This window comes from Maylandia zebra, linkage group LG2 (assembly GCF_041146795.1).
Source record: "Maylandia zebra isolate NMK-2024a linkage group LG2, Mzebra_GT3a, whole genome shotgun sequence".
NCBI lineage: Eukaryota > Metazoa > Chordata > Actinopteri > Cichliformes > Cichlidae > Maylandia > Maylandia zebra.
Genome location: NC_135168.1, coordinates 11,913,639 through 11,985,727, shown reverse-complemented (window position 1 = coordinate 11,985,727; position 72,089 = coordinate 11,913,639). Strand labels below are relative to the sequence as shown.

The 72,089-nt window shown below is 41.1% G+C and overlaps 2 protein-coding genes and 1 long non-coding RNA gene across 4 annotated transcripts; 1 reads left to right on the top strand and 2 right to left on the bottom strand.

Moving 5' to 3' along the window:
* Positions 1 to 3,699: 3,699 nt before the first annotated feature.
* On the bottom strand, positions 3,700 to 12,017 carry LOC143420808 (uncharacterized). 2 transcript variants are annotated; one of them, XM_076889112.1, is made up of 5 exons: positions 11,760 to 12,017; positions 10,080 to 10,145; positions 9,693 to 9,798; positions 5,160 to 5,756; positions 3,700 to 4,834 (listed from the first exon to the last, which is right to left on the bottom strand). In XM_076889112.1, the coding sequence occupies exons 3-5, from the start codon at positions 9,708 to 9,710 to the stop codon at positions 4,142 to 4,144; spliced, it is 1,308 nt and encodes a 435-aa protein (XP_076745227.1). In that variant the 5' UTR covers positions 9,711 to 9,798; positions 10,080 to 10,145; positions 11,760 to 12,017; the 3' UTR covers positions 3,700 to 4,141. The 2 variants fall into 2 exon arrangements, with proteins under 2 accessions (XP_076745227.1, XP_076745225.1); XM_076889110.1 differs by lacking the exon at positions 11,760 to 12,017 and having other exon boundaries at positions 10,080 to 10,567.
* Positions 12,018 to 19,245: 7,228 nt separating this feature from the next.
* Positions 19,246 to 22,492, top strand: LOC112433104 (uncharacterized). The gene is made up of 7 exons (XR_003023379.2): positions 19,246 to 19,517; positions 20,235 to 20,274; positions 20,420 to 20,466; positions 20,779 to 20,823; positions 21,666 to 21,695; positions 22,157 to 22,225; positions 22,433 to 22,492. It is a non-coding gene; the product is annotated as an uncharacterized LOC112433104 (long non-coding RNA).
* A 16,358-nt stretch (positions 22,493 to 38,850) lies between these two features.
* On the bottom strand, positions 38,851 to 48,920 carry LOC143420806 (uncharacterized). The gene is made up of 11 exons (XM_076889103.1): positions 48,877 to 48,920; positions 48,053 to 48,197; positions 47,643 to 47,802; positions 47,313 to 47,505; positions 46,368 to 46,424; positions 44,929 to 44,985; positions 43,823 to 43,879; positions 42,678 to 42,779; positions 40,509 to 42,558; positions 40,237 to 40,425; positions 38,851 to 39,473 (listed from the first exon to the last, which is right to left on the bottom strand). Exons 2-11 carry the CDS (start codon positions 48,171 to 48,173, stop codon positions 39,247 to 39,249), a joined length of 3,213 nt encoding a protein of 1,070 aa, XP_076745218.1. The 5' UTR covers positions 48,174 to 48,197; positions 48,877 to 48,920; the 3' UTR covers positions 38,851 to 39,246.
* Positions 48,921 to 72,089: the final 23,169 nt, after the last annotated feature.

Below are 72,089 nucleotides of genomic sequence, written 5' to 3'. Positions count from 1 at the left end.
AACTTCCAGCGGATTATAAGGAAAAGCTGGCCATCTTCCGCTCCTACTGCAGCAAACACATCGGCGACAAACACATCCAGCGATGGATGACCGATGGAGACCACAGTTTCACCAAGAGTGGAAGGCAGCGCCGGGAGAGTTACGCCACAATTTGCCAATGGATTGTAGATGCTTGGGCTAACATGTCTGCTGGCACTGTTGTTCGAGCTTTCGCAAAAGCCGGCATCATTTCTGAGGAGCCGCACGGCACGGAAAGTGACTCTGACAGTGAAGAAGTGAACCTGGCATGTTTGATGGAGATTTAGCTGTTCAATTCAGACACAGAGGATGAGGACTTCGATGGGTTTGATGATAAAAATGTGAGTACCAAACTTTGTTTTGCTCCTGCTTTAGTTTTAAATACGCACACTTGTATGCTTGTGTGTTGTTGATGATGACGATTACCGGCAATAGAAATGTGAGTAAGGTACCGAACTCAGGTTTGCTCCCGCTTTATTTTTAAATACTCATACGGTACTTGTATGCGCCCTATGGTCCAGTGCGCCTTATGTGTGTGTTAAATACAGTAAGGGCACACATAACTGAGACTGCGCCTTTTAGCACAGTGCGTCTTATGGTCGTGAAAATACGGTATATTAATAACTAACCTCGTGTTGTGGACAAATGATCTCAGTTGTTCTCGTATGGGCTCAAAATGTGGTCATAAATATTTTGTACTTGTAAAAAAGATTTGTATGTGTATAAAAGATTTGTGTGTGGACTTAGAAAAAAACCCCTGCAAGTTACAAGTACGGATTTTGACCCTATTTTTCTTCCTTTCATCTGATTGGTCAATGTCATGTCAATCAACAATGTAACAATCCAATTAGAGAACAGATGGGTTTGGCTGTCGAGGGGCGCTTTTTTTTAACTGCAGGTCTTTGCCTGCATACATGCACATATGTCCCTCTGTGGGGGGTCACTCCCACTAGGTTTATATCTGGGACTCTCCACCATTTGACCTTAGAACTGAAGAAGCTTCTCGGATGAGAGGTGAAACGTCTTCAAGTAACTTAAAGAAGTCCAGACGCTTTTCTTTGCAAGCTCCTTTGACATTTGACCACGAGCAATCTTTTCTGGTTTCTTTGTAGCCAGAAACCAGCTCTCTCCTCGGCTTCCTCCACTACACGCTTGCCCCACGCCAGTCTCCTCCGTCACTATAAAGGGGAGAGTCATGAGCTCCATCACCCTCACCTGTGCCGTCCAACGTCCCGCCACCAGCCTCCACTGCAGCAGGCCAGAGACCACACCCCTGCCACAATAAGTAAAAGTATATCCTTGCTGTACCCTTAATGCTAAATGTGCTAAATTAACCGCTGCCTTTGCCCCTTTGGGATTATTCTTATGTCACTGGGATGTTGACCTTTGACCTTCACATTAGAGAGATGGGCAGACATAATTAGTGTATGAATTTTAAAGTAACAGGTAATAAAGAGAGTGTAGCAAATGTAGTCAGGTTTATTACTCTGTATCACACATGAGTGCCCGAGGGAGGCGGGGCTGACTGGGGAGACACAGGAAACAGAGAGACAGGGCTGACTCGACATGAAACGATGAAACGTGGGACACGGGAACAGAAACTAAACACAGGCTGAAATGAACACTGAGGGAGGGAGAACTAAGATTACTGAGAGCCTGATAAATAAGAAGAACAAAAACCAAGAAAAACAAGAGTCAAAGAAAACCAAAAACACAAAGCATTGGGCCAGGACCCACTGCTGTGACATTTATATGTGATAAAAACATTAAAAACTGCTCAGATGTTGAAATCTTTCTACGTATACTTTAGGTTCAGCTCTCCAGCCTGGCATTTGGTTAAGCATGATTCAAACATTTGATTTTGTTTAACTGGTTTTAATTATAGTTACTTTTTGTGAACATTTGTTGCAGCATTTAAAAATACATCATTTATTTTCAAACTTTTATTTGATTTAGAGCATCATGTTTGACCAACGTAAATGTTTTAATTTCATATAAAATAACTGAAACAGTGAACTAAATATCTGAAATCTTTCCTTCCTTAAAAGTTATAATCCTACTTAAGTTATAGTGCAAACGCTTAAGCAACAAATATACTTGATGCTAATTAATTAATATTTCCCTTTGATGTTGCAACTATGCGGTCACTTCTGTCTTTAAACAAAATAATATTTTCCAGTTACAGAAATCATAAAGTCCAAACTAAAGTGCTACTGTTGCTATATGCATTTTATATAAATCATGGATGATGGTCCTGACATGAAGGAAGAGAAAGTTACAGGTTGCATCCTTTGACTTTGTCTCCGTGCCTTTGGGCGATTTTCAGAAGGACAGATGTTTCTGTTCAATTCTTAAATCAATTTTTTCAAACACAAACACTATTTTAAAGCTTCTAGAGAGTAAAATATAATGATAATTATAATAACAATAATAAAAACAAAAGCTCTCAGATCCATCAAACCAAGCAGCAGAAAGAACAATAACTGAAGAGAAAACTTTAACCTTGTAGACTTCATTATGTTCCAGCTGCTCTACATACGCTGTGACCTCGAACTTAAGCAGGTCGTAAAGTATGTGCAGCTCAATAACTTCATAATCAGACCCTGTGGTATTTAGGCAGCAGAACAACTAAGAATAACAACTACAAATAATGTTTTTAGGTTTCTGTTGTACTGCAAGGTTCTGTACAGGAGAACCAAACCAAGAGCAAATATTACGTCTCATTTACACCTGAGCACGAAGAGCCATCAACATTTAGCAAATTGAATCATCTTTGTTTAGATGCAAGAAGAATCATATAGAAATGAAAGAGTAGAAATAGAAATCCAGAGCAAAGATATCCTCTAATTCAGCGTAGCACATGTGCAGCTGCTGCGATTCACGTAAGCATTCGGCTCGTCGCTGTTGCAGATTTTTCTCTCGCTGTTCTGGCTCACAGCGCTGCAAACACAAAAATAAATATCCCCAAAGCTGTGAAAGGGAGCTAATTAGTAAGAGTATTGTTACTCTCCGCAGGAGTAGTCCAGCAGTAGAAATCAGTACAATAACAAGGTGTGTAACATCTAGCAGGGTGACAGAAAAACCCAGGGTAACTTCTAAGGACTTCAACGTCTCTCTCACATTGTGTTTTTAAACATGCTTCCATTTGTCACTTCAGTCTTTACTCTGAAATACAGGAAGAGAAATCATGGCTGAAACAATTTCTCATGAAACCAGGGGTGTGGTCCAACAGTCAGTTTGGTGAGGAAGGTTCCTAACTGAGAGAAGTGACCCAGAAGTATCTGTGTAGCAGCCACAATGAATCCAGATCATGAGCTTTATTAACTGATCAAAGTCTCTTCTTTCATCTTCTGTATCATTCAGTTTGCATTGGTAATGCCCATTATTGTAATGCTTTTTTAAGACCAGCAAAACTTTATTTCACTTTGGGTTAGCTGGGATAAGTGATGGATGGAGGGAATTTTACTTCAGCCACAGAAATCCTAAACAGGAAGGAGGAGCAGAGTTACAGTGGATCACTATCCAGCAGGGAAACAAGGTTTATTTCAATTTCTTGGCCATGAGTGAGATTTACTGAGTGGGCAAATTAGGGAGACGACACCATCAGATCCCGAGCCCTCCATGTGTTAATCAAGAGACGGCTGCTGTGCTACATCCATAAATAATGAATAAATTAGGAGCTAAAGCTGAAAGGACAGTTTATTTGTACCATCTTCATGTGAACACATTCAAGAACATAACAGATGAAGAAACATTAAAAACTTCCACACTACATAAAGCAAGAAAAATAGTTTTTCTTTCAGGTGGTTTCAGAAAAACAGAAACATCAAACATCTCCAAGACTCTCTTTGAAAGAACTAAAAACCTTTGTTCTCATGGTCCAATCATGAGTGAACTCCCCGATGAAGCCTTGTGTGCTAAAACATGTCAGAGTTTTAAAGGTTAAACATGAGTTTCCAAAACGTTTTGCTGGAGAACAATGAACTATTTGACTGAGTTTCAATCATTTACAGATGAGCAAAACCAGGACAGAGAAAAAAGGACAAAACTGACTCAGTAAAACAACAGAAAAGAAGATCCCATGTAGATCTGTATTATGTAGAAGTTCAGCCCAGCAACCAGTTCAGTTCAACACAAGTTTAAATGATTCTATCTGAACTCTGTGGAGCCTGATCTCAAGCTTTTTGAGTCTGACACAGAAACCAGAGGATCTTTCTGTGTCTTCAGATTCACTGTGATCCAGTGATGGGAGTGATTTCAGCCCTGAGTGATCGCGCTGATGTTTGCACAGAGCAGACAATGAGGTGAATGTTTGGGCACATTGGTAACAGTGAAACAGTTTATTAGTAACGTGGGATCGTTTGTGTGCAGAGTATGAACTGAGATTCCTGAAGCTCTTGTCACACTGGTCACAGCTGTAGTTTCCTTCCATGTGTGTACGTTCATGAATGTTACGATTACCTGACTGTGAGAAGCTTCTCTCACAGTGTCTGCACTTGTGTGGTTTCTCTCCTGTGTGGACTCGTTTGTGTAATTTAAGGTCCCTTGCAGTGGTGAAGGATGACCCACACTGATCACAGAGGTGCTTTTTAACCCCACTGTGAATCAGTTCATGTTGTTTTAACTCACTTGGTGTGGTGAAGCTTCTCCCACATTCTTTGCAGTATTTCAGTTTGTCTCCAGTGTGTCTACGTTGATGTACTTTTAGGGTAATTTGCTGACTGAAAGTTTTTCCACAGAGGTCACAATGAAAGTCTTTCCCACCACCACAGTGATGACAGGGTTGAGAACTGGATCCATCTGTGTCGCTCTGCTTCTAAACAAAGACACAAAGACAGTGTAAGTCAGTCCTTCAACATTTGTATCCTGAACGTCGCCTGAAATAAAGAGCATCTCTGCAGACGTCCAACTACATTTGACTGTTTCAGTTAACACACTCAGTTTACTGGGCTGCAATAACTACAATACTACCACCATAATACTACAGTAATACTAAAATCATAACTGAAAGGAAAATCTGAATAATCACTCAGAGCTGCTTTTCCATGCAGTAGAATTGCTAACATGCTAACACAGTTTAATGAGCAGAGTTGTTCCAAACAGTCAGGCTAAAATGACAAGATAACAATATAAATACATACCTCACAGTAGCTGCACTTGTAGAGTCTCTTTCTGGTGTGGATCTGTTGGTGTCGTCTCAGGTGACGTGGAGATTTAAAAGTCTTCTCACACAGGTCACATTGATAAGGTCTCTCCTCAGTGTGGGTAAACATGTGTTGTTGTAAGTCTGTGTGAGTTATAAACTCTTTGCCACACTGTTCACAGCAGTACACATCATGTCTGGTGTGAATGCGTAGGTGTGTATTTCGGTTCCCTCTCTGGCTGAAAGTTTTTCCACAGATGTCACAGCTGTATGCCTTAATTCCAGAGTGGGTAACTAGATGCCTCTGTAAGTTGCTACTGTGAGTAAAAGCTCTGCCACACTGATCACAGCTGTACGCTTTAACTCCACTGTGGATGAGTTGGTGTGTTTTTAGGTAACCCTTCCAGGAAAAAGACTTTCCACACAAGTCACAGCTGAACGGTCTCTCTCCAGTGTGGATGACCTGATGCTGTTTTAGTTTAGCCCTCACAGTAAAACCCTTCCCACACTCGTCACAGGTGTGTTTTTTCTCTCCCTTTCTTCTGTGAGGTTTGTCGGCCTCCTGAGAGCGCTGACTTCTGGCTCCATGTTGGTCCTGCAGTGACACAGATACAAACAGAGGCAGTGAGTGAAATGCAGTCGTGGAACAAACTCAACCTTCAAACTCCATTAACACTAGTTTTAAACCTGAAGGTGGAGCGTGGCACCAAACACCTTAAAGGTCTCTTATCCCCACCTGCTGGTAGTTCTAACACATTACATCCAACCTGCTGTTAAAGATAATTCATGACTGTTCAAACACTAAAATCATGCACACACACACACACACACACACACACACACACACACACACACACACACACACACATTATTTTATAATTTAGATTATTTTGTTGTTTCCTATTACATATTTCTATAATTTGTATAGATTTATACATAATTATTCAGTGATAATAAATCCTATGTTTGTTTATTCTAAAGGAACCCCGTTAGCTTCCACAACAGATGTTGCTCGTCTTCCGTCAAATACTCACATAAAATATTACACAATAAAGTGGATTCAAGATATCCACATAATTTCACTCTTACATCCACAGTGAGGTTTCACAATTGTTCAAATATAAGCAATCAATAATAATAATAATAATATCAATAACATTGAGGCACATTACACAAATTTCAAAAACAAATCATGTCTTACAATATTTACAACAACTAAAAGCTCTGTAAATCGGCTTTTAAGTGTTCATTGAAGTTTTGAATAATTCTCTAATTTTTTAAGGCAACTTATTCCACTTAAAAGTTGCTCTAAATGTAACAGTTTTACAAAACGTTACTTTTAACTCGAGCATTTACTAAATTGCAGCTTGTTGAAAACTGTGTAATATGATGATGTATTTCATCTGGATATGCAGCTGAGCAGAATAAATGTGGTGTGTTTAACAGAATTGCTTTCTTTAGAACTACAAGTAAGCCATAGAATATTTTAGCCTGTACAGGAAGCCAAGAAAGGTTATTATGCATTTTATCAATATTAGTATAGTATGAACATCTTCACACTAATCTGGACGCCTTATTCTGGACTAACTGAAGTCTGTTAAGATCTGTCTTATTAGCTGCTGACCAAATGATTGAACAATACTCCAGATGAGACATTACTAGTGCATTAATGACATCTTTCATAATGAAGAAGTGATACACAAAGAGCATTTCATAGCCATAGCTATGCCTTGTCGGCAGAGTTATGTGACATTAGTGATGTTTGTACTTTCAGCGTTAACTTGGTTTTAAAGCCTTTAAAATATACGCCGTTCAATAGTCGACCTTAATCTGACAGAGAATGTGATGATTTTGTGGATAATTAAAGTCAGTCATATATCCACAAACACAACAAGCTGAAAGTCAGTGATGCTGCTCGGTTTGCAGTCCTGAACATCACGGCACAAGCAGGATTCACTGCACTGTTAATGTTAGCTGTGTTATATTGCTGCCTCTGTTCGGTGGTGTCGAGCCAAACGCACTTTAACGTGTGTTTGAACGAGCTGACGGTTCACTCGTTAAGCTGAAAGAAAGATGCTTTAATCACAGCAGTCACACATGTGTCCACTGCACCATCTGGAACTCTTCTTGTTTACACTCGTAATAACACAAACACTAAATCCTGCTTCTCTGCTGCTGTTGTGTAGCAGTGTGTACACCTGAGACTGTCACCTGTCTGTCTGTCCTGCACTCTCTCTCTGTTTCTTTCTCTCTGATTGTGGAATAAAAGTATGAACATGTGTTTATAAGTTACACTTGTGTTTGAATCCTGCAGCTTATCACACATTTGATTTCCATGTGTGACGACTGCAAGTGTCCAGAGTGAGGACAGACTGAGGGAGCCACTGCTGCACATCATCTGTGAGGCTTTGCAGCCCTGATGATCCACCAGGACAAACTCAGCAGTGTGTGAGGAAGAGGAGGAGGAAGAGCCAGCAGCAGCTGACAGATGGAGAGAATAGACAGACTGTTCCCTGTTTGTGAAGGACTGCTAGGAAAGTTTAACATAACTGTCTGTGCTGAATCAGTCTTATTAGGTAATGTTCAAATAATGTGATCATCCCAGTGTTTTCAGTGTGGGAGAAAGTACTCAGGGCCTTCAAGTTACACACTATGAAAGGCAGCAACAAGTTTAATGTTCAGAAACCTAAAGTATGTATCAGCAGCAGGGTGGAGCTAAAAATAAATGTTGGTTTCAGTTCTATGAAGCTTTGAGTATTTTGGATCAGTAGCTGCTGTGTTTGTTGCATCATATTGCTGTAACTGTTTATATGCTTTATATATTCTGAGCTAAGTTGATCTATAGTGTTACATGATACACTCTCAGAAATAATATAAATATATATATATAAATAACTGTTAGTATCATGGTTGCTAGGCAACCTGGGCAGCGCGACGGAGGTTAGACGTCCCATTTCACGAACCTACGAGCCTCGCACTTCGGCCTTAGCGGTCTTTGAGTCTGCGGCCCTTGAGGACTTTAAAGCTGCAGAACCTGAATCGGGATACAGCCATGATGATCTCCAGCCTCGTGCTCGCCAACATTCTGACCTGAGTTAAGAAGACGATCACTGAAATGGTCTCAGCAGGTCCTTTGATGACAGCAATGAAATGCAGTGGTAAGGCTGCCACGATTAGTCGACTAGTCACGATTACGTCGACTATCAAAATCGTCGACGACTGATTTAATAGTCGACGCGTCGTTTGAAGCTTTGTAAGATCCCAAAAGCAGGAATAAGTAGCAGGATTTAAGAGTGTAATAACGGATTGAAACAGAAGATGGCAGCACTGCATGTACAAGGATGCCAGCTGCCGTTAAACCCCGAAGAAGAAGAAGCTCTGTCCCAGAATTCATAGCGCGGCCCAGCGCAGTTTCCAACAATAGCGGCAGCTAGTTAGTTTTAATATTACTCTTATTATTCTTTCTGGGTCACAAAATAAACGTTTAACATATTTTCAGGCGAGAATGTAGCTGTGTAAACCTCAAATATCGGCTCAGTTTATCAGGACATCACATATTTTCAAAAGCGCTCCGACGTTTTCGGAGAAGTCTGTTACCCACTAGCTCGATAGCTAGCAGGGGGCCATGAGAGCACCGGACTCCCGGCAGATCGTTTTCAAACCCACCGCCCTACTCAGGTTAAACATGATATATAAGTCACTTAGATAAACTTAAAAATGTTATTGTTTGGCTTTTTTCAGTATTTTATTTGTTCCTGAGTAATTCGGCTGAGTTTATTAAACTTCACCAAAACAATCTGCACATTTAATTAAAATTTAATAAACTACCATCTTGTCTTTATTTTTAGTTAGCACATACCTTAAACACTTAAAGCTGTAAGCTAATGATAGTTATATAAGAGCAGATGCTGCTGGTGCAATAAGCTGTACGTTTTACGTCCAATGGATGATGATCTGATTAGTCGACTAATCGCAAAAATAATCGGTGACTAGTCGACTATCAAAATAATCGTTTGTGGCAGCCCTATGCAGTGGTAAGGCGTTTTGGGGATTAAGTTCGTTTTCATGGCAAAGAAGGACGATGCAGTTCATCTGATTACTCCTCATAACATTCTGGAGTGCAGGCAAAATGCTATTATAAAAACTTAAGCAGCAACTTCTCCAGGTTCCAATATTTATGCAATTCTCAAACCTTTTGGCCACGACTGTATAACCTCTTCTGAAGTTTAGTGGATATTATACATGGTTATGCTCAGGATGTGTCGGCCAGTTTCCACTGGAAACGCCTTTTGGTTAAACTGTCAGCGAGGAATTTGCATTTGCACTGTTACATTTTTATATAACTTTAATGCACATAAACAACAGCTGCTTGTTTCAGTGAAAATACATTGATGGGTTTTTAATAAAGTTGTGCAGCTGTAAAGTATTTTGTCTGGTGTCAATTATATCGTCAGCTACATCGTTATGGCAAATGTTCAAATGTATATGGTGATAAATATCTTTGGTCATATGGTCCTGCTCTGTCTGTCACCTTCTGTGTTGAGCTCATTGTTTCCTCTGTAGTGGCTGAGCTGAGTCCAAGTAGCTGAAAATGTTCCTCTGCTGCTCTGTCAGACTCTCCTCCTCCTGCTGATCAGCTGGGACACAAAACAGATCTTTGTTAGGCTCCACACTGCACTGAAGAGTCAAAGTGTCTCATATGTTCATCTGACAAGTAAAAGAACACATTTTTGTTTCCCGAGGTGGGCAACTTGTTGGAAACAAACACAAAAGGTTTGAGCACTGATACCTGCCATTGCTGGCATTGAAAGATGCAACGCCAGCAATGTGGATTGTCAAGACTCAAACCAATCATCAAGCAAAGACAACAGGGATCATTTGTTTCTGTTTATTTAGCATTCACAGCATTTGTAGTTGCCTTCTGTGCAGGGGAAGTCCACGCACACTGTGTGGTACCGCCATCCGCAGAAGGTGCATTCAACCTCTGTAAGAGAAACGAGATTGTCTGAGACTGAAATGATATTCACTAAAGAAGTGGTGATTTGTAAAACTTCAAGTGTATGATAAGGTGAAAACAAATACACAACTGTATGTCATGTAGTTGAAGGTTTTTTTTTCTTTTGGAAGACCGGAAAACACTGAAAGTTACAAATTAGTCCTTTATTTATCCAGGTAAAAAAAAATCTCATTGAGATTAAAAATCTCATTTCCAAGAGAGACCTGGCGTCATGGCAACACAAGTCACATACCACACAGGTATATAACATTTAAAACAAACACAATATCCCAACATGTGTAACAAATGTATTGTGCTTGAAACAAATTCAGAATAGGTGATAAAGCAGCTGCACATGTGTGTCACGAGTAAATCTGGCTGTATAACAAACAGAAACAAGTGATCCTGCTGTCTTTGCTCAATGGTTGGTTTGAGTCTTTACAATCCACATTGCTGCCATCTTTCAATATGTTGAATGCACCAGTGTAAGTGCAGCCACTCAGACTCAATGTGTTCATAGAAACAGGTGCAGATGTGTCACGAGTTCATCCAGCAGTAGCTATGGCACTTGGCCACAGGGGGCAGCAGTGGACTGACCTGCATTCGAGACTGCTCCAGCTGCTCTGTGACAGTCAGTAGATCTGCTACAAATTGCAGATCATATGCAAGTTTTGGAAATGACATTATAAATATTCCTAACTTAGCCACCGCAGCATTGTTGATGTATTACCTATATACTACAAATTATTCCACCTGCTGAAAAGTGGATCTAATGTGGGCGGACTCACACTTAGCAAATAAACCTGTGATGTGAGAATGTAATCAAACTGTTGATCAGAGGCAAAGTAATTTAAAGTTTATGATGCTATCGTCTAATGTTAGCTGACATGATGTTAGCTTGTAAACTTATGTTGTTGTCTGGGTCTCATGTCTGATCTGATGATAATAACTGTGACAACACAGAGATTAAATAAAGGACGTTGGTGGGACTTCTTATGTTAGAACTATAACTTCAGTTAAGGAGTGAGACGTAAGGTGACAAGGAGAATGAAGAGAATGAGAAAGAAGTAACTGGGAAGAGAAAATGAAAACAAAAATTTGAAATGATCAAATTTGTGTTAACAGATGATGGTGATTTTAAAAATTCAAGTAATTTAAAGGTTTTATCCTATTTGTTGTTGTTTTTTTCATATTCTTCTATTTGCAAGAGGTTATTAATAAAACAGGTTCTCTTTCTGGTTTCTCTTTTTGGACGCACTCTCTACAGCTTATCACATCCAAAATGGGGGATGTCAAGTACAAAACCTCGACAGAAACAATCAGCAAGAATTTTAGCATCAGTCCAAAATAAAACTGTCCAACTACAGAGTTTTAAAATCCAACTAAACTATGAACAGAGATCTTTTACAAATAGGCTATTGATGAGATGACAGTGGTAACAAAAACGTACACATCCGCGCACACAGACAAAATGGCGGGAGAGCGTTTAACGGTCGACCTCATGAGTCCGTTACCGTGAACTATGGAGCGGCAGATTTGTGCTGGAACTGAGCTGCACACAGCTGATGTTAGCCAGGAAACATTACACACTGCTAACGTTACCTTCACACGGAGCTCCACACGGAGACGATCAGCGTCAGGCACAAACACCAAGTTCAGAAAAGAGGAACTTTGAGCAGGAAGGAAAGAGTCAGAGCGGCGTTTGAGGACACGTTTACAACCACGAACATCAGAATCTGTCTGTGCTGCATTCAAGTGCAAGTTGGAAACTCACTAATCTCTGTCATGTTGTCCAAAGATGATTTATTTCTGCTGGTTTTCCTGTTTGAAACACAAACATGTGTCAGCACTTTGTTGTTCTTCACCCTGCAGCATTTGAATATTTCAGGAGTAAACTGATCATAAATTCATGAAGTCATGACTGAAAGTGCAGACTGAGAGTGGATCACATGATGTTTGAGGTGTGTCATGTGACATGTTCAGTATTGTCACACATGTCTAGATTGTCCCTGATATCATAACTGCTCAAACACTGATGATTATATTTGAAGAATTATTCCTGATGGCAGCAAAGTTTGAATGGAGCTCTCTGTCTGTGCTGATTTGTCGCCCTCTGGAGGTCAAAGCACAAACTGCATGATGTCACTGTAACCACCACAGTGACAGGAAGTGTTTTTAAATGATGAAACATGTCAGTGATGCTGATAGTGTGTTCATCACAGACGTTCAGGCTTCATGTTGACATGAATCAAAGTTAATGTCATTATGGACCAAGGACAGTACTCTGGGTCTCCTGCAGAACAACTCGAGCTGTGATACCTGAATGAAGAGCCTCTGCTGCTTTAAAGAAGGAGGCTCGAGGCAGAGGTGAGGTTTTATTCAGCAACTTTAACAGAAGGATCAGAAAAATAAAACTATACAGCACAGTGATGCTGACTGAAGCCACAGCATTAAACTAAACAAGCATCTGATCATCTTTAACAACATCTAATAAATAATAACAACTATTTAATCCTGTATTTCCTACAATAAAGCCTTTTCAGATATTTGTTGCTGATGGAAATGTAAAAGGCTCCCAGGAACCAAAGGACAAAAACAGAGGCAACAGTCACAGCTGCAAAGGATCCCCTAACACATAAACTGGTTCGAAGATATTTTCTAGCTCTGCAGAGGAGCTTGATTGCACGGACAGTAAAAAGTGGATTCAATAACAGCAGCGAGCGCTGAGTGATATAATGGTGCTGCGAGCAGCAGTGCAAAGGCTCACACAGAGACAGCAGCTACACTGTGTGTGGATGTGATCCACAGTCACAGCTGTGGGTTTCAGTCAGTGTGTCTCTAACTTCATGGTCACATTTCAAAGCTTATTGGAGCCAGAAGATGTCCAAGTAAAAGATTTATTGCTGTACTCGTCTACCAGGATAACAGGAGGTTCATAAAGCTGTGTAATACTTCAGCTTTCCATCATGGAGTAGTAGTTGTGTCCCTTTGTGTTTATTAGTGTGTTCACACGTCTACTTTAACTTCACTCTGTAATGAAAGGATTCAAATCACTGATAAATACATACATGCTGACTCTGAGTCTCAGTGAAGGAGGAAAGGATGGATGAAGGCAGCCTAGTGTGGGTCATGTGTGTCCAGCAGTCATCCAGGGCCTGGATCCATCTGTAACAGGAAGACAAAGTCCAGCCTGTAATCATCCTATCAGGCACAGCGTTTCCATCCAGCATCCTGACGACGCTAACAACCCGTCAAACGTCTCCTCTGGTCCACAGAAGTCACACTTCCTGTGTCATGTTTACCTTTTTAAGTGTGCTATTCAAGCCTGTGTGACCAACTCTGACTCTCCAGATTCCATCCTGGTCTCTGCTGCAGCTTCTTCTACACGACTGTTTTCTGTATAATAATATCTGCCTTTCCCGTCTCTGTCCCAGTGTGCCTGCCACTCGTCCTTCATCTTTACCTTCATTATACTCTTCACCTCACTTTCACTGTATTTTATAGTCAAACCTGCACGACTTCTTCTTGCTGCACCTTTTTAAACTTATCGTCCTGTTCATTGCATCAACACCGATATTCACAGGGAGCCATAAGAAATCCACTTCTATCCCTCTGTGTTTGATTCTATACAGTAAATGAAGTATATCAAAAACAATATGTTGCCTAGAGTCTGAAGACATATCACCTGTGCTCACTAGCACGCTGCTAGAGTCCCAGCAAACCACATACCTCCATATTAGTGCGTCCTCCACCCAGTTCAAGCCAGTAACATCACTACCAGCTCCCAGTATAAACTGCCACATCATCTGTAATTCTTTTACTCATCACCAAACTTATTTCTGGGAGAACAAATGCAGCAGCCGTTCTTTTATCTGACAGTGTTGACGCATCAGTAAATATCCTCACATGACCTGAGGACTTTCCCACTATATGAACCTGCTTTTAGTCGCCCCTCCTCCCTCGCCACAAGCTTCCTTTACAACATAACTTATAAAAAACAACTTTATTGACAATCAGCAATAACAATTACAGACAGTCTAGAAGAAGAATCACATGATCAAGGAGCAGAAGTTTATGGTTTTAATAGCTTTTACATTTTGGGAAAGTTTTAAAAACATTGTTTGGTTTTCTTTCTAAAGCGTTGAAAGGACGGCTTTGCATCAGAAAATAAGATCAGCAAATGAATCCATTAAAGTTCTTTTGCCTTGTTTGCAAAAGAAGCCAAACAACATTGGTGTTACAAAGAGAGACTTCTGAACAGATCAAAGATCACAAACATCAGGCACTGATGGAAACAGCCAAACACAGAAACAGAGGCACCAGCAGGTGAAGGAGGCCTGTTGTAGAAATGACTCTGAGTGCTCAGGTAGAAACGCATGAAGAACCAGTGCGTCTAATATTTGGAAACCAGTCTGTGTTTGAGCGTCCTGGATGAAACACAGATCATGTTGCAGAGCGAGGACGTCGTCTTTCCTCCCGAGTGTGTAACTACAGGACGTGTGCAGAAGGTTTAATCGTCCTCCTGACAGTTACTGATGAACGAGTCCTTCAGGGAGGCTCCAGGATCACTGTGGCTTTTACCAGCTGCTGCTAAACTGAGAGGTGTTGCTGCTTCATGTGTGAAGATGTTTGCATGGCTTTAACAGTGCAGACGTTCCTCATGTGCACCCATTTCATATGTTTTATTGTGATGTTTAGTAACATCTGCTTTCCTCCTTCAGGCAGACGATAAAGTGAGCTCAGCGTTAAACATGTGGAGAGAACGTTTGACCGACAGTCCTGGGACGACTGCAGAACAATGGTTTGTTTTTAATGATAAAGTTTCATAATGGAAATAAATGCTGAGCCTGTTTCATGATGTTGGCCCTGCAGCATCAGGCAGGATTAATACTATAACAAACGTGTGTCACAGTTATAATGACTTTAAATGAAGACTTGGGTTGGATGGAGATGTCAGCTGGATTTGTGCTGACTGTCACTTTAAATGTTTTCAGTTCAGCTTCTAAATCTACTTTTGTATAATGTTTGCTGAGTTTTGCACTTCATGACGCTTTTAAGAAGAGCCAATAAATCCTGACTTTACACAAAAATAAAGGTTTAATGTGTTTAGTGTGACAGTGGAGGAGAGCGCACATAATAAGAGTCATTAACAGAATGGTGACAATTATAATCTGTCTCATTTTAGGAGCAGCTCACAGGCACAACAGACTACAGAGCAATCAAAGCACCAGTTAAACGTCCATGTGACCGGCTTACAGCCAATGAACAATCAGTCCCCACTGTCCCCCACCAACATCACTGTACTGGAAAGACTGTGCTGCCATGGTCAGAGATGAACTGGTACTAAAATGTAAGGCAGCTGATGTGTGTGGCCTTAGCAGCACAAATGCATCACGGCTGCAACGCTGCAGTGTGTTTAAACATTTGAACATTTCTGTGGCTTCAAACCAGCAGCTGCTCTGTACTCAGTCGTGTTTGTGTGTCTGTCAAAGTGATTGTTGTCTTTAAAAAGCCTTTTGTGTTGAGTTTTGTGAGCAGTGCCGAGCTTCTCTGTAGTCTAAGCCGAGTCGATATATTTGATTCCATGTTTGGTGTGATTTTCAAAGTCAGCAGCAGCAAACCCATACGGTAAAAAAATACATTTTTCCTGGCCAAAATATATTTCAAATATATGGTAAATATATTTTGTATTTGTGATGCTCCAAAAAAATATATTTTTGAAATTGAAAATATATTTCTTTCAAACCAAAATACATTTCAAAACATATTTTAGGGTGAAGAAAATACATTTCCAACCTTACAGTAGAATGTATATCAAAGTATCCTTTATTTAAAATATATTTAGTGCAATAATGATGATAATGATAACAATACTAAAAGTAACATGTTTTATGCACATCTGCAAAAAACAGTTGGATTCAAACAAAACAGAGTCAAAGGTCTATCACGAATTAGGTTGTTTATTCATTTGCTTACAGTATTTCACATTACACAATATCTCACTATAATGTAGTGTTCATTGACTTTGAAATTATCTGTCAGTGATACAGTAAACAAGATACAACAACTGCTATGTACACTTTAGTTTTTGACAATATATACAATTTAGTACTTAAAGGAACACACTCCACTGTTTTGGAAATAGGCTCATTCTCCATCTCCCTCAGAGTTAAAAATGCAGCGTCTTCTTTCTAGATCCGTACGTTAATAGGGCTCTGGAGCGTGATCTTACGGGATGGGGCGTAGCCAGGAGTTTTGGTCAAGGCGCCATATTAGCAGGCCAAACAAATGCTTGCTGTGTGGTCGGTTGTAATGTTAGATTGCACTACCGACAAAGGAATAAGCTTGAAAACAGGCTCTCTTTTCATTGTTTCCTCACCTGGAAGCATCATGAGGGAGCTTATGTGTTGGATGTTACCAAAAGAAGGCGTCTAGCCTGGATAGCAGCTGCGAGACGAGCTGATATTCAGTTCTCTATCAGCCACAGATATCTGTTGGTGTGCTCCAGTATTTTCATTCAGGTAAGTTCTAAATAAGTTCATATTATTATTTATAGCCTGTTAATTTTATTTTCAATGCGCTCTGAGATCATAGCACAAACTTAGAACAAACATGCAGAACTACCTTCTATTTATAGAGTTGCTAATTATTTGGCATTATTGCAGCAAACCAGCCTATGAAATGAATGAAACAAATCCTGACTGGGTTCCAACACTACACATGGGGCACTACGAAATCCCTGCTTCAAACTACATGCTACATACCACCATGCCAATCAGATTACTTCTTCCATGTGAGGGTAAAAAGGTGACCTTCCTGGATAAGATGGCAAAGGTTTGCTGCGTTTTGGTGAACATGTGCCCCAGTGTGGTAGTAAAACCACAGAAAAAAGGTTTTGTTAAATACTCTTAAGTCTTGTGCTGCTTATGTAGTGATAAGTTTTCAAAAGAGACAGTAAATTACAGAATGCTAGTAGTGGGTGATATTATACAAATGCTGTCATGATTTTATGTGAACATTTTGTCATTTGTAAACTATACATAACATTTTTTCTACATTGTAACTGATGTGATGTTCTACAAAGTGCTTTTAATTAAAAATAGGCAAACATTTCTTTGTTTCTTTATTCAATTTTTGAACAGTGGTATTTAGTAAGTACATATTCAGTAAATGCAAAGTATTTACATGGCCCCTTAAATTAAAACATTATGGGTTATTCAGAACAGAACTATGCTTGGAAAAATATTGTCCCATCAGTTGATCCAACTCCTCCACAGTAGCAGGTGGAACTTTTCTTTTTTGAGGATGGCTTCTTTTACCTGTCACTACAGATGGTCTGTTTATGTTTTGATCAAGAACCTTTTTTTGGGCAGCTGAAGAGGAGAAGTCTATCTTATGGCCAACCTCTGGCTGTATCTTGGTCATATTACCCAGCAAAACCCAGTATGCAGGTTCATCTGTAACAGTCCTTGTGCCACAGATCCTCACTGTTGCTTATACATTAAACAGAAGAGCAGTGACATGGCTGCAAGTCTCCACGACTCTAGCCATACAGCTGCAGTGGGCGGCTTCAACCTTCCCTGTGATGCTCACAATGACCTGTGGCTGCAATGCTGCAATTCAGTCTTTAAGAGTGCAGGACCTAAAACACACACAGACAAAGTTCATTTAAAGACAAGAACTTTAATAAGCCAAGGCCGACACAAATGTGTTTTATTTACTTTCAAATCCATTTATCATAAATGTAACAAATAAAGTGTTTTTATGTATCCATCTATAGAACGCTGCATGTTATATTCTAAATCTGCATGTTTCTTTTTAGAAACCTATCAGCAAAAAATGAACCTAAAGTATGTAATGCAAGGATGTAATCACTTTCAAGAGGGAGAAAACATAAAGTTCGACTTTAAGTGACAACTATGGACACCTAATATGACAAGCAGATTCTGCAGGTCATTAATCAATGTATAAAACTAAAACAGAATGTATTTTTAGTGACACAGGACACAAACAAGGAAGCAAGATGTGTAATTAGGATTATTTATAATAAATATGAATTAATTAGGGCAATTTCTTTAACCATAAAGAATAACTAAATCCTTCAGGACAATGTCACATCAATGCACTGAACTCACTATGTTATCCCTCTAACAGAGCCTCTACATCAGGGGTGCCCAATCCCGGTCCTCGAGAGCTACTATCCTGCAGCTCTTAGATGCATCCTTGTTCCCACACACCTGAATCAAATGAATGGCTTGTTATCAGGCCTTTGCCAAACATGATGGCATGCTGAAGAGATCAAACCATTTGATTCAGCTGTGTTGGAGTAGGGATGCATCTAAAAGCTACAGGATAGTAGCTCTCGAGGACCGGGATTGGGCACCCCTGCTCTACATGTTCTCACTGTAATTTCCCCCTCACGAATGAATTTTTGCTAGCACTAATTCGAATGTTGGGGGGAATCAAACGCATTTTACTCGCAGTACTCAAGCTGACTTACCTTTGCTTGAATGACGGCGTACTCACAACGTGGAGGCTTAAAAATAGCCAAATCTTGTACCCAGTCCTTGGTGAATTGGATGTGCGCCTCCAGAGATTTATAATTGCGAAATTGCTGCGCCGTGTATGCTCTGACTCCACAGACAAGGTATGAGAGTAGATCATGCTAAGTCAATAGCGGTTTGGTCTTCAGGGTTTCTACTCCACGGCTATATTTCATACGGGTCCACATTTCAACAATCAAGTACCGTCTCTTTGCATCTGGACAGAATCTGTCTCTATACCGTCATTTTCTTTTGAGCTACGTTTCAGAATGGTTCGTAGCAAACTTGTTTTGATTCGTGACCTGCCAAGATGGTGCTGCGCTCCCACAATGCATTGCGACATTACGTCAACTCCAAAGCCCTTTGCGTGCAGGAGTGTATGCGCATGCGCATTGCCACGGTGGTTTAAAAAATAAAGATATAATGAAAAGTAATTAATAAAAATTAAATATTTAAACATTCCCACAAATGTGCAATGAACGTGCAAAAACTCTCTTTAGTAGTTGTTGCTGTTTCTTTCTTTCTTTCTTTCTTTTTTTTTTTTTTTGAAAAATAACGACGTCTCTGAGGCGCGAAATCTGACAGCGAGAGGAACGGCCGGATACAGGAGACGGGAAGAAACAAGCCGATTATGTTCGCGTTAATTAAGTGGTTGGAAGATGTAAAATTCTCAATTCTGCCAACTGAACATATACGAGATTTTAATGAGGATGAATAATTAGCCGGCATGGAGGAAACGGACCTTTATTTCGTGGAGTGGCGACAAGAAGCCAAGGCGGGTGGCCAGTCTAAGACGCCTCCATCATCAAGCTAGCAGGTGCCTTTTCCCATATAATATTACTTTATTCTCGCTTATTTGGAACGGAAGCGTAGAGCTGCCACCCAGGCAAAAGAGAAATATAAGTATATCACGTTATAACGTGAAAAGTTTATCGTTCTAACAATATACTATCATGTTTGAACAACATGTTTGAACAACATTGTACGAAAAATGTACATAATTATCACGTCCGTACAATATTGTGCGAACGTGACAATTATGTATATTATAATAACGTGATATTATATTATACCAGTGGTTCTTAACCTGGGTTCGATCGAACCCTAGGGGTTCGGTGAGTTGGTCTCAGGGGTTCGGCAGAGCCTCCGCTGTGACGTGCACGGCTCATTTTGTGCACCAGTAAAAAACATATCTACGTCTAATTTGAAAAAAAAACACACTTTATTTTTCACTAAAGAGGGGTTCAATGAATGCACATATGAAACTGGTGGGGTTCGGTACCTCCAACAAGGTTAAGAACCACTGTATTATACAAACATGAAAAGCATAATGTTAGAACAATAAACATTTCACGTCATAACGTGATATAGCTCTATTTTTCTTTTGCCTGGGTGGCAGCTCCACGCTTCCATAATTTGGTAATCAAAATATGTAACTTAATTAATTATATTGTGACGTACTTTTGCCTTTTCTTATTATTCTGCCTTCTCAATAACTATCAAAGCCTATTCACATTTAATTTGGCTTTCACAGAAATCCTACCTCTCCTTCTGGCTACAGAGTACTTACCAAGGTTAGAAACAAAGAACAGTTATGCTTTATTAATGTTCGCTAATTACAATGTTCCACATTTCCTTGCTTTTTAAGTCATTTTTAGGCTTTTTAGAGTTTTTGTTTTTTATTTTTTTAGCAGTAATGTTTCTGCCTATTTATTTCAGCCCATGAAATCGAATGCAGATCTTCCTAATGTGAGATTTACATAAATGTAAGTAATTTTGTTTGTCATTGTCATTAATGTTGTTGCTGTTGTTGTTTTTGTGCAGTTTGCAATCATATAAACCTAGCAAGCATCAGTCAGCACAGTGACTAACCTAAACAGATTCTTGCTTTATTCACATATATTATATGTAATTATATATACCTGCACATTGTACCTAGGGTTGCAGCCACTTGGCCCCACCCCATTGTTGTGACAGCCCTGATTGTACTTATACACTGCATCTGAACAGGGAACAGTCTGCCACATTAATGTATTTTTAAGTGACTTGTTTGTAATACATGAATTTGTTTCTTACAGATGTCAAAGTCTCAACCTCATGCTGCCCTCCCCCATCCTCCTAAAGTAAGTATTTGTTGTTGTGGTTTTTTATGCGGTGTCTGTGTCACATGCTAATCATAATTATTGAAATAACTGTTTTCTAACAGATTTTCCAAAACACTAGTTATGTTTGTTGTCATTCAGACCAGTACTACTGCTTAGACATTGTTTAGTGGTCATGCATGTTTGACAAGCTCGTTATGATACCAAAACAGTAGGCCTATCACAATAATCGATATATCGACTTAACACACAGTACATGTACATGACCTCAATAATTGTTGATGATGTAATTTATCCGCCATTATATTTACAAAAATAAAATATAATGATAACAAAACAATAACATTAAATATCATTGTTTTCTATTTGTTAGAAAACTTACTATTTATTCAAGTTTTTAAGGTATCTAATATTTTGATTCCTAACTTCAATGATCTAAATACTTTAAGAATTAGATGTTGGTTTGTCAATTGAAAGTGTGTAGATCTTGCATTATTATGGTGTTATATTATGATTATACATTCAAAGACATAAAATGGTCTTAAAATGACAATGACATAACTTGTCGCAATTGTTTATGGGGCAATATACCGACCAACAAAAAGTCGTTATCGTAACAGGCCTTCAAAACACACAGTTTTATGATTGATAAATTAAAAAAATAAATACATTTAATTTCTCTGAGATTCTCTAATATTCAGTTACAGTTCACAACACAGCTACCCGTACATGCAGTATTATACTGTAAATATAAATCTCTGCATTTAGCATCCCACTAGAAGCGTCACAGTTACTGCCTCTTTTTTTTTTTTTTTTTACAAATACCTGTACTATTACTAACACATTTACTGTTTTACTTTTAGCCTGTGGATACAAATGCAGATTTCCTTAATGTAAGTTGTGCATTTTAATTACATCATGTTATTTTTATTATTATTTATTTATTTATTTTATTTTACATTCAAATATTTCAAGCTTCTTGGTTAAAGAAGCTTGATTGCTAGTAGGTAAAGAATAGTTCACCTATAATTCATATTCCCAATTAATTTCTCACCTCTGATTGAATGCCTTTGTTTGTTTTCCTTTTGACTATAACAAAACATTTTTGCTGGATATATATGGTGAATTTATATGCATAGATACAGTCGTAGTGCTTGACACATGCAAACAGCAGTAGATGTACTAAAAAGGAAATAATTACAATCATGATGTTGATTGCTGATGTCAGTATATATATTTTAGAGGAATGTTTTGTTTTTCACCCAAAATGAACTATATTGCTTCAGAAGAGATTTATTACCCTACCGGACTCTTATATATTGTTCTGTTTTTTGTTTGTTTTTGTTATTTTCAGGTTCAATGGTGCGTGTTCTTCTAATGGCCGCCTTCCCACTGGAGGTTTTGATCCACAGCAATTTAAAAGGTAATCAGCTTTGAAAGTCAGTTCAAATGGTTAGGTAATAGTACTTTAAAAAGCCTACAACTCTGTCACCAGTTTCTTTACCAAAAATTACCCATAAAAGTATCGCTCAATAGCATATAATTGTAGTTCAAATGTTTAGTTGTACAAATATCAAATTTTTGGAAATCTAAAACTAGTCAAACACTCAAATGTTCATGCTTTTTATAGGAGGACAGAGCAAAACGGACATCGGCGCAGAGTGAAGAACTGCCCTTGATAAGGACACTATGACAGCCATATATAGTAAGTGAAGACTTTCTGTGTATCTAAAATTGCATACACCACAAGTAACTCACTTTGCAACCATTAAAATAGGTTGTAAAGTAAGTTACCAATACAAATAGGTGATGATGCATTGTAGTGGTTGGTCTCAGACAAAGAAGGTCAACAGATTTATGAATGCTGGAAGGTAAGGAGAGACGACCAAAAGGGGTGTTAGCATTACTGTAATGTGAACTGGATAGACTTCCCATCTAGGAAAAAAAAGAGGTAAAATTATGCGTAAAATATATCTGTATTAATATCTGTATCTGTATAAACAGAAATATCTGTTTGCTAAATGAAGCCAGCTAACATAAATCACATTTTTATTTTAACTCTGATAAAAGTAATAGAACTGTGACTTTTGTTTGTTACAGTGGGGGTAAGGAAGGGGTTTCCCAGCGTGTCCAGAAGGGCTTTGAGGATTGCAGTGAAAGCTGGGGGAACTGAGACTGTGTGTATATATATATATATATATATATATATATATATATATATATATATATATATACACACATATATGTACAGTGGGGCAAAAAAGTATTTAGTCAGCCACCGATTGTGCAAGTTCCCCCACTTAAGATGATGACAGAGGTCAGTAATTTGCACCAGAGGTACACTTCAACTGTGAGAGACAGAATGTGAAAAAAAATCCATGAATTCACATGGTAGGATTTGTAAAGAATTTATTCGTAAATTAGGGTGGAAAATAAGTATTTGGTCACCTCAAACAAGGAAAATCTCTGGCTCTCACAGACCTGTAACGTCTTCTGTAAGAAGCTTTTCTGTCCCCCACTCGTTACCTGTATGAATGGCACCTGTTTGAACTCATCATCTGTATAAAAGACACCTGTCCACAGCCTCAAACAGTCAGACTCCAAACTCCGCCATGGCCAAGACCAAAGAGCTTTCGAAGGACACCAGGAAAAGTATTGTAGACCTGCACCAGACTGGGAAGAGTGAATCTACAATAGGCAAGCAGCTTGGTGTGAAAAAATCAACTGTGGGAGCAATCATCAGAAAATGGAAGACATACAAGACCACTGATAATCTCCCTCGATCTGGGGCTCCACGCAAGATCTCATCCCGTGGGGTCAAAATAATCATGAGAACGGTGAGCAAAGATCCCAGAACCACACGGGGGGACCTGGTGAATGACCTGCAGAGAGCTGGGACCAAAGTAACAAAGGTCACCATCAGTAACACACTACAACGGCAGGGAATCAAATCCCGCAGTGCCAGACGTGTTCCGCTGCTGAAGACAGTGCATGTCCAGGCCCGTCTGAAGTTTGCCAGAGAGCACATGGATGATACAGCAGAGGATTGGGAGGATGTCATGTGGTCAGATGAAACCAAAGTAGAACTTTTTGGTATAAACTCAACTCGTCGTGTTTGGAGGAAGAAGAATACTGAGTTGCATCCCAAGAACACCATACCTACTGTGAAGCATGGGGGTGGAAACATCATGCTATGGGGCTGTTTTTCTGCCAAGGGGACAGGACGACTGATCCGTGTTAAGGACAGAATGAATGGGGCCATGTATCGTGAGATTTTGAGCCAAAACCTCCTTCCATCAGTGAGAACTTTGAAGATGAAGCGAGGCTGGGTCTTCCAACATGACAATGATCCAAAACACACTGCCCGGGCAACAAAGGAGTGGCTCTGTAAGAAGCATTTGAAAGTCCTGGAGTGGCCTAGCCAGTCTCCAGACCTCAACCCCATAGAAAATCTGTGGCGGGAGTTGAAAGTCCGTGTTGCTCGGCGACAGCCCCAAAACATCACTGCTCTCGAGAAGATCTGCATGGAGGAATGGGCCAAAACACCAGCTACTGTGTGTGCAAACCTGGTAAAGACCTATAGTAAACGTTTGACCTCTGTTATTGCCAACAAAGGTTATGTTACAAAGTATTGAGTTGTATTTTTGTTATTGACCAAATACTTATTTTCCACCCTGATTTACGAATAAATTCTTTACAAATCCTACCATGTGGATTCATGGATTTTTTTTCACATTCTGTCTCTCACAGTTGAAGTGTACCTCTGGTGCAAATTACTGACCTCTGTCATCATTTTAGGTGGGGGAACTTGCACAATCGGTGGCTGACTAAATACTTTTTTGCCCCACTGTATATGTGTGTGTGTTTCTTTTAGAATGTTTAAGTATGTAATGAGAATAAACTTATAAAATGAATATTCCTTGCTTGATTGATATGCTATATGTATGTTTTAAACATCAAATAAAGATTTCTTTCAGATGTTACATGTGAATGTGTTTTCTTAGAAATATATGAAGGGTTAAATTTATATTTTTTTGAATGATTTTAAATACATTTAAATTGTATTTTGAAATATATTTTATTAATATATTTCAAAATATACAAAAAATGGCCAAAAAATATATGTGCTAAAATACATTTCAAAATATATAAATATATTTCAAAATGTATTTTGAAATATATTTCAAAATATACAAAAAATGGCCAAAAAATATATGTGCTAAAATACATTTTAAATATATAAATATATTTTAAAATGTATTTTAAAATATATTTTTTTACCGTATGGGCAAAGCTACACCAGAGGGCTGTGCTGTGTAACAGGTTGGTGCAGGTGGTGTTATCTACATTTGAACATTAGGCAACAGTCTCATGAAGACACTTTATATTGTTCACTAAAGACCAACAATAACAGAGACAAAGGGAGAGCAGCAGAACTAGTGCTAACAATTAGCACTGCTAGCCTGCCCACCAACACCAGCTAATGTTCTTTTTTTTTTTTTTTTTTTTTTTTTTTTTTTCTAAATGACATCAGAAACAGCAGTATGCGACATTACGTGATGGCAGAGCTTCAGTTCATCCTTTGTCATTTTTTTTTTTTTTTTTTTTTTTAATAAATAGGACAGGGGGAATGAATGAGAGAGAGAGGGGGAGAGAAAGAAAGAAAACCAAAGGGGAGAAGAGAAGGTGAGAAGGGGGGGGAAGAGAGAGAGAAAAAAAAAAAAACTCCTGGGTCACCTGTATGGAGAAAAAAAACAAACAAACAAACAAACAAAAACAAACAGAGGAGACAGCAAACAACAAAGAGCAACATAATAATAGAGAAAACAAAGCACCATCACAATAAACTAGCTAGTCATAGATATCAGTATTTACTAAGTAATAAACGATATTGTGCAGCACGCAAGATAGACAGCGCACAGTGTGCTTTGAGGCAGCAGCCAAGAAAGCTTTAGTCCGCGTCTGTGAATACCCATGTGTGCATACCTGTGTGGATCAGCATGCTTGCATTCCAAAGGTTTCTCCATGTAATGATCTGCTAGGGAGTGTGGGGGGGCCACAGCCCCGTCCTCCAGGGTGTGAAGCGGGTATGGAGGAGATCAAAACTCCAGACATCCAGAGGACCCCAGAACACAAGAGACCATGGAAGACCAACAGGGGGGCAGCCGCGCCACTGTTCCAGTAAGAGCTGAGGAGAGTCCCAGATGAGGGCTCGCCCAGCAGCCGCGGAGCAGAAGTCAGGGGGAGTTGCAGTGACGCGCCCGTGAGCTCCGCCGGCCCCCAGCTGCGCCTGAGTGACCGAGCCCTAGGCCGAGAGGCCGGGGGCACCCCACCTCCAAAGGGGCCCGAGCGAGCCCCAGGCCCCAGGCCCCGACAAGCGGCCGCCAAGGAGTGAGCCGGTGTGTACCCGGACGCCCACCCCCAGACACAAAGAACCACCAACACACCGACACCTGAGGGAGTCCGCCACCGGCAGGGGAAGTGGTGGTGGGTGGAGATAGGCCTCCAAACCTTGGAGGGCCTGAGGTGTCCCCAGAGAGGTGGCGTCTGATACCCAACCTGACATATAGACACAGACATACAGGCACACACAGACACAAACATCCATTCCCACCCTCATGCTCTCATATGCACTTACTCCACACTCAACCAACGTGGAGACAGACATAAAGAGACGCTGTACACACAATCACACTCCCCAAGCGTACTCTACAAACCGGGTCTAGGTACCCTTGCCCCTGGAGGGGGGAATTGCACCCAGACCCAGGTGGTGTTACCCTTTTCCCTGCGGTGGGGAGAGGCAGACCACCCCGACTCCGCAGCAGCAGGGAGGCCCCACACCCCAGACCGCAGTCGGACGGCCAACTCCTCCTACTAGCCCTCCCGCTCCAGCAGGCCGCAGAGAATGGGGGTGAGAGAAGACTCCAAACCTCCCACCACCACCAGCTAATGTTCTAAAAACGATGATCAATGATTTTGCTGTAACGGCTCCAGCTGTCTGTGTCAGGGACACGTTGGAGATGAAGTGAGTGATCCAGTGACAAAGGTTTGGAAAGCTGCAGTCAGCTGAGACTAAAGGAGTCACCTGACCGAGAGACCAAATGTTTCACTGAGAACGTCCAGATGAACAGAATCAACCTTTGGGATAATCTGTTCCACACATCCATGTTTCACTTACTGCATTATATTTCCTCATTGCTGTGCACACAGGCCTGTGGCTTATAACCAACTCCAAGTTCAGACTCAGAGGCTGCTGAAGCTGTTTTCTGGAACAGAGACGTGTTGGATATAAAACCAACTCTTCTTTATGTGTCAGCACTGAGGAAAGGAGCAGCTTCGTTTCTAAGTGTATGAAGGACTGTAGCAGTGTGTGTGTGAGCTTTATTTCACAGACAGAACCATGTCAAAAACACAACTTCAGGTAAAAACAATACAAAATCAAAGAGTCTGATCAGAAGGATTAAACAGAGGAGTGTGGGACTGTTTTTAACAGACAGCAGGTTAAGCCAGGCTGGAGGAGTAAACTGAGCCTCGGTGTGAGCAGCAGTGTGTTTGACAGGAAGCTGAGATAAACAGTCTGGAGCCCATTTAGTGCTTCATATGAAAGTGTGAGGATTTGAAAGCAAATCTAAAATCAAGCAGGAGTCAGTGTGAGAATGATTTGTGCTTTTCCTCAGTCAGATGCTGGGAGTTTCAGTTCATCCATGTTCAGCGTGCTGTGCTTTGTGTAACAGGAGAATATGACAGTATAAATCAAGTCTTCATGTCACTGAAAGCCTCCACAGTCTGCTATGGAGGTGCATCAGTTTGGATTTACAAGAAGAACATTTCTTAAACCTGCCACAAGATGGCGCTCCAACAGAAGGGATGTCCACAGTGTAACACAGACACACACATACTGTGTGAATGTGTGAGTGAATGGGCTTTCAACACAAGGCTTCTGCTGCTACCTTTAATGACATAATTAGCTAACAAGAACAAACTGTTAATTACCACCAAAGAACGGCTCCAGATTTTAGCTGCTGACCATTTTGTGAAACGTTGATTACATCAGCTTATTGTTGATTTTTCAACCTTAATATCAGCTGCTTTAAAGGAGCCTGGTTCTCTCGCAGTAACACTTTTCTTCACTAGATGCAGTGCAGGCACAGTCTGTGTTTCTAAACTACACACTAATGTTCATTGTTGTGCAGCTAAATCCTCCCTCTGGATGGGAAGAATCCCTGTCAGGCTTCAAACACCTGGCTTGGTGTTCTGGAGCTAATGTGTCACCTGTGAGGACTCTGAGATGAACACACAGCAGACACTTCAGTTCTCCGTCTGTGTGTCCTCAGTTTCCCAGCATGCCTTGGCTGTGGTGGTGGAGGTGAATGAGGGGGAACATGCTGCTCTGTCAGCACTCAGGTTTCATACCTGGTGATCTCAGAGGACAAAGCGGCGTTACAGCAGCGCACGTTGATGAGACCTGATGCTCTGAACAGTTCAGACTTCAGCCTCACTCTGAGAAAACAAACGACTGACTGTCAGCAGCAACTACACCTGCTCCATCAGTGACGGAGAGAAGAACTGAGACTGAGAGACATACAGCTGCAGGTCAAAGGTCAGAAACGCCCGCTCTTTGTACGGGTCAGGAGTTAGTACTGCAGAGGTCAGAGGTCAGCTTGCTGACAAACCATTTGAAACAGTTTGGAGCTAAAAGCACAACAGCAGAGGAAAGAAGAGACACTGCAGAGATGATGCAAAATATTGTGTTTTGTTCTCAGCTGTCAAAAAGTGTAACACACGTGTTCCAGCACAGCCTTTGTGTACTTTCACTTCTCCATACTGTCCATTGGAAATCCTGTTTGTTACTTTTTGATTTCAGTCCATGTGTCCAAAGCAAACTTCTGTCCCACACTTTCTCTGCTGACTCTTCACCGATGCTCAGATGATCTCAGATGATTTCACCAGAACTCATCAAAATTCGGGCTCCACAGAAACCCAGACGTCACTAAACAAGCGTAACAAGCAAAGTGAAAACTGGTCGTTCAGCTTTATTGACCAAAGATAAGCTCACATGTCACCTCATGACACAGACACTTATTTCCACAGCATGCACGAGGACTGACAATAAGTGTCTATAAAGCCACTTCTATCTGCCACACCTGTGCTTCTGTCATGGTTGCTCTCCTCTCACTCTGTCATTTATCCACAGTCTGCCTCCCTCTGCTCCGTCAGCTGACGTCCTCTCTACACCACCTGCTGTGTTTTATCCTGCAAAAACACATTTAAGAAGCGTTGTGTTAAGGTTCAAAAATTGAGGAAGGAGAGTACAAACCACCATGGTCCAGAAGATCTTGGTCAAACAATGATTTTAATGACTACACGCGTGGGAAGCCAACCCTGTATGCAGACAGGAATTGATCTTCAACTTAATCAAAGCATAAACAGATATTTTATACCGTCAGGGCTTAAATTTAATGACGCCCCTTCAACGTCACAGATACATTTTATACATAGATCAAATCAAAACCACAATGACTTTTAACACAGTTTAAAAGAGCGTTGTCGTCGTTTTCATGGCCGGTACATCCTGTTACTGCCGGATGCTCGCTTGTCATCTTGACACCTCAGCAGCAGTTCTGCGACAAACTGCTCTTTTGCAACCCCAGCGAAACATGATTAAACTTTCCCCTCTTCTCTCTAACTGTGTCTCTAACACACGCTGCCAATGTGCGTGTGTTGTGCTGTGGAATGGTTTTTACCTGATTTCCAATTAGCATAAGAGGTGCTCCTAGTCTCACCATTGCGCACGTCCCCACACTTCCCAGAGGAACACGAGCCAAAAGAGTCTTGTGCCCACAGTAATAATAAAGTCCACTTCTAGCCCAAGTCCCAATTAAAGTGGTGGGATCACTTATATTGTTTGTGGTTCTTCCCGTCTGGGTAACAGCGCACCAACTTGGGTCGATTTCTCCCACGTTATATATTACTTTATCTGTGGAGAACTTAAAACACGTATAATTACCTTTTTTCGGCAAAAATGGTCCTGCCTTTGTCCGCTTGTCAACTGGAGGAAACAAACTGGACAACACAGTGCAGTCTCCAGTACTCACCGCTCCTCTAGTCATTCGCAACATGCAATCATAGCCCCACTTGTCCTCCGGATGGAGTGGAGCGGGCTCTGTGAACAAACGTGGTCTAGCAGAGGCACAAGCAACACAATTAGATAGCTCTTGTTCCCTAGCATTTAGAGCCATCCAGTCCAGCCAGAGATTACTGTCACTGAACCCAGTGGCGCGCTCAATTAAATCTTGAGGCTTCAGTCTAGTGTAGTCCACCGCCAGGACTCGTCTATCCTTTGGTTCCTGTTCCTCTGGTACCACATATAACGACCCGTTTCCCTTTTTTCCTGTAAAATGTGCAACCGAGTTTATTGGGTTGTTAATCATGTGTATTTCCTTTTCTTCTCTAATTGGCTCTACAGTATTTACGGGATTGGCCTTTTCAAGAAAATTAACTTTAATTAACCCCTTCGGGTCAATTCCCACAGTCTCCACACCCAAGACTAAATACACAGAGTTTTTACGCCGCCAGTTGCCCAGCGACATAGTCAAAGGATTCTTAGATGGACTATAATCTCTTTGAAGTTTTAACACGTTCTCCGACCCTTGTTCTGACGCTTCCCCATTCTCCCCAGTGTAACCCTTTACCTGATTCCAGTTCCGACACCAGTTTGCAAAGGGCCGACTTCCTCTTTCACAATGTGTACTTACTGCATAATCCCAACAAACCCACACATTATATCCTCTCCAACTACTATCTGCTCCTCCACACTTAAAAACATCGCATAAATCAAATGTGAATGAAGTTGTAGACCCATTAACATAGTTCAACTCTAAACCACCATATGTACTCAGTTACTCATCCCTTTTACCCGAAACCTCGTGTTTTGATCTCCTCTTTAGCCCTGTTTCAATAAACAGTTTCTCTTTTGGTGCTGAATTCAACTGGCCCCTGTGTTCAGACAGTTCGTGGGGGCCTCCCTGCAAAATATAAACAAGCAAACATAGGGCCATTATCAATATCATTACAGTCATCAAACTAACCATCACAAGCAACATTTTAATCAGTCCTTTCTCCTCACGAGTCTCCGGTTCGCGGGGTGGCATTGTGTGATGTATATTTGTACTTAGCATAAATTTTGAAACTTTGTTTCTGTTTTCCTCTTTCCCTTTTACTCTTTTTATTTAAACCACCCCTTTTCAAACTCTCAGTTTGTTACCACTCCTTTCTGTAGACGCGGTGATTTTCTCCTAGGCTGCTCTTCTTTCTTCAGCCTTCCAGGTGGACTATTGGTCGGCCCGTTGCACAGGTGAGAGGGTTTATTCTGCCTCTGTTTGTTGACACCTGTGTTCTTTGAAGACGAGTTTTCCTCCACCAAGCTCTCATGTGCGGGTGCACACTGCGACCAGTGGTACCAGGTGTCGCCTTTCCCTTTCAGCTGGACTGCTGTGGCCGTCCGGGCGGTCACCTCATACGGACCAGTCCAGCGGGGCTCCTTCCACTTTCGCTTAATGACCTTTAGCCACACCACCTTTGCGTCCGGGACCTCTCCGTTCCCCGTGGGTCTCTCACAAGTGACCTGTTTTGTAAAGCTGGACACAAGAGCTTTCAACTCATTAAAATATTCTGCATGAGACCTGTTGCTTGTCCTGGGCTGCTCCACCGGGACCACTGTCCAGGGTGCTGGAAACTGTCTCCCAGTCAGCAGCTCATAAGGCGTGAAACCTGTGGATTGGTTAACAGAGCATCTTATGGTCATTAAAGCAATGGGCAGGGCTGCGACCCAATTTAGCCCCGTTTGCGCACATATTTTAGCCAACTTGTTTTTCAAATTTAGGTTCATCCTCTCGACCTTTCCCTGGGATTGGGGATGATAGACCGTCCCGAACTTATGTTGCACTCCCAACATCCTCTCTACCTCTTGCAAATCTTTGTTCTTGAAGTGAGTGCCATTGTCTGATCTAATTCTCTTGGGAAACCCATGCCTTGGAATGTAATGATTGATTAAGCACTTGATCACACTTTTCGCGTCTTCACGTTTGGTTGCCCATGCTTCGGGCCATCCAGTCAGAACATCCACACACACCAACAAATACCTCACACCACCTGGGCCTGTATCAATCATGTCGGTATAATCAATCACAACCTCTTCTCCTGACCTCTCTGGCATGAGAAACTTACCGCCTTCAGGTTTTACTGCTGGCTTTGGGTTGTGTGCCCCACAAATTAGGCACGTTCTGGCCTTTTCCATTATCATCCTTCTCAAATCAGGATGCCACCATCGGCACAAATTTCTCTCCATCTGTTTCACTCCCACGTGACCAAGCCCGTGAGCCTCATTCACCTTCTGTTCCGCCATTTTGGCCGTTAAAGCGGGACGCCCATCTGGCCCCCTCCACAAACCACCATCTTGCCAGGCTCCTTTGTTTTCCCACACCCCCTTTTCCTCTTGGGATGTCTCCTCCTGAGCCTGTCTAACTTCTTCCATGCTGTTAGTGCTAACCTCCTCTTCTGGGGTTACCTGCACCATTTGTCTCTGTCCTTTGTAGCCTGCTGCTTCCTTTGCGGCTTCATCAGCTTTCTGATTTCCTTTCGCCACCATACTGTCTGCTTGTGAGTGGCCTTTGCATTTTATGATGCTTACCTCGTCTGGGTCCTCCAGGGCCTTTTCCAGTTCCTCCATTTCCTTTTTGTGACAGATGGGTGCATTAGTGGCCGTTCTGAACCCGGCTCTCTTCCACTGAGCCAGTTCCACATGAGCTGCTCCAAACGCATATCCTGAGTCCGTGTAGATGTTCACTCTCATGTTCTTAGCCAGCCTCAGGGCTCGAGTTAGGGCTATCACTTCAGCTCTCTGGGCCGACTGTTGTCCCTCAATTTTTCCTGCTTCTTTCACCTGAAACTCAGTTCCTACTCTACAGACTACAGCATAGCCAGCTTTCAATCCTTCTTCATCTCTGTGGCAGCATCCATCTGTGAACCAGTCCTCAGCTCCATGTATGGGCTCTGCCTTCAGGTCTTCCCTGATTTTTCCTTCAACTTGGGCTTTCTTAATACAGTCATGCGGTTCTCCTGACCCCATTAAATCTGCCATATTGATTCCTTCATGTGTGAATGTCAAATTTGACGCATCTAAAATTTTGCTCAACCTCTGTTGCGTCAGTGGGGTCATTGTGAATGCCTGTGAGTTCACATACGCCACTACACTGTGTGTGGTAAGCACTTTCAGTGGGTGTTCCCTCACTATGTGTGCTGTTTTCTGAATTATTTTTGCTACTCCTGCTGCGTGTTCTGTGCATGTGGGATGACTTGCTTCTGTTGAATTTAATCTTATGCTGACATACATAAGCACATCTCTACCTCCCCCTTTTTTCTGAAACAACACACCATTCACAACTCCCTTTGTTTCTGAAACATCAAGATAAAATGCCTCATCGTAGTTAGGTGTGGCTAGATCTGTGGCTCTTGACAAATCCTGTTTTAGCGAAATGAACGCTGTCTCTGTGTCCGGCGTCCAAGGCAATTCAGCCTTAAGATTTCGAACACCAACTTTCTTGATCAGGTCCCTTAAAGGGGCGGTTTTACCAGCATAGTTCGGAATGAACTGCCTGCTGTAACCTGTCAAGCCAAGAAAGGAAAGCAACTCCTTCACAGTTCTTGGTTTTGGATGTGTCAGAATTTGGTCTCTGTGTGTGTTCATTAACCCCACTGATCTGTGTGCGATCACCCGGCCCAGAAATGTTACCTCTGATCGGACCAACTGCAGTTTTTCTTTACTTACTTTGAAGCCACACTCCGCCAATCTGTTCAACACCACGAGCGATGCTGCCATACAGGCCGCTGCTGACGGGGCTGTAATAAGAAGATCATCAACATACTGTATTAATGTACAGCCCTCTGGCAGTTGACATGGGGACAATGCCTCCTTCAACACCTGATTGAAAATGCCTGGTGAGAGTGCAAAGCCTTGTGGTAGGCGTGTGTACCTAAATTTCCGGCCTCTGTATGTGAATGAGAAAATGTCTCTGAGTGACTCGTGCAGTGGAAGACAAAAGAATGCATTCGCTAGGTCAATACATGTGAACCACTTTTGGTCCCCAGTAATTTCGGTCAGAGCTGTGTACGGATTTGGTACAGGCACAGTGTCAGTCCTCAGTATGGCATTTATCGCTCTCAAATCATGTGCCATGCGGTACTTCCCTGTCCCATGTTTTTCCACTGGCAAAATAGGTGTGTTCCAAAATGAACATGAGGGCTCAAGCACTCCTGCCTTCCACAGCCCTTCAATGGTTTCAGCTATGCCTTCCTCTGCCTCAGTTTTGTGCTTATACTGTGGTCTACTAATTGGTGTGTCAGACTTCAGCTGGAACAGGACAGGCGAACAGTTAGCCAAACCTACATCTGTGGGCCCTGCGGACCACAAAGTATCAGGCAATTTTGAGAGCTCAGCTACTGCATCAGGATGATCCATTCTTTCCCTGCCATGTATTCTGGAGATTTCTTTTTGTTCTAAGATCACTGCATCGTTGGACAAACAAGTTATGCGATATATTTTACATTTTGGTGCATACCAGACATTTGGAATTTGGGTGCTTTGCCAGCATGCGTTGTCCAGCGCCCGCTTGACCATCGGTCCCAGATCTCTTGGCCCATGACCCTCGTGGACCGCCAAGGTAATGTGAGGGGCTGAATCCTCTCCCACATTGTACCAAGGCAGTTGTTCATCAGTAAATTTCACAGCCGCGGCCACACCTTCTGGTCCAACATAAATGTTATGTGTTCGCACATTCCACGTCTGTCCCTCAAGATCAGACTGGAACTGTTCCCGATAGATATCGTTATCTTCCCTATCATAAAAGAGTGTAACGTGGAAAGGATTTCGCGGGGGGGGGGGGAAGACGGCCAGGCTCATTATCCAGGGTTTCCACAGCTGATAGTGCCTCAGAATGCCTTCTTCCACTAGCCTCCCCCAGTAGATTTCGGCAGTGGGTTGTTCAGAGTTCTGGACTAGATATTGAGTCTTTGAAGGTGATCCCAGGCACGGAAATTCTTTTCCTCCAGGCAGAGTAACAGTCAGTCCATCTGGAGAGCACATGATCGTGGCTCCCAGCTTCACGAGCAGATCCCTGCCCATGAGATTTGCAGGCACCTGTGAGGACACCACATATTGGTGTTTCAAAGTCTGTTTTCCCAGCTTTGTCAATGCTGGATCTGTCAATGGCAGAGTCATCGGAACCCCGGAAAAACCCACCACATTAACTGTGTGACAGGAGAGTGTTGCACTGTCTGGTGTGTCTCTTAGTGTTGAGTATGTTGCTCCAGTGTCTACCAGGAAGGGCAATTCAGTACCTTCCACTGTCATCGACAGCATGGGTTCTGCCGTCCCCATGCTGTTTGGTCTCTCCGGGCTCCGTCAGTATTGCTCCCCCTCCCAGCCCCAGTCAGCTACTGGGTACTGGGCGACTGGTGCTGCATTCGGGTTTGGAGCTTGATGTGCTCCCCTGTAGGCAGCTCTTTGTCTTGGGCCTCCTCGTGCCTGGGATTGATAGCCTCGCCTCTGATAATTTCGCGGCGATTCAGGGCATTCTCGGGACCAGTGTCCTTCTGCTCCACAGCTGTAACAGCCAGTCCAAGACACATTGTTACTGGGATTCCCTGGACTCCGAGCCCTTTGTCCTCCCCTCGCGGATCCACCACGCCCTCTCTGCGATCCACCGGTCCCCCAATTCCCTACGGGTTGACGCTGCCTTGGTGCATTGACGGGCCAACGGTCATCAGAGTAGAGACCCGGATCCTGATCTGGCCAGTCAGGCACAGGATCAGGCTGAGGCCTTGCCACCATTATTTTCTTTGCGCTCTCTTTATCCTCTTTCTTTCTGTCGCCTGCTTTGTTTTTTGCTTCTGCCAGCTGCAACTTGACCAGCCACGCCTGGGCTTCCTCCAACTCTTTCTTTTGTTTGTTCACCAAATCCTGTTCCTGCTGGAGTCTGTGGGTCACATGTCTCTCCCACTGTACGGAATCTGCAACGGCAAAATCTGGGTTCTTTTCCAAGTCCATTGCAACCTGGTTGGGCAGCCCTGCCAGCACAGCCGAACGGAACCACGCTCTAGTTTCTCCCTCCTTCCCCGGATGTATTCCTGTCTCTGACAGCCATTGTTCCTTTGCTTTAGCTAAAAACTCTCTGGGTGTGTTTTTGGGATCCCAAATAATTTTTGGAATGGCTCCAGTGTTAGGGGTTGGGTACTTCTCCCGGACTGCATCTGCTAAGTCACTCTGCACCTCATGATATGGCAGGTCATTTGCATATCTGGTTGTTTGAGCTATCTGCTCTACATCTGCTAACCCACCACCCAGCATGCAACGTCCGGCCAAAGCGCGAAAATCGCCCATCTTCTCCTTCGGTCAGTGCGCCCAGCTTTCTCAACCAGCTAGCTCCTCCCTCAGTTATTGGTGGAAGTTGTTTAACCAATGCTTCCAAATCTCTTACCTTATATGCACGATAAACTGGTTCGTTCTTTGGACCTGCTATTAAAGGCAGATTTAAACCAGGGTCGGCAGCTCCATGTTCAAAACTCACTTTTCTACTCTTCCTCAACTTTCCTTTTCCCTTTGAGCTCTTAAATATGGGCCGTCTCTGCGCTTGGTCTCTCTTCACACTTCTTTTCCTCAAAATTAGGCTTGTACTTGGTTGGGGCTCAGCTCCTTCTCCGTCTTCGTCCTCCTCATCGGCCTCTTCTTCCGGTGAAGTCACACCGTCTTCGTTCTCCTCTTCTGACACTCCCTTCATTACTCTCTGCATCCAATGCCTTTAATGCCTCTAATAGCGCACGTGGGGCGTCATGCATTTGTCCATACACTTCTCCTTCCCAGGGTTCTCCCTTGGTTGTGTCCCCTGGTGGTATCTTGTCCTCCATTCTAGACGTCCTTTTGGCCTCTCTATCCTGCTTTGGCTGTTCCACTGTAGACACTTCGGCCCGTACCATGTCTCCACTATCCAACAAACTGGGAGGCTAGGTCGAGCCTTCATCTGCAGCTGAGGCTAGCATTCTCCCTCCCATATTTTGGGACTGGCATTCCACTGCCCTTGTCCCTCCTTCGGGGATAGTTCGGGGTGTAGTAGTATATTCAACGTCTACTACTCCTCCAAGGACAGCTCCAGTCTGTCCGTCTGGACCGCGAACTTGTCCCCCTCCAAGGGTCATTACAGGCATGACATACGGTGGTGGTGGGGCACTAGGCGTCAATGTGGCCCAAGGATATAGTTTCGGTGTGTAATACCTGTTGACCTCTTCTATCTTTGGAGTCAAATCCTTCACTTGGTCCTCTAGCTTTTTATTTTCCTCCTTCAGGTGTTTCAAAGACTCCATTATACTCACCATGTCTCCTGATTTTCCTGTGTCATCCTCCTCCTCTGTCATCCAGGAAGAGGCTGCCCTCCACAGGAACAGCCACTTACAACACTTGGCATGAGTTTCTTTTAGGTCCTTAATTTCTCCTCTGGCTTTCCTGTTCACTGAACGTCCCTTAGACTCCTCTTCTAATTGTTTCAATCTCTGTTCACATCTCTCTCCTTCAGTTTTTAACACCGAGCTCAGAGCTATTTTGTCACCCAGCCCTTTCTGTTGGGATGTAATGAGTTTGCTTACCTCAACCTCCATCGCTTGGCACTCCTTCTCTGCTGATTTTAATACTCCAGGGGAAGCCAAACGAATAGCTTTCTTAAGCTGTTCAAGCTGGTCCTTCAGAGGTTTATATCCCCTTTTCCCACTAGGTGTCGCACCCGAGCTGTCAGGCATTCTCTGAAACACAAACTTACCTCTTCAAATGACGTTGGTCGACTCCGCCTTCTAGGTCTATGTTAGATTTGTATTGTTGATTGTCATTTATGCTTAGAAATATTTACTTATATATGCTTAGAGTTTTGTAATTAGTTGTAGATTGGTAGAGGTTTTGATCCTTGATAGTCTGCAAACTTTGTGTGTATTAGACAGCACTTTGGGAGCATGAGAGGTCATACCGTGTCTTATTGTTTTATGGTAGGATTAACGTAGTTGCGTCTGTTCTAGTCTAAGTGCTCTTTGTTTAGATGAACTGCAGGACTTCCTCACCGTGTTATCTAGGATGAACCATCTAGGGTGAGGGGGAGGCTACCCTCTTCCTGACCAAGGATGTTTGACCCTTTGATCAGCAGTCCACACACACACACACACACACACACACACACACACACACACACACACACACACACATACTCGCTTAAGTCCCGTTTGGGGTCGCATATCTTAACTCCCACCCTTTGGGGACACCACTTTCTGTATGGTTTAGAAGCAAGCTGGCAACTCAGTTTTACTCCTCCAAGACCACAGAAATAAAAAATCACTTGAGATTTTCATTTTAAGCAACATTTGTCCAGACAGTATTTTTACCTTCACATTGGGGACTGGGAATGTTTAATGTCCTCTTTGGGGTCTTCAGCGATACACAGATAAACAAACTATTTTATGCTACTTTTGGGGACCTTACTTCCATTTGGGGTCTTCAGCGACACACACATACACAAACTATTTTATGCTACTTTTGGGGACCTTACTTCCATTTGGGGTCTTCAGCAATACACACATACACAAGTTATTTTATGTCAGTTTTGGGGACCATACTTCCATTTGGGGTCTTCAGCAATACACACATACACAAATTATGTTATGCCACTTTTGGGGTCGTTACTTCCATTTGGGGTCTTCAGCAATACACACATAACTTCAGTTTTGGGGATATTACTTCATCAAAGTAAGTACAAGGTAATGTTATGATTTAACCATCTAGAAATGTTTTAGGATGCTGCTGCTGCTCAGTGTCACAATGTTAAAAGCCATCTTTTTCTACCCAACCTAACAATATTCATTGCAATTAGGTCTGCTAACTTGACAAAATCCAATGGATTTGCCAGAACTTCAAAGTCAGGTCATTACTTATTATGAAAGAAATCACAACTTATTGTGCCACAGAAACATTTAAATATTCTGCTTCTTTTATTTCTACCGTGTTGTTTTTAGCACTTTACATGCACTTCATGTATACACAGGAACTTGCAGCAACAAAGAAACAACAAAATATCTGCACAATTCATTAAGTGCTTCTACCTGCAAATGTAAAAAACTTTGATTCCAAATACATCTCATACAGTGCGAAGTGGACACAATGAAAACCATGTTAAGAAAAAAATGTCAACTTGAAAAGATTTGTTTTTTTCCTCTCAGAATGACAAAAGGTTTTAGGAAACAAACTTACACCTGCTTACTGAACCTGAAATTTTTGGAGTGCAACATCTTCAAAACATCTTCAGAACCATTTTACCAGAGAAACAGGAAATTTTAACTCACTGAAATCACAAACAGCCCTCAGTCCTTTGCACAAGCTTTTCTTTTTAAGGCAGTAATGCGATTTCTAACATAATTTTTTACCCCAGTCCAGTTTCTGTCTTTCAGTGCATAGGGTTCTGCATTGATGCATTGAGTGCAGTCCAGCTTCTGAGGCAACTTGCATGTGTTGATGAAACGCATCATGTGTTTTTCAACTGCACGTACCTCATGATCTTCCCACTTACATTTGGCGTTACTTCGGTTGCCTTTGAAGAAAAGAAAACAGACATCAATACACTGCTTAAAACTTTTTCAATATCAAATGTTTTCCTCCTCTACTCAATGAATAATGTCATGTATTTAATATATATATATTATTAGTGCTTATTTGCTGATTATATTCTTTTACGTATAAGAGATGGCCAGCGTTGAGTGTAAACTAGGTCGCAGGCTGATAGGAAACTGCATGCTTTTGCAAAGAATATGAGCTGCAGGCAGAAAGTGAAACTAAGTAGAGTGTTTGATCGAAACTTAAAAGTGTGCGTGACGTCTAGAGGAAGTATATAAATAACCAGACTGCCTGCTGCTGCTTCAGACTTGAGCTGATGTCTGTGTGCTCAGTCTCCATTTTCCGGAAAATGTAAAATTAAAGATCATTTTTTGAGTTAGACCACTTTGAGCCGTGTCTTTCTTCGCTGTTAAAAGAATACAAAGAAATGAATTTAATAATTGGTGCCATGACCTGGATTCTTTTGCGGCTGAGAGGTCTAATTTGGACCTTAAGGTACGATCTGATATGAGGCGGACAACAGACCGGTCTAAAAAGATTTAAAGGTAGGCACAAGCCTGTTCAAAGTAAAAGCAAAATTGTGCATATTGGATGAATTCTGAATTATTTGTTCGCCGAGTTGATGATCGTGACCGTCATTTATTTATCACCTTTTCACTTCATTAATTCACTGAACCATATTTATTTTTCTGTGCCAATGTATAAAGTTTATGTTTATGCCAAAACAAATTGGTCAGTACCCTTTTTCAAGGGAGGACTGAAAGAAGTCCTTGGAGATGAAGACGTCCCTGGAGATGAAGAAGTCCATGGCCCTCTGTCTCCATCCTGATCCGTTGTCTCATTCTCTGGTGTTTTTATTGCCTCCAGAGCCGATTGAAGAGGCTCACTCTCATCGCTTGAGTAATCTGAATTTTCCAGATCAACTTTTTCTAAAGGTTTCCAGAGCATTTAATAATTAAAAAAAAATCAATTATTATATTTTAGAGCATCCTAATAAAATTTACACTCTTACCTTCGGGGTCAATTTCAATATCATCAAGTGTTTGGCCTTTATAATGTGAAACAGTTCCGTTCTCCAGTGCCAAAAGTAATTTGCTCATCTTAGCAAGCTGAAGTGTTCCTTGAGGCAAGCGGTAATACTGCCTGTGCACACGTATGTCATGACCCAGAAAGTCTGCTAGTTGATCTGCTTCATTTTCTTGAAGATTAAGCACCTGCGACATTGTTGCGATATGTTTTCGGAGCCTTGTTGATGTTAAGATTTCAGGGTGTTTTGCTCCACTCTCCTTTGCCAACATTTGGATACAGTCTCTTCCTCGATAGGCAGATAAAGCTCCTGGTCTAGCAAACATGTAAATGTTCTCTTTGGGGACGCCACAAGATTCACGAGTTTCCACAAGGAGCTCCATTGCAGAGACCATTGATGGTTTTAGGAGAATAGGAACTCCTCTCCCTCGTTTTCCACGGATTTCTACTCTGGTGAAGAAATCACACATTTTTTTCTCAAGTGAGGTCAGACAAGCAGCCATGTCCATATTGATTTCTGACTTTTTTCTGTCTTTAAAGGTGGACACCTCCATTCTTGATACCTCTCCTTCTCTTCTTCTGTTAAAAATGATCACTTGAGCTAGTGTCACTTTGGCAAGCATTGCATAGCTGTATGGAGTTGGAGTCAACCTCAGCATTCTTTCAGCACCGCTTTTAACAGTCTCCATATGGCGATCCAAGCATTTGACATCAGCTGTTAAAGGTAAAATCTGTGGTGCATTCCACTTAGACTCCTTCATGGTTGTTGTTGCACCTCTGGTGATCAGTCCCTTCCATCTAAAATTTTTGATAGCCTTAAATTCTCTGGCAAATTGCACAAGGCTTGAGTCTCCGTCTTCTGAGGACAAATTGTCAGTCTCTACAAGCTCACAGATAATTCCCAGATTGTTGCCAATTTTTAGAGCTAAGGTAGGTTTCTGGAACGTATTTCTTTCAGGATCGTACCCAGCCACCTCTTTCACTGCAGATATCAAATGGTTGAAGTTTGCAGGATAAATCAGTTCCTCTGCCTTTTGAATGGGGGTATTCTTCTGAGCTATAAGCAGCAGTCGCCCAAGTTCCCTAAGCCTTTGCCTTATGTAGTCATGTCTGTTCTTTCTTGAACCATTTAGATCATAAAGGTGCTGTCCAAACTGAAGAAGAAGTTGGTCATTTTGGATTAATTGAGTTACCTCGTCATATTTCATGCAGGAAATCACAGTTTTCAAGCCCTCTCCAATGTCACGAACAACAGCAGTTTTCAGTGCACATTTGGATCGAACCCGCTGCTTCCCACTCTGGGAGTCTTCTTCACTTTCTTTCTTTGCTGGGCATATTCTCATGTGCTTCCACAGTGTTTTCTTAGAATAGAGTCCCTGGCAGTGATAACAATGAATGTAATCAATGCCCTCTGTGGATTTCTTTGGTCTATAGCAGGCCTGTAGCTCACCAGCCCCCCTCTTCACAACACTGGCATTATGGGCAAAATTTCCACGTCTTCTAAGGATGTTCAACCTATTGCGCCTCTCTCTTGAATTTTTGGGATATTGAAATGCACGAGCAACCTCTTCCTTATTTTTATGTACAGTCTCCAGGTGTCGTGCAATTTTTGATGTAGGCTGGAGACAAAACAAACAATAGTTTCTCTTATCATATACACGGCGACTTCCAGACTTTGAAGGTGGTAACACTTTGATCGAGTCCAAAATCTGTTGAGTTCTGCTTTTCTTCGGTGTACTTTCATTACTATTTGTTGCACTGTGGGACGAGAGCTTTCTCTTTCTTGGAGTTTTTGAGATCCTCTTCTTAAAAGTTGTGGCACCATTGCCTTTATTTAAAATTTCTGAATAATTATCTAGTTTTTGTGGAGATAAATCGGGGTATTGCAGAGAAGGCAGAGACTTCTGTGCAGTTGGATAAAGAGGTTCATCTTCATCTAGCTGAGAGGAACTTCCTTCAGTGTCTGGAACATAATTAGCATCACTATAGTCTGTGTGATCGGATTCATCAGAAGATGTTTCTGTATATGTCGAGACCTTGGGGAAAAAATAACATCTCTTTAAGATTTAAGACATGATAGAAGTATTTTTTGTGACAGATTAAAAGTTAGAGCTATTTAAAGATAAATAAAACATGTATATTAAACATTTTCCACCTGTTTTTGTCTTGAGGACCTCTTTTTTGAGTATTCAACGAAGCAATTATCAGATGCTGGTTGAAGTAATGATGTTGTGGCAACTATAGGAGGAACTGCAGCCTTAAAGGATGGACAAAAAACAAAAACTGAGTTTCTAAAAGTATCATATTATTACAACATATTTTTGATATCTATAAAACCAAATAAGGAAATATTAAACTGTAAAAGTAATACTAGTTATAGCATAAAATTCAACACTGGAATCACTGGTTTGAGGATATACATTTGAAAAAAAATAATATGTCATTTAGAAAACAAGGTTGCATAGGGTATTTTTAAAGAGGGATATGAAAATTAATATTAAAACAAACCTAAACTGCACAGCAGTGTACTTGTGAAATTCATTATATAGCAGACATATTTAACAATAATAAACAATCTTTGTGTTTTCAATTACACAGTACTTGTATGGACAGAACTTTGTTGAATTAGTTGGGTAATAAATGTATTGCGTGTATAAGAAAAAGCATCATGCGAACAAATGACAGCCTAACAGTAACTGTTATGCTTATTGTAGCTATTAGCTAAAACCAATAATTTAGCTTAGTTTGCCCTGGGCTCAGCTTTGACAAATATCATCAACTGTTATTATTATTAGGCCTCACACTTATAACTTTTGGGGACGTTTCTAACACAAATACACTCTGCTTTAACCTAAGCCTCCCCTAAATTGACCATGTGCTTCGTGTTGTGCGTGCCCGCGTCTGTGCATTTCATGGCGTCTGTGTAGAAATGACTAGTAAGACAAGGCTGCAAACTATTCTCACAGAACTCAAATGTGCACTTGAATCCAATAAGAAGGAGAAGGATTTTGGGCAAAATACATTTATATAAAAAAAAAAAAAATCGATTCCGGATTTTAATGAATCGATATCACATTATCCAAACCTGAATCGATTTTAATCAATGAATCGATTATTAAAACCCACCCATACTAACAACAACAAAAACATCACCAACTACGGTCATCATTAGGCCTCACACTTATAACTTTTGGGGACGGTTCTAACACAAATACACTCTGCTTTAACCTAAGTGAGGACAGTAAATGGCAAACTGAACTAAGGCCACTCATTAGATACTGATGAGAACATAACACTTACCTGAATGCAGTGTTCAAGATCACCGGTTTGGTTGCTGATCTCTAGAGTAGACTTATCCTAAAAACAGAGACATGACTTCACTTACAACTACAAAAACATCACCAACTACAGTCATCATTAGGTCTCACACTTGTAACTTTTGGGGACGTTTCTAACACAAATACACTCTGCTTTAACCTAAGCCTCCCCTAAATTGACCATGTGCTTCGTGTTGTGCGTGCCCGCGTCTGTGCATTTCATGGCGTCTGTGTAGAAATGACTAGTAAGACAAGGCTGCAAACTATTCTCACAGAACTCAAATGTGCACTTGAATCCAATAAGAAGGATCTCTCTCTCTCTCCCTCCAGCTCTGTTGATGTGCCACTGGGAGTGTAACGACTGCCCCTCCCCCTCACTGCTCAGAGCAAACACAAGCCTCATGTCCAGAGTGAAGCCAAAAAAAAAAAACATTTAGAGAGATTTAGAGAAAGGAAAAAAAAAACGGGGCAGGCTGCCGTTGTTCACTTCAAGGAGGCGGCTCTACGGGCCGTTTTGTTTGCCACCGACACACACACAGTGTATGTATGTATATATATATATATATATATATATATATATATATATATATATATATATATATATATATTCTCAATCACATTCACACCACTCTCTTATATCAGTTCCACTACATCAAGACTATTTTATGGTGATTAGCCGTTTTGTTACCATGTATTTTGCAAGGTAAGATAACCATGTCCTGCATTCAAAACCACTGAGTGTCTATGGTGGTGCTGTGCCTAATATTGTGCTCATTTGATCCAAAACCTATTTTTCCTTTATTTTGAAGGCAGAGGCTTAGATCCATTAGGTATCCACGAGAAAAGCCTTATCACATGTCAGGATTACAGTATATGGAAAATATGTGATTATAATGGAAGTCAATGGGGCCCAAAATGGTACAAGGGTAACAGGAGGTAGTACACATGTGAATCTCCTTTACTATACACCACACCATAGAGGGGATCAAATACACTCTGCTTTAACCTAAGTGAGGACAGTAAATGCCAAACTGAACTAAGGCCACTCATTAGATACTCATTAGATACCGATGAGAACATAACACTTACCTGAATGCAGTGTTCAAGATCACCGGTTTGGTTGCTGATCTCTAGAGTAGACTTATCCTGAAAACAGAGACATGACTTCACTTACAACTACAAAAACATCACCAACAACAGTCATCATTAGGTCTCACACTTGTAACTTTTGGGGACGTTTCTAACACAAATACACTCTGCTTTAACCTAAGCCTCCCCTAAATTGACCATGTGCTTCGTGTTGTGCGTGCCCGCGTCTGTGCATTTCATGGCGTCTGTGTAGAAATGACTAGTAAGACAAGGCTGCAAACTGTTCTCACAGAACTCAAATGTGCACTTGAATCCAATAAGAAGGAGAAGGATTTTGGGCAAAATACATTTATATAAAAAAAGAAAAATCGATTCCGGATTTTAATGAATCGATATCACATTATCCAAACCTGAATCGATTTTAATCAATGAATCGATTATTAAAACCCACCCATACTAACAACAACAAAAACATCACCAACTACAGTCATCATTAGGCCTCACACCTATAACTTTTGGGGACGTTTCTAACACAAATACACTCTGCTTTAACCTAAGCCTCCCCTAAATTGACCGTGTGCTTCGTGTTGTGCGTGCCCGCGTCTGTGCATTTCATGGCGTCTGTGTAGAAATGACTAGTAAGACAAGGCTGCAAACTATTCTCACAGAACTCAAATGTGCACTTGAATCCAATAAGAAGGATCTCTCTCTCTCTCCCTCCAGCTCTGTTGATGTGCCACTGGGAGTGTAACGACTGCCCCTCCCCCTCACTGCTCAGAGCAAACACAAGCCTCATGTCCAGAGTGAAGCCAAAAAAAAAAAACATTTAGAGAGATTTAGAGAAAGGAAAAAAAAACGGGGCAGGCTGCAGTTGTTCACTTCAAGGAGGCGGCTCTACGGGCCGTTTTGTTTGCCACCGACACACACACAGTATATGTATATATATATGTATATATATTCTCAATCACATTCACACCACTCTCTTATATCAGTTCCACTACATCAAGACTATTTTATGGTGATTAGCCGTTTTGTTACCATGTATTTTGCAAGGTAAGATAACCATGTCCTGCATTCAAAACCACTGAGTGTCTATGGTGGTGCTGTGCCTAATATTGTGCTCATTTGATCCAAAACCTATTTTTCCTTTATTTTGAAGGCAGAGGCTTAGATCCATTAGGTATCCACGAGAAAAGCCTTATCACATGTCAGGATTACAGTATATGGAAAATATGTGATTATAATGGAAGTCAATGGGGCCCAAAATGGTACAAGGGTAACAGGAGGTAGTACACATGTGAATCTCCTTTACTATACACCACACCATAGAGGGGATCAAATACACTCTGCTTTAACCTAAGTGAGGACAGTAAATGGCAAACTGAACTAAGGCCACTCATTAGATACTCATTAGATACTGATGAGAACATAACACTTACCTGAATGCAGTGTTCAAGATCACCGGTTTGGTTGCTGATCTCTAGAGTAGACTTATCCTAAAAACAGAGACATGACTTCACTTACAACTACAAAAACATCACCAACTACAGTCATCATTAGGCCTCACACTTATAACTTTTGGGGACGTTTCTAACACAAATACACTCTGCTTTAACCTAAGCCTCCCCTAAATTGACCATGTGCTTCGTGTTGTGCGTGCCCGCATCTGTGCATTTCATGGCGTCTGTGTAGAAATGACTAGTAAGACAAGGCTGCAAACTGTTCTCACAGAACTCAAATGTGCACTTGAATCCAATAAGAAGGAGAAGGATCTCTCTCTCTCTCCCTCCAGCTCTGTTGATGTGCCACTGGGAGTGTAACGACTGCCCCTCCCCCTCACTGCTCAGAGCAAACACAAGGCTCATGTCCAGAGTGATGAGAACATATTATGTGCAGGACACTCCTGAAAAGCTGTGTGTGTTGAGACAACAACCAGAAATAAAAAGACCGACAAGGTGGCTAGAGCCCTACTCCCCACCCCTCAACATTTTTATTTCTGGTTGTCGTCTCAATAAACAAACACAGAAGCAGCTCTTCAGTGGTGTCCTGTACAAAATGACAACAACAAGTCAGTAAGGACCCAGTACAGGCTTTAATGCAAGGACAGCGTGATGAGCCAATGCAGCGGCCCCACAGACCACACCCCACCATACCAGTATATTCACTGATATTAAATACTATTATCTTATCGAAATACAAAACATACTTTGTATTTCAACTCAAAAATAACAACACCATGTTCTGAAGAGGTTTAAGAAAAACTTGAAGAGGTTTAAAATCTAAGCTGTTTTAACAGTAGTTTATGTGATATCTTTGGGCCAAAATCAAATATAGTTAGACTTATTTGACATCATGTGCAGCAATAGTGCAATGCAATAGTTTACCATCTTGCGCCAAGGCCAGTCGGCTTTCCCGTAGTCATAAGTTATTTCTTCTCCTGGGTCAATGTCACGTAAGGCAAACAGGCAAAGATGTGGCCTTCCTTCAACTTCAACTGTTTTCATCTTACAGCTAGGCCTTCGGTGGTCATCATTCACAAGCCTTCCTAATGACTTGTCTTCAACAGAAGCATCAATGCTTGAAGAAAAAAAAGTATCAACAGTGGAGTAAATCAACATACTGTGTGGCATGTTACATAAATAATAGATATTTGTAGTAGTGTATTAAGTATAGCATAGATCCAAAATACACTGTAACATGAAATATTGTCTTACCACCAAGAGGTTCCTTTCCATTTGAAATCAAATAAGAATACTTCCACCGTATCATTGAACTTGTTTTTTTCAAGATAAGGATCTGCTTTGCAAAGTTCTCCACGGTACTCAAGAACAAATTCCCCCTGTTTGAAAAACTGCGAGGCAATTACACCACGACCTTTAAAAGAAGAAAATATTGCTCTAGTTTAAAAAAAAATGTTTCCACCAATTGTAAGACATTTTAAAACTTATGAATAAAGTTACTCTTCTTTACACAGCCTATTAAAAAACTATAACATAAACGCTTGATAAATGCAAATGACATGAGCAAGGTTATCAGTACTGAATGTCTAATTTGCATACAGGAGCGAAGTGTTACTGTTTATGCGTGCTGTAATTATCAAAATGCACAAATGACACCACTATACCTTTGCATGGGCTGATGAATTGCTCTGTTAGACCAGTCTTGTCAGTTTTCAGTTTAATATAGTGTTCTGCATCGTGTTGAGGATTAACTCTTTTTCTTCTTCTACCTGATGTTTCCATCATAATATCAAATGCAAGATTTCTTTTCTGTAAAAAGAGATTTAAATACCTAATTATTCCCTGTGTTCACCAACTCCAAATTAAAATACAGTATGCCTTTTCTTAAATGCTTATAATAAAATATAAATATTTGATAAATTATTTAAAATATTTGTTAATTACTAAAGCACACTATCAACTCTCATGATTACATTAAAGATTACACTGAAATTTAACATTTGTACTTTTTCTTGGCTTTTTTCTGTTTTATTCGATTGACTCAGTAAAGAATGTCAGGAAAGCGGGGCAGAAAAAGAGGGGGGAAGACACTGGGCAAAGGACTCGAACTCAGGCTGGTGTCAAGAAAAAAAAAAAAAAAAAAAAAGAACTCAGGCTGGTGTCGAGGCCACCTCGAAAACAGCTAACAAATAAATGTCACCACGGGAATGCTGTTCACAAGACAGCAAAAATCAGCGATCTAGAGAAAATTGTCTTGTTATCATTCCCCCGTACATTTTAGTACGTACTCTGATTTCAATGTTAGCTCATTTGAGTTTTATCAAGGGTACACCTAGCTAGCTAACCAATATCAACATTCATCTTGAAATAACTTTCTTACATTCAGACAGAAAATACTGACATTTCTTTTTGTCGTGTAATTTCCTTTTCAGCAGAAACCTAAAGGCATGGCAATAACAAACTAAATGTCTTAAGCTACTTTTCATACCTTTAAAGCTGCTCCATGCGCTGCTGCTCTCAGATGGTTACCTCCATGACTGCGATCCAAAGCTATTGTGACCCTCCCCCACCCGCCTCTTCTTTCGCGCCTCTCCTTCGCGCCTCTCCCTTTCGCGCGCCTCCCGCCCGCCTACCGGCAGGCCCTGCCCCATCCACATATCTAAAAAAAAAATCTGAGAAACCAACGTTTTTTGCAAAGCCTAATGGCAAGATTATGATTATGCACTTAAAGATGTTCAATCAGTCGGTTCAGTATTATTGTAATTATTAATTTAATTAATTATTATTTTAATCACTGTTTATCTTATGAAAACTTAAAAAAAACAATATATTAATCTGCAAAAATTAAATCAATTTCTAAATGAAATTTCTCAGTTTCCTTGCTTTAAAGTATAGAGGAACTAATGTTTGGGGTTTTGTACACAGTGAATAAAATTGTCAAATGAGAAAAATACGAGCTGCCTTACTATTCCACTGTTAATTTAAGTATCACTTTTACCTTTTAAATGTTCTAGTATTATAATTTTTGTTTTGTTTTGCTGGATTTTATTTCACACTATTTTCTATGTTTAAAAACAGTCTAAAATATGTAAAGACTGAAATTAGGTAATAAACACTTTATCTTAGTCTCTCCAACAAGCTCTAGATCTTCCCCAGAGAGATCCCAGTCAGTGGAATATGCTCAGGGAGGCACCCAGTAGGCATGCTGGTCATTTTGATGTGGTGGAGCAGTGTCTCTCTTTCAAGCACCCCTCAGATGACAGAGCTCTGCACAGTACCATAGACCTAGAGGAGCTAACTCTAATCACAGCTGCTTCACACTCAGCTGCAAACCACTCTAGTACACACTGAAGGTCATGGCCTTAAGAAGCCTGAAGTACCATGTCATTTGCCAAAGATGAGACCCCAAGGTTCACAAACCAGACACCATTTAATCCATGAAAACCACCAACAGAATCAGTGACAAAGGTCAGCCCAGGCAGAGTTTAACCTTCTCTGGGAACAACTTCAGCTTTGTGTCAAGAATGCAAACACAGCTCTCGCTTTGCGAATACAAAACAAATCAGGTTACCAGAGGGCTCATAATTGGTTTATTTCTCTCAATCCAATTGAAAGTTTTCTATCCTCTGTGATTGGAATTATTGTCTTGCCTGAAAATCCACACTTGTCTTTTCTTCAGATTCTTTTGAACAACTGTCCAGGTAGACTTCTCCATTCATTTTTCCTACAATTAAATAAAGTCTACCACTACCTTATGGTGTAAGACAGCCCCCTCCATAGTGTCTTAATGTACAAACTTTTCTTTTTGCATAGTGTTTTTGAGGGTGATGTGGAGAACAAATCACTCCAAAAAATGCTGTGTACAATGATATCAAAAGAGTTCACCTTTGAACATGTGCATACAGGTCAATGCAGTAGATTGGTTACTTTTTTTTATGGGAAAAACTGCTATTTGCATGTCTTGATGCATGCTCGATCATCCAGATAAGTAAATCCCAAAAGGTTGATTAAGTTCTTCTGGACGTAGCATTTTCAATGGGAGAAACATTTTATCACTCATATCCTCCCTGGTGAATTTGATGTGTTAATCCACTGAGTTAATGTGATCCATTACTTGTGGTACATCCTGAGATTTGATTTTCAGCTAGGTGTCATCCACATACCTGAACCAATGACTTGGTGGTGTTCCAGGATAGGATAACAAAGATCTCTTTTCCACTTCTTCCATGTACAAGTTATGAACTACCTATTCTTCAGTGACTGGAACCCAAGTGAAGTAAGAGGTGTAACATTGTACAAGACCATTGTTTCATCTGCCTCCATAATGGCATCTCTCACTTTCTCGACAAGTTGTTCTGGATGTGTTCAGAGCTGCCTACCAACGGGTTGAGCATCGAAGCCAGAAAATTTGAGATGGCCATGTTGATCATACAGAAAATTGGTCTTAAATGTACGCCCTGTTCATATAAACAGTAAGCCATAGAATCAAGAATTACTTACCTGGATGTTTGAGCATGCATCAAGACAGTAATCAACGTATTAACATTATCTGTGCAAAGATGAATACTTCTGAAGTAAAACAGTGAAAAATTACAGCACTTTAAAGGAATAGAAAGCCAGGTATTTGGCACATTTTGTTACCTTTTGTGAGTAGAAATTTCTTAGGTATTGAACAGAAATGATTTAACTTTATTTACATACCTAAAAAGGTTTCCCTCTAAATTCAGAGGGGCTGTAACTTCGGCTTCTATTGTCCGATTTGTGTTGATTGACATCTCTTTTTAATTGTTTGAGCTAATAAAATCACAGTAATATGGCCATGTTCACGTCAGTCCCACCAATCAGAAGTTGCAAGGCCAAAGAAAAATGCGTGACCTCGCCCTGGTCCAATCAAATGTCTGTAACTGGGCAGAAAATTATATATTTTTTAAAAATAGTAAACATCTCCAAGGCATTGTGGGAGAAGGAAACATTCTGTAGTCCCATATAGATGTTTAAACATTGGAAACAACAAGCAAAGTCCGATTATAACGTTACTGATTATTGATCGTAAAAATATTGTGGTCTGATTTTGCGGCTGGTTCGTTGATTTTTGGTCAGAGTGTGACGAAGCTTGCAGTTCTGGAATCTGTAAGAGCTTTCTTTTCAAAACCATGTATTGTTTTATTGGTTAGCTGAGGCTCCATGCTGATGAGGCTCCACTGTGTTTGTTTACTGACATTTCATGAAATGGTGTAACTGCTTTTGTGTTTGTGTTTGGTGGTTGTAGAAATGGTAGAAATGGATAATATGAGCGTTTAGCTGAGATTCACAGGTCTCTATGGATACCATGTATGCCAGGACTTAATATTAGTGAGCTTGTCTTGCAGACGATTGAACGGGATCTAACTCCTTTTTGTCCCCAGTACCAGGTACCTTTATGCATGTTGAACTTTTTTAATCCCTGGCTCTAATGCTGCTACTCTATCAGATCATGGCAGAAGAGACGACTCTCTACAATTTACATTGGCTTCTCCTGTGATTAAATGACAGATTAAAACAGATATGTATGGGAACATATGAGTAAATTAGTGTTGTTAAAGAAAGAACAATTCTTATTTTTTTATTTTATATTTCACTTGCTGGCACAACTGCTGTAAGAAGACTCTTCAGAGATGTGCTATCAGGAAGCGGCAGTCTTTATACTTAAAATGGCAGCACAGAAGGATTTGAAAGAGAGGACTTGTAAGTGTGCATCCTTGTAATCTTAACATAGATTAGCATTATAGTGGCTCTTTTTATCAATACAGATATAAAGAGCCACATATTCATCTTGACTCAAGTATTTGTGATCAAGGAAAAAAGATTTCAGAATATGTTAGGAGATATTGGATGGTAATGATTTCTATTGATATACTGATCTTTGTTGAAATTGCAGATTTCCAGTTGCATATGATTGATTTGATTTGTGGATTTGATTGATTCAATTCAATGTTATTTATACAGCAACAATAGGGAAGGCAAGTTTATTTATATAGTACAATTAAACAACAAGGTGATTCAAAGTGCTTTAAAGAGAAATTAAAAAACAAAAACAGCATGATTTAAAATTGGTTAAAAAACAGTAGATAAAATCAGAACACTAGATAAAATCAGTAGTTAAAATATAAGTTTTGAAATTTAAGCTTAAAAGTGTGGATTTGGTGCTTTATTCAAATGCAGCTGAGAATAGGTGAGTCTTCAACCTGGATTTAAATAAACTGAGTGTTTCAGCTGATCTGAGGCTTTCTGGGAGTTTGTTCCAGATATATGGAGCATAAAAGCTGAATGCAGCTTCTCTGTGTCTGGTTCTGACTCTGGGAACTGATAAAAAAACGGATCCAGATGACCTGAGGCATCTGGAAGGTTCATACATTCAGGTCCAGACCAAAAAGGCTAGGCAGCGCCTGTATCACCTACGACAACTGAGGAAGTTCAGGGTCTCTCCAAAGATCCTCAGGATTTTCTATACAGGCGCTGTGGAGAGCATCCTCACACAGAACATGACATCGTGGTTCGGGAACAGCTGTGTGAAGGACCAAAAAGCTCTCCAGAGAGTGATCCGTACAGCAGAACGCTGCTGCAGGATTGCTCTCCCCCCGCTTCAGGACACCTACACCAGGAGATGCCGGACTAGAGCAGCGCAGATACTGAAGGACCCGTCCCATCCTGGCAACAAACTGTTCCAACTTCTGCAATCTGGTAGAAGGTTCCGCATCATCCGGGCAAGGACAGAGAGACTCAAGAGGAGCTTCTATCCCCAAGCCATCCGTGCCCTAAACACACACACCCGCCCTCTCACATCATCTATAATTGACTGAGACAGGACTCTCTTCCAGACACTCTAAACCAAGGCACAATGTACATTCCAAATTCCTTTAATTTTAAATATATTTATATTGTCTATCCTGTAAAATAGTCAGATGTCTATTCATATTAATGTACAGAATTCACCTGCTTGCTGCTACTACTGCACATTCACCCAGTGTATATACTATATATATATATATATATATATATATATATATATATAATGTTCTTCCTCTACACCCCCCCAAATATTTGCACATGTCGAGGAGCGTGTCAGGCTACATTTCACTGTGTGTTATACTTGTATAACTATGCATGTGACAAATAAAGAACCTTGAACCTTGAATACTGGGTCAGGAGGTCAATAGACTAATAGACTCCAATTTGTTCACGTGAATGGAGAGTCGTCTTCACACACTGAGGTTAAATATGGAGTTCCATGGGGTTCAGTGCTAGGACCAATTCTGTTTACATTATACATGCTTCCCTTAGGCAGCATCATCAGAAGACATAGCATACATTTTCACTGCTATGCTGATGAAACCCAACTTTATCTATCCATGAAGCCAGATAACACACACCAATTAGTTAAACTGCAGGAATGTCTTAAAGACATAAAGACCTGGATGGCCGCTAACTTTCTGCTTCTTAATTCAGATCAAACAAAGGTTATTGTACTCGGCCCTGAAAATCTTAGAAATATGGTATCTAAGCAGATTCTTACTCTGGATGGCATTACCTTGGCCTCCAGTAACAGTGTGAGGAACCTTGGAGTCATTTTTGACCAGGACATGTCCTTCAACGCACATATTAAACAAATATGTAAGACTGCTTTCTTCCATTTGTGCAACATCTCTAAAATTAGAAATATCCTGTCTCTGTTAGGATGCCTGGGTCGTTGACCCATGGTTTTGAGTTTATTATATTATTTATCATTTCTAGTCTTTGGTTTCTTTGAGTTCTGCCTTATGGTTTACATCTCTGTGTTCTCTAGTTGCTGTCTCCCCTGTCAGCTGTATTCCCTTGTCAAGTTCGCGTCTCTGTGTTATGTTTCCTGTTTTACTTTGAAAGTCTGTGTCATGTAAATGCGTCTGGTTTTGCTTCCTTTGTCTTGTTAGGCCTGATTTGCCCCAGCTGTGTTTCCCTCCTGTTACCCATTCCCTGATTGCTCCCTCTGTGTATTTAAGCCCTGTATTTCTCTGTGTTGTGATCTACCCTTTTGCCATGCTGTGAGTTGGCCCAGGTAAGTTTGTTTTGATATATCCAGTTATGTTACGTTTGAGTTTAGCATTAAAGCTGTTTTGAGTCCAAGTTTTGCCTCAGTGTCTGCACCTTGGGTCCTTTTCCAGCCTGCACAAAGCCATTTCATAACAGTCTCAGAATGACGCTGAAAAACGAGTTCATGCATTTATTACTTCCAGGCTGGATGACTGTAATTCATTATTATCAGGAAGTCCTAAAAACTCCCTGAAAAGCCTTCAGCTAATCCAAAATGCTGCAGCAAGAATACTGACAGGGACTAGAAAGAGAGCAGATTTCTCCTGCTTTGGCTTCCCTTCATGGACTTCCTATTAAATCCAGAGTTCAAAATCCTGCTCCTCACACAAGTTCTTAATCAGGCCTTATCTTAATGACCTTATAATACTAGATCACCCCATTAGCGCAATTTGCTCTCACACTGCAGACTTGTTGTTCCTAGAGTATTTAAAAGTAGAATGGGAGGGAGAGCCTTCAGTTTTCAGGCCCCTCTTCTGTGGAACCAGCTTCCAGTTTGGATTTGGGAGACAGACACTATCTCTACTTTCAAGATTAGGCTTCAAACTTTCCTTTTTGCTAAAGCATATAGTTAGGGCTGGATCAGGTGACCCTGAATCCTCTCTTAGTTATGCTGCAATAGACGTAGGGCGCTGGGGGATTCCAATGATGCATTGACTATTTCTTCTTCAGTCACTGTCTTCACTCACTATGTGCTAATAGGTGTGTGAATCATACTTTAATTTCTGGCTCTCTTCCACAACATGTCTTTATCCTGTCTTCCTTCTCTCAATGCGTCACAGAAGATGGCCCCACCCCTGGAAAGTGGATGAGCAACTGTCATTTTGCAGTCGGGTCACTTTTTGTGGAGAAATAAATAAAACAATATAATAGGAAAATAAGGATGCTAAGTATATTGATTTCATGACAACTAAACTTTGTGGTGCCCGAATTTATGCACCTGCTTGATTTTTGTTTAAACAATTATTGCACACTTTTTGTAAATCCAGTAAACTTCTTTTCACTTCTGGAATATCACTGTCTCCTATATGATATACACTCAACAAAAATATAAACGCAACACCTTTGTTACTGCTCCCATTCCCCATGGGATGGACGTAGAGACCTAAAATTCATCCCAGATACACAATATAACCATCCCTCCCAAACAGTGGTCACAAATCAGTCCAAATGTGTGGTAGTGGGCACATCTGCTATATTGAGATAATCCATCCCACCTCACAGGTGTGCCACATCAGGATGCTGATCTGACATCATCAGTAGTGCACAGGTGTACCTCAGACTGCCCACAACAAAAGGCCACCCTGGAATGTGCAGTTTTGTCTCACAGCAAAATGCCACAGATGCAATGAGGGAGCGTGCAATTGGCATGCTGACAGCAGGAATGTCAACCAGATCTGTCGCCCGTGCATTGAATGTTCATTTCTCAACCATAAGCCGTCTCCACAATAAAGCTGACTTTGAATTTAACTTGAGTCAAGCTCTGGACATATCTCTAAGGCCCAGTCAACCATGCTACAGAAGCTAATCTTTCCCGCTTGTATCCAGGATATAATTTTTTTTCTGTCATGATCCATATGTAATGACCATTGTCTTACAGTTTTTGATCAGCTCTTAAAGAGACTTCGGTGAGAATTAAGTTTTATGCCATATGATTGTGACTTTTTATGCTTTTTAGGCAGTATTTTACATACTGCCTAAAAGGTATTAACATTGAAATTTAGCTCAGCTGTTTCACCAAATTTTGGATCCCTGCACCATTCAACAGAAATTCAAGAAACATCTTAAATATGTTGCAATACAAGTATCAAGAATTTAGAGTAATTTATGTCAAGCTGCAGTTCAGAAAGCAAATATGAACCTAAAGTGCTCCATTACTTCATGCATCTGCTTCACATCATGCCAAATAATTCTTTAAAAAATATTAAAACTATTTATATCATAATTACGTGAAATATGACTCTTTTGTATTTTCTGGTGTCTTCTTTACCCTTTTGAAAATATAATCTACTAAATAGTCGACTGATTTCTATTATTTAGTCAAGAGAACAAATGTTTGTTTATATAAAACCATTCATACAAAAGAATGTTGAATAAGATTTTCAACAAAGATCAGTATATTAAAAGAAATCTTACACTATAATAATATAAGGGTTAGGGAGAGGTAATACACACACAAAAAAATCCAAGAAATGTCACTTTTGGGGACAGTGGAAATTCTTGCAATTTCACACACTTCCACTAGGGGCAACATAGAGTTATACACAGATTGCAAAAATTTTTGGGGGCAATGTCATACACATACACAAAAAATCTAAAAAATGTCACTTTTGGGGTCAGGTGAGATTTTCGGATTAAAATATGTTTTAGAACATGCTGAACGTTGTTAGAGGTAAATCTAATTGGGGACGGTGGTTTTGGTCCCCAAAGGGAGAGGTGTCCCCAATTGACTGGTGTGTGAGCTGATAGAAGTCCCCAATTTTGACACAAGCAAACTCACACACACACACACACACACACACACACACACAGGCAAGGTACTCTTTGTGTGTATGTAGACGTCATATGTTAATGAACTTATGCATATTCATGTAACCTCAATAAAAGAACAGTGGTACGGGAGAACGGACGAGAGCAACTGGGGTCAAGCGAAGGAACGGTGCCTGTCCGGTTCTCTCCCGTGCACGAGAAACATGAAGAAGCTTGCCTACTTGTGTCTTGCTTTGCAGTGTAATTATATTGTCTTCAACGTTCCAGCGGATGGGTTCAAGCTACAAACCTATCATTAATTGGTCCTTCGAGAGCCGGAGCCCTGGAATCGCATTCACTGAGGGGAGGAGGGACACGCTGAAAGACTGACGTCAGCCAGGAAGTTCCTGTGGATTCGCGGTCTATCTTTCTCCTCGATGAATGGCGATCGGCGGGATTCGAAGCTGATATTACACGCTAAGCAACGCCAAGTAAGTTTGAAGAGGCCGACTCTATAACCGTGTCGTTGTGCAGTCTCCGCCATTTTGTGAGGCGTTGAGAAGTTCGCTGCTTTGTGGAGTGATAACTGGGTTTGTGTCCCGAAAAAGAGGTTTTGGTTAAATCGCCCAAGGGTCCCAAGCGTCCGGTGAGTGTCCGGTTTTGAAATCGCCCTGGGTGTGTGTCCCGAGCGTCCCTTCATTGGGTTTTGTCGCGCGAGTGGGTGAGCGTCCCACAACTGGGTCAGGGTCCCGAGCGGTCCGGTGTGAGTCCGGAGTAGGCCTATTTTGTGTTGTTGTCATTGTTGTCGTCGTCGTCGTTTTTGTTGTTGTTGTTGTGTGAGTGTGTGCGGAGCAGAACACGTGGTCTGTGACACCGACTGTTGTTGTTATCATGGGTTTCTAAGCAACCAAGAGTGAGTTGGAGGGAGACAGACGTTTGTGCTGGACTTTGCTCCTGGCAGCTGACACAAAATGTTAACTCTTTAGCTTGTCCTGATCGACAACAGCCTGTGTGCCAGACCATAGACGTAATTGAGGTGGATAGTTGTTAAAAGTAATCTACATTAAGCTTGTGGTTGCTTAAATTCAGTACAATGACATGTGAGGTGAAGTGATATAGGTAAATATTTAAACTAATGAAGTGCATAGAGGCACTTGACCTGTGTGAAAGACTGTCGTCTTGTTATGAGCCATTGTTGAGATATGGAGCACACCTGTGAAAACAACTAATATGCTGAACCCTGTATGAAACATCTAAAAGTACATGATGGAGAAGCTGTATTGAATATGAAAGTGTAAGACTTTGCCGCTGTGGGCAGAGCATGCAACTACTGTGTGATGTTGCGTTGCAGTTTTTTTTCTGAGCTGATGAGCAAGCTACACATTATCAGATCAAGAGCTGTCTGGGAACTACTCAAAGAGGGGGAAACAGAGAGTGTGCAGCGTTCCCGTGAGCAGTTTTCCTGCACCTTGACTCGTGTGTGTGTGTAGCATCAGCATCATGTTTTTGTTTATTTGTTTTGTTGGGTTAAAAATAATTTAATAAACTGGTGATTATATTTATGGATCACCATGGTATCATCGGCCATGTGATTTATTTATGCAAATGAAAAAGAGGAAGAATTTATATTGTAGATGAAAAATAAATCATAGGGAAAAGGTTTTGTGTTGATCAGCCAAAAACAACCACGATTTTATTTTTTGCTTTTAAGAAAGGATTGTTCACAAAAACAGAGAGAGAGATGTGTGTTGATTAAGCAGCGATGATAATAATGAAAATGTCTTAGTTTGTCACTTTCAGGTGAAAAGCAGACCTGAATCAATTTTCCACATGCAGCAGTCGGAAGAAAGTTATATTTCAACATCATTGGAAACATGCAGGCCAAGTTTCTGGCTGACTTATTTACAGCGCCATGTGTCTCTCAACCTCACAAGCAAGCAAGCTCTCACCCCTCCCTGAAGACAAGGAATGCAGCTCCAAAGCAATAACATGATAAAGAGACAGCAGCAAGTCCTGAGCAAAGAGTCCCAGCAAAGCAGCAGCAATGTGGACAAACAGCATCAGAGAAGAAGAGCAAACCCATCATCCTGACTGATCGGATGGATGGCACTGTGTTTACAACAGGCTGTGACTTCACTGTGCATGTGAAGAAAACGTTTGAGGAGAACTGAACAGTTGGAGTTTGACATTTGCCACCTGTGGAGTAAAATGGCAAGAAGAGACAGTGGAATACAGGACAAAGCTGAAGGAGAACTGCCGGCTGTTGGACTGTTGAAGTGGGAGAGGACAACAGAGTGAGAGGACAACAGAGTGAGAAGACTAGGTGAGAACACATAGGAATTATTTAATGTGGGAAATCAAAATTTGGGTTAGCAAACCTGGGAAAAACAAAACTGACTGCTTAAGTTGGAAAATTGTGAAGGAGTCTGAAACACTGCCAAAATAGAAACATACAAAATCACACACACAAGCACAACATGCATTAACCCTACTAACACAAACACAAGAGAGCTTATGAAGATTAGACAACATCTTAAGCGTGTGAGTCTGTTTATCATCTTGTCCAAGTCACCTCGTGTGATGCAAAAACCAGTGGACTCATAGCACATTAGTTAAGAAGTGATCAAATAATAGCAGAGAAATGTGTAGGAAAGGCAGAGAACATGCTCTGTTGGATATGCAGCTCCACAGACATGCATTAAACCTGCCTAATAACAAACACACATGCAATGAAAATTAGCTTGTTATCTTTCATCAGTGCTAAAATAGTGTCAATTTAGCAGACACTTGTTATCAAATGCTGAATTTATCCAATGCAAAAAATTGACTCTCTAGGTTGCAGGACAACAATTTAAACTTTTGTGGGAAAAAAGATTCTGGTTTGACCAACTAGTGATCAGATAATAAATTTAGTGTTAATATAGTAAATTGGGAGAAGCTTCCTGCTTGATTGATGCAGCACAAGTTTACTACTAAATTTACTGTATGAGGGAAATTCTCTTTTAGTGATAACATTTTGAACATGCATTTCTGTTGTCCTGTCAACTTAGTGGGTTAATAGCCGATATGCAAATTATTTGATTGGTTTTTAGATTAATGAAAGGTGACTGAATTCTAGCACGAGTGAATGGGATGTGTTGGAGTTTGTTAGAGTGGAGACTCTAAAACACTGAGTTTCCTGTTTTGATGTGCGAGTGAATCCTGTATTTAGATACACAACTCTGAATACGTCAGAACAAACTTCTTTTGTGAAGTGCATGACAGCATGTCACATGTTTTATGATGAAGGGAAAAAGGAAAATTGAATAAAATAGATCTGTGGCCTAAATGAGTGAAGAGCACAGACCTGGTGATTAAACTCATAGCTAATATGACATTAGGATTATGTTGTGAGTTGTGCAGCTGATGGTTGGTTTGGAGTGAATCTAGCTGATGATTCTTCTCCTGTTGTGAAGTTGATGAGGAGTTTGTGTCATGACGTAACAAGGCCTTTTTATTTTGATACTTTCACAGTGCACTGAGAGTTTGGTTTGATAATCTCTGTTATTTTTTATTTTTCATTTTTGAACAAGCACTGATTTTTGCTTGTGAATTTCTTTTCTTTGAGCAGATCTGCAAGTCGGGAATTAAAAGCGTTACACGTCGTCAAGACAATTGTTGCAAGTGAGTTTCTCCACATTTAAAATGGGCTCAGGAGAAAGCCACTTATTTGGGACAATTAGGAAATGAGAGTCCCCCCCAAAAAGGATTCAACGAGGAAATCCAGTCTAAATTATTTTTCTTTTTGAAATAACGTCGTTTTGCTGAGCGTGGAAACGAATGCGATGATAATTTCCACAATTAGCAAAAGAAGGAACCACTGAGTGAATGAGTAAGAATTTTAAAATAACTGACTGACTGAACATGATTGTGTGAAGTTAACCCCCACCTGACAAAGGTGCAGATGAACCCATGTGTTTCCTTTTACAGGAGCAGAAAGATGACAGCAACACTCGAGGTTGCATGATGATTTAACCTTTTAAATGCCATTTTCTGTGTCTGTGCATTTATCAGGTGTGTTATTCATAGGCTTGTGTTGCTCACAGAGATAACTGTGACAAAGTATGCATACGCCTGCGCAAGCGCTAATATTTGCATTTTCTTTTCTTACAGCATGCCAGTTCTTCATGTGAATTGATGATGCGATTTATACCAGGACAACTGGTTGATGTTTTTTCCTACTACAGGATTTCTGGGTTTATGTGTGAGGAAAACTGTGTTTACAGGTTATGAGTGGTGATGCTGTTGCATTGTGTTGATGGGAAAATGTGACGGTTACTTTGATAATGTGAATAACGTGTGAAATTTCCTGTGTTGAGAACTGGTGTTACTTCTTTCCACAGCTATAGATGGCTAACTTTATGGTCTTTTTATGGCACCTCTGGAACCTGTCGACCTGCGTCTGACCACCAATGGTCACTGTGTTGCTAATGTTTGTTTTTCTATGACTGCGTGTAGAGGATTTGGCAGAAGCGGGCAAGTGACATGAGAAGAACAAATAAGAGATACAGGGTTTCTGGGATAGTTTGATATGGGCTCATTAGCTGGCCACTTTTGAGCCCATAGTAATATATAAGTGGAGTGACTTTGCTTAAGAGCAGTCACCGATTACATTAATGTTGCCTGAGTACATGGGATGATCCATGTCTGAGGCGACTTATGAAAATAATTGTAGTTTACTGATTTGAGAAAACCTGCACATGACACTTGTCTTGCTGATGTTGAATGCTTATTGTTCTTATGATACAATTGTTTACAGGTATGAAGTTTGATTTTACTTCCAGATTTTGCTTTCCAGGCCATGATGGTGTGTATGCAGGCTCCTGGGAGAGCCAGGTGTTAAGCATACTTAATATGCAAAACACACTAACATTTTTATTGCAGGATTATAGGTCCAGGGTGGTGCTGCTCCAGGGGAGGAGATGCCCTGATGTTGCCTGGGATATGATCTAGCTAATCTTTTTCTTTAAGACAGGAATCCAGGTTTGGTGTGTTGGCGCATGAGTGTGTCCATGCGTCAAGAGGTGGGGTCCAAGGAGTAACATTAAGCAATGTTTACTATTATTGTTGCAGTGATTTGTGTGATTAGCCGTTTTATTTACAAATATTAAACCTATGCAAGTGGTGCACCCATGTTCAGATGAGGCTTTGATGGCCTATAAGTGAAGTTCACTGAACTAAAGAATGTGGTTTGATGATTGTTGACATACTCTCCAAATAGTTTGTCTTCCTAGCAAGGAAATATAGGTGCAGCAGTAATCTCCTGAGAAATCTTCAGAGGCCCAGTGAGAAGCGCATAGCTGACAGGACCAGGCAGTGGTTGAGGTCAAAGGTCAAGCTGGTTGGGGCCCATCATGAGATCAGACCTTGGAGCCACAGCAAGGACCATTTTAACTGCCTGCAAAATAGCGAGAGACCCTCCTGGATTTATCAGAGCCACTGCAAAAGGTCGAGGTCCCAGGAAACCCCGGCACCCTCAAGACAGCACAATAGAGAAATCTCACACTTGGTTGTTTCAGTGGTGAGGGGGGAGTGCTGATTGAGCCCCCGTAGGGTAAGCTCGCACTTCAACCTCCAGCCTCTGATCAACTCTAGGGCAACCAAGTGCGAGGCGTGACGGACCTGTGTGCGACCAGGACCCTCTTGGTTACCTTGACTACGACGCTCATCCTTATAGGACCCCAGCTGGTGCCGGAAACAGCTGAACCAGGAGGAAGGCAGAGGAGATGGACACATGACAACTCTCACCTAAGAGAGACAGATCCAGCAGGCCCAAAATCAGGACTATGCATGACGAGAAGGAGTGCCTGAGAGGATCGTCCACAGGATGGGAGCTGAGGCCAGGAGAGAGGCTTCAGGAGGATCAGAGATCATCTTCAGCACAGCAGACATCACACAGAGAGCTGTGCTACTGAGCTTCCAGGAGATCAAGAGGAGACTTCCCACAGCAAGATGTTAAATAAAATGAAACATTCAATATTGACGCTGAGAAAGACAATTAAGGTGTACGACGTGCTCTGTCTTAAATCTTCAGCAGCGTTGGGATATGAAAACTCGAGGGATGAGGGGAGCGTGCCAAGCTCCATCGACAGCGCAGAAGGAGTTCGAGGATGACGTCATGATTCTGTGAAAAGCACAGGAACCAGAAGCTATGGTGGTGATAACAGCAGTTTCCTATGAACATCACCTAACGCTGTGCCACTGTACTGTGCATACGATGACACTCTGAAGGCTGCTGGGATCATAACAGCAGTAAGATGACGGAACCCAGCACCCTTTCCACAGAGAGCTTTTTCTGCAGAGCGTGGACAATTAAGGAGTCATAAATATCCCCCTCACAAGACGAAGGTCTGAAGTCAGGTGATGGGGGCTGGCAAGAGGCCATAAAACTAGAGTGCTGAGAAGTCTGCAGCTTGGAAATAGCTGAGACCCATGTTGACGAACAACAAAACCAACTGGTATGTTTGAATGTCTATTCTACATACATTTGGACTCTGGTCCTATGGACAGTGAAGGAAACAACTGGAAGAGACATTCATGACGCCCTGCAGAGCTTAAACCACTCTGCAGAGAGACATGTGATGTGCACACCCGGAGGAAGCACCACCAAGCTGAGATGTTTTTGGAAATGTTATCTTCTTATTTTCACTATTAAATTAACAATTTGTTTGTTTGTGGGATGCAGTTTGCCATGGGATGGGATCAATGAGGAATGGGATAACTGCTAATACATTTGTTAAACTGTGTACCTTTTCAGTAATTTAGGGTGATTTGACATATGCTGAGTATGAAAAGGTTTGCATTGAAACTGTCAGACATGAGGTATTCATACCTGGGAACTTTTCTAGCATAAAGGTCAAAAAGGGGGGAAATGTTAGATTTGTATTGTTGATTGTCATTTATGCTTAGAAATATTTACTTATATATGCTTAGAGTTTTGTAATTAGTTGTAGATTGGTAGAGGTTTTGATCCTTGATAGTCTGCAAACTTTGTGTGTATTAGACAGCACTTTGGGAGCATGAGAGGTCATACCGTGTCTTATTGTTTTATGGTAGGATTAACGTAGTTGCGTCTGTTCTAGTCTAAGTGCTCTTTGTTTAGATGAACTGCAGGACTTCCTCACCGTGTTATCTAGGATGAACCATCTAGGGTGAGGGGGAGGCTACCCTCTTCCTGACCAAGGATGTTTGACCCTTTGATCAGCAGTCCACACACACACACACACACACACACACACACACACACACACACACACACACACACACACACACACAGGCAAGGTACTCTTTGTGTGTATGTAGACGTCATATGTTAATGAACCTATGCATATTCATGTAACCTCAATAAAAGAACAGTGGTACGGGAGAACGGACGAGAGCAACTGGGGTCAAGTGAAGGAACGGTGCCTGTCCGGTTCTCTCCCGTGCACGAGAAACATGAAGAAGCTTGCCTACTTGTGTCTTGCTTTGCAGTGTAATTATATTGTCTTCAACGTTCCAGCGGATGGGTTCAAGCTACAAACCTATCAGTCTAGGTCACCCAGACACGCTTAACTTTCGGTTTCAGAATCCGTCTCGCTGTTCTCGCAATCACTGGCTCCTCTTCCCCTGCTTGGTGACACACAAAGTTTAACCCAGCACTTTAGACGCTCTCCTCGCGTTCTCAAGCGTTGACACTCAATCAAAATTGTTCACACTCAAAGTGTTAATATATGAAACCAGCAACTCTTATGCGCAACGCGCTCACCTCCATATACTTACCTCTCTCCCATAGTTCCTCTGATTAGTGTTTTTCATCTATTTTTAAACCCATTAACGGCGCTGCACGTCCCTTATACACTTTACAGCAACACACCCTGAAGCGTCCCTCAACTTATCCCGTACTAATAAATCTAAAACCAAGAAATCACCTCTATGTCATTATGTCAAAGCTTTCTCCGTTTTGCACAGCCTGCCACATGTTTAACAAAAAAATCGCTGCCCGAGAAGGCTCCCATATATCAATGTGGTCGTTCTCACAAATTTCAAGCAAACCCTCAAATAAAAGAAAACAACAACCCAGGCAGGCTTCCAGTTCAGCCTCCTCTATCTCTATGCACACTGAAAAATCATGGGGTGACTCCTCTGTCTCCCCGTGCCCAACACAATTCACCTCCAGATGATCCCCTACAATTGAAATTTCAATCTGATATGACGCAGAGATTAACATTCCCTTATTTATGTGTAACTATATGTAACCTGAATTTTCCCTCTTTTATCAAATAACAAAGGTTATCTTTAAAATTTGTTATTGAACTACTAATTGAGTTTCATTTTATAGTATCGGTGGTAAACTACCCCTAAAAAGTCCACTTTATTGCGTGCTCATTGAGTTACTCCTATTAAGGCTATTTAACAAGTTCAATTTACACATACTCATTAATCTGTCACGCTTATTAGTGGCTCATGGTTGCTTAAAGCCTATGTCTGACTTGACCACAGAGTTGGAGCATCATTCAATCCTTTCAGGATGACCACTCCATTTACTCTGTATCCAGACAGCTCATAAATTAACAGCACTTTCAGGCTGTAACCCTTTTTACTAACATCACGCCTTTATTTTTTTAATTTTTTAATTTTTTTTAAACCTTCAAATCCACCTTAAATCTTCTGGCTTAAACGCTGGTTTTAAACACAAATAATTCTTATATTCTACTTAGAAACACCATCACCCTTCATATATTTACAACCATCATTCAAACTCTATTCACAGTGTTGTTATATACTAAGCCAGCATTTTAATCACAGACATTTAACCACATTTGCAAACAATAGTTATCGAGCTCAATAACACACAAAACCGAAAGCACAATCCTCTCATGCGCTCCGCATATGCTGCCTCATTTGCATGTACACACACACTCCGTCTAAAAATAGCAGCAGGCAGTCAGTGCATTACTGACTCGACACACAGCCTCCTTTCACATCAAATTCTCTTATTTTATATTACACAGACGTCTTATATTACAACTGCACAGATTTGTCAGCTTTAGCGCCTAAACAATTTTGACAAATTTAGGTTAACGGTCCAACCGATAAAGTCCAACTTTTTTGTGATCAATTAACCAGTATCAGACTCTAACTGTTTCTGGCCTCATCTCTAAAATCCCTAACTCAATTTAAAAGCGTCAACCAACCCAAACTTTGCCTCAAGTTCTATTTTTTTTGCGTTTCACAGCCAAGGCCCGAAGTTTTAAGTTAAAGTTACACACCCGAAGTCCAACTTCTGCTGGCCAAAAAAGCGCAGACTACCGTTCCAAACGGTAAGGAGACTCTAACTCCTAGTTATTCTGGAGTGCCCCAAGCTCCACAGTGACCAACTGACTATCCCTTTTCGAGGACAATGCCTAAGCGTCCTTGGCATTGGCAAGCGTTACCTCTGAGCACTGCGCTTCCTAGCAGACTCTAACTGCCGTTCTAGAATAATTTATAATACTTTGAAACAACAATCAACACCCAAAACAAGTGTATGACTGAGGCAGATCTACCCTGATGGACAATGGGGACTCTAACCCACAAAATGACCAACAAAGGTCTGACCTAATGACCAACCGGGACTTTAACCCACAAAATAACCAAATTCCCTACCAAACTACTTGAGACTAACTCAATTTCTTTGGGACTTCAAACCAGTATTTAAACTTTTCCTAGCAGACTCTAACTGCTTTCATTTCTTCTTAGCAGACTTTAACTGCTTCAACTCATGAGATTTTTCATCAAAATCAAAACAGACATCCACCAGTAATTTCAGTGAGTAGACTTAAATTTTATCATGTCCAATTTGGCACACTTTGGAAATAATTCAACAGGTAGTGCCTTACCTTTGGATAAGCCGGCTTATGCCCACTCACTTCGACCACTGGAATTCATGTCTGCCTCCTCAACCACCGGACAAAGCCCCCAAAATGTTAAGGTTCAAAAATTGAGGAAGGAGAGTACAAACCACCATGGTCCAGAAGATCTTGGTCAAACAATGATTTTAATGACTACACGCGTGGGAAGCCAACCCTGTACGCAGAACGGAATTGATCTTCAACTTAATCAAAGCATAAACAGATATTTTATACCGTCAGGGCTTAAATTTAATGACGCCCCTTCAACGTCACAGATACATTTTATACATAGATCAAATCAAAACCACAATGACTTTTAACACAGTTTAAAAGGGCGTTGTCGTCGTTTTCATGGCCGGTACATCCTGTTACTGCCGGATGCTCGCTTGTCATCTTGACACCTCAGCAGCAGTTCTGCGACAAACTGCTCTTTTGCAACCCCAGCGAAACATGATTAAACTTTCCCCTCTAAATGATTCTCTCTAACTGTGTGTGTGTGTGTGTGTGTGTCTGTGTGCTAACCACAATTGCACCCTATTTCACCTCGCCGACTAGCTCCTGACCTCTAACCAGACAGAGAGACAGAAACCACTCTCAGATATGTAATAACCGAACTGAAACTATGTATGTGTCATCTACTAAATAAATGTTTTAATCAAGAACCTCTACTAAAAGCTTAATATAAAAATGACCTGATATAAGTGTTCTGTAAGCATGTATTGCAATCCTTCTATTGTTCTAGTTTTCCCTCAACATGTCTCATCTGGACAGTCACGCCAGTGAAGCTTAAGACCCTTAAAGAACTAAACATTAACTCAAAATAAGCACAGATATGCATTGTGTATAAAATAGTTATAACTGCATCTGGAATACAAGGTTAACATAATACCTGTATGCATATACATCTTAAGGCCTTCTTAAAGCTATCTGTTACTTTGTTAAAGCAATGATCATACTGCAGATTATATTATACTGGTAAAATACTTTTGTTCATCCCCACAGTTGCACCGAGTAACGGGAGTAACTGGTATAAAATACATTTAAAGGAGGTGGTGCTGAATGCTGTGACTGGGGTCCCACCACTGACATCACGGGTGGAGGACATGTTGGAAAACTGCTACAAAGTGCTGTGCAGCCAGCAGAGCTTACAGTCTGTCCTGTGTGTCATACAGGCTCTCACACTTAGTGTTTCTGTGACACATTGAAGAGAAGTTTGTGTTGTTCACAGTTGTGCTTGTACTGAGTGACAGCTGACATGACCTAACAGGAATAATGTGTCTGTGCTGAATGAGAAGTAACACACAATGAAGTCTTGATGCATCTCAATCATCCAGGAAAGTGAGTCTGTTGCTTCTGTTCATCTGGACGCAGCGTTTTGTGGGAGAAACGTGTCGTCATCATCAGGTGACGTCTTCAGTCTCAGCTGCAGGTTTCAGTCTTACAAACAGGACATTTGCATAAAGACTGAAAGCAGCTGCAGGAACGATGGGCTGGGAGCTCCATTCCTTCATCTTAATTATGCAGATTCTCAGGACCATTGATCAACAACCACTGATCCATGTCCATGAGTCCCATTCACAGAGATGTGGGAATGGCTGCAGTCACAGCATGTAAGATGGAAATAAATGAGAAGTATTTAGCTGAAGTGTATTTGATTTATGTTAGTTCTTTTTTAACTTGTAGTTCTACATTGGAAGATTATTGTGATATTGGAATATAAAAATACATTTATATTCTATTATTTTCTCAAAATAAGCGTCACACTCGTGGAAGCCGGTGTAGCCGCCGAAACGCCTGCATTTATGGAGACTTTCAGCCCCAGGTAGGCCAGTTATGGATCTTCGGATCCACATTATGTCAGCAGCTGTTCTCCACCGTGAACTGTGTTAAAACACTGTGTTGGTGGGGACAGTGGGGACTGATTGTTCATTGGCTGTAAGCCGCTCACATGGACGTTTAACTGGTGCTTTGATTGCTCTGTAGTCTGTTGTGCCTGTGAGCTGCTCCTAAAATGAGACAGATTATAATTGTCACCATTCTGTTAATGACTCTTATTATGTGCGCTCTCCTCCACTGTCACACTAAACACATTAAACCTTTATTTTGGTGTAAAGTCAGGATTTATTGGCTCTTCTTAAAAGCGTCATGAAGTGCAAAACTCAGCAAACATTATACAAAAGTAGATTTAGAAGCTGAACAGAAAACATTTAAAGTGACAGTCAGCACAAATCCAGCTGACATCTCCATCCAACCCAAGTCTTCATTTAAAGTCATTATAACTGTGACACACGTTTGTTACAGTATTAATCCTGCCTGATGCTGCAGGGCCAACATCATGAAACAGGCTCAGCATTTATTTCCATTATGAAACTTTATCATTAAAAACAAACCATTGTTCTGCAGTCGTCCCAGGACTGTCGGTCAAACGTTCTCTCCACATGTTTAAGGCTGAGCTCACTTTATCGTCTGCCTGAAGGAGGGAAGCAGATGTTACTAAACATCACAATAAAACATATGAAATGGGTGCACATGAGGAACGTCTGCACTGTTAAAGCCATGCAAACATCTTCACACATGAAGCAGCAACACCTCTCAGTTTAGCAGCAGCTGGTAAAAGCCACAGTGATCCTGGAGCCTCCCTGAAGGACTCGTTCATCAGTAACTGTCAGGAGGACGATTAAACCTGCTGCACACGTCCTGTAGTTACACACTCGGGAGGAAAGACGACGTCCTCGCTCTGCAACTTGATCTGTGTTTCATCCAGGACGCTCAAACACAGATTGGTCTCCAAATATTAGACGCACTGGTTCTTCATGCGTTTCTACCTGAGCACTCAGAGTCATTTCTACAACAGGCCTCCTTCACCTGCTGGTGCCTCTGTTTCTGTGTTTGGCTGTTTCCATCAGTGCCTGATGTTTGTGATCTTTGATCTGTTCTGAAGTCTCTCTTTGTGACACAAATGTTGTTTGGCTTCTTTTGCAAACAAGGCAAAAGAACTTTAATGGATTCATTTGCTGATCTTACTTTTCTGATGCAAAGCCGTCCTTTCAACGCTTTAGAAAGAAAACCAAACAATGTTTTTAAAACTTTCCCAAAATGTAAAAGCTATTAAAACCATAAACTTCTGCTCCTTGATCATGTGATTCTTCTTCTAGACTGTCTGTAATTGTTATTGCTGATTGTCAATAAAGTTGTTTTTTATAAGTTATGTTGTAAAGGAAGCTTGTGGCGAGGGAGGAGGGGCGACTAAAAGCAGGTTCATATAGTGGGAAAGTCCTCAGGTCATGTGAGGATATTTACTGATGCATCAACACTGTCAGATAAAAGAACGGCTGCTGCATTTGTTCTCCCACAAATAAGTTTGGTGATGAGTAAAAGAATTACAGATGGTGTGGCAGTTTATACTGGGAGCTGGTAGTGATGTTACTGGCTTGAACTGGGTGGAGGACGCACTAATATGGAGGTATGTGGTTTGCTGGGACTCTAGCAGCGTGCTAGTGAGCACAGGTGATATGTCTTCAGACTCTAGGCAACATATTGTTTTTAATATACTTCATTTACTGTATAGAATCAAACACAGAGGGGAAAGGCAGATATTATTATACAGAAAACAATCGTGTAGAAGAAGCTGCAGCAGAGACCAGGATGGAATCTGGAGAGTCAGAGTTGGTCACACAGGCTTGAATAGCACACTTAAAAAGGTAAACATGACACAGGAAGTGTGACTTCTGTGGACCAGAGGAGACGTTTGACGGGTTGTTAGCGTCGTCAGGATGCTGGATGGAAACGCTGTGCCTGATAGGATGATTACAGGCTGGACTTTGTCTTCCTGTTACAGATGGATCCAGGCCCTGGATGACTGCTGGACACACATGACCCACACTAGGCTGCCTTCATCCATCCTTTCCTCCTTCACTGAGACTCAGAGTCAGCATGTATGTATTTATCAGTGATTTGAATCCTTTCATTACAGAGTGAAGTTAAAGTAGACGTGTGAACACACTAATAAACACAAAGGGACACAACTACTACTGCATGATGTAAAGCTGAAGTATTACACAGCTTTATGAACCTCCTGTTATCCTGGTAGACGAGTACAGCAATAAATCTTTTACTTGAACATCTTCTGGCTGCAATAAGCTTTGAAATGTGACCATGAAGTTAGAGACACACTGACTGAAACCCACAGCTGTGACTGTGGATCACATCCACACACAGTGTAGCTGCTGTCTCTGTGTGAGCCTTTGCACTGCTGCTCGCAGCACCGTTATATCACTCAGCGCTCGCTGCTGTTATTGAATCCACTTTTTACTGTCCGTGCAATCAAGCTCCTCTGCAGAGCTAGAAAATATCTTCGAACCAGTTTATGTGTTAGGGGATCCTTTGCAGCTGTGACTGTTGCCTCTGTTTTTGTCCTTTGGTTCCTGGGAGCCTTTTACATTTCCATCAGCAACAAATATCTGAACAGGCTTTATTGTAGGAAATACAGGATTAAATAGTTGTTATTATTTATTAGATGTTGTTAAAGATGATCCGATGCTTGTTTAGTTTAATGCTGTGGCTTCAGTCAGCATCACTGTGCTGTATAGTTTTATTTTTCTGATCCTTCTGTTAAAGTTGCTGAATAAAAGCTGGTTGGTCTGCACCTCACCTCTGCCTCGAGCCTCCTTCTTTAAAGCAGCAGAGGCTCTTCATTCAGGTATCACAGCTCGAGTTGTTCTGCAGGAGACCCAGAGTACTGTCCTTGGTCCATAATGACATTAATCCTCAAAAATAGTTCTGGCATAATAATTGTGCACACAGTGTAAAACTGAAGAAGCTTCTCAGATGAAATGTCTTCAAGAAACTTAAAAAAGTCCAGACACTTTTGTTTCTGAGCTTCTTAATTCAATTCAATTTTATTTATATAAATCACAACAACAGTCGCCTCAAGGCGCTTTATATTGTACAGTAGATCGCACAATTATAGATACAGAGAAAAACCCAACAGTCATATGACCCCCTATGAGCAGCACTTTGGCGACAGTGGGAAGGAAAAACTCCCTTTTAACAGGAAGAAACCTCCAGCAGAACCAGGCTCAGGGAGGGGCGGGGCCATCTGCTGTGATTGGTTTGGGTGAGAGAAGGAAGACAGGATAAAGACATGCTGTGGAAGAGAGACAGATGAACCGCTGAGTGTTGTCCCGTCGAGGTGGCTCTTCTATGTTGTGCATTTATG

Excerpts from the sequence above, each read along its gene's own strand:
- LOC143420806 (XM_076889103.1), bottom strand. The coding sequence starts at position 48,173 with ATGATGGAAACATCAGGTAGAAGAAGAAAAAGAGTTAATCCTCAACAC. Across the intron at positions 42,559-42,677 it reads GGTCCTCAAGACAAAAACAG|GTCTCGACATATACAGAAAC; the intron begins GTGGAAAATGTT and ends TTTTTCCCCAAG. Across the intron at positions 39,474-40,236 it reads CAGTCCTCCCTTGAAAAAGG|GCAACCGAAGTAACGCCAAA; the intron begins GTACTGACCAAT and ends TTTTCTTCAAAG.
- LOC143420808 (XM_076889112.1), bottom strand. Across the intron at positions 4,835-5,159 it reads ACAAGTGCAGCTACTGTGAG|AAGCAGAGCGACACAGATGG; the intron begins GTATGTATTTAT and ends GTCTTTGTTTAG.